Here is a 62,625-nt window from a genome sequence, read left to right as displayed (position 1 = left end):
ATCTATATCTATGTATATATGTGTATGTACATACATACATACATACATACATGTATATATATATACATACATATATATATATATATATATATATATATATATATATATATATATATATATATATATATATATATATATTTTATTTTATTTTTTACTTTTTTTGCAACTCAGACACATTCAAGTTTTTATTTTAATTTTTATGTGTTTTTTTGTGATTCACTCATTTTACTAGTTACTAGTACTCTTTAAACATCTAGGTGAGCAGTCAGCCCCTTAAATATGTTTTAAAACACTATAACAATCTATTATTATTTATGCATTTTTAAATGTATAAAAGGTTAAAATGGTTAATTCAAAATCACAATAAATTGTTAAAATATACCAAAAAACTGCCATAACGTATGAATACTTTAGATTGTAAATGCAATATAACAATTTATTACAGTACTAAGAAATAGAGGGAAATGTGCTTCAATCATTTACAATATCACAACGCCAAAAAACAACTAAAAAACATATTTTTTAAAAAGCCTTTTGTTTTTTTACTTTTTGCAATTCAGACACATTCCAAAGTTTTATTTTTGATTTTTTGTGATTGTCAGCCCATAAATATGTATAAAAACATTACAATCTATTAAAATTGTATATATTCATTTTTAAATGTACAAAATTTTTAAAAGATATTTTTTTATTGCAGTAATAAGAAAAAGAGGGAAATGTGCTTTATCATCGTTAACAACATCACAATGGCAAAAGAAAAAAAAAGCCTTTTGTTTTTGTATAAAAACATTAATCTATTAAAAATTGAATAAGTATTTTTAAATGTTTAAAATGTTAAAAAAAAAGTGTTGCAGTAATAAGAAAAAGAGGGAAATGTGCTTTACCATCATTAACTTCACAATGCCAAAAAAAACTAAATCTTAAAAAAAAAAAAAATGTAAAGCCTTTTTTTTTTTTTTTTACTTTTTTTGCAACTCAGACACATTTCAAAGTTTTTTTTTTGTGTGTGATTCACTCATTTTACTATAATACAGTTACAGATGTGCTCTGTTTTTCTCTCGTGAACAGGTGATCGGCATAGTGCTTCTCATTTGTATCTGTTTTGGACTGGTCGTGTACGTGATCAGAGAAAGCTGCCAGCAGGAGCTGGAAACTCAAGATACTAATGTGGCAGAGATGACACTCTACAGCTCCAGCTGATAGACACCATTCCTCATCCGACTGCAGAAAAACACACCATCTCCAGTCACGCTTTACATTACAGTCTTCATGAAAACGACATGCATGAAAGTTCACCCGAAAATGAAGATTCAGTCATCATTTAATCACCCTCATGTTCTAGACTCGTATGATTTTCTTTCTTTTAAAGAAAAAGGACAAATTCTGAAGCCTGTGCTGGTTGCTTTTTTCAAGGCAATGAAAAAATGAGGACCAAAGCTTTTCCCAAAACTGGTCTGAATGATTAATCAGATCAAATCAGACTAATAAATGTTAATAGAAGGAGAAAATGGTCAGTTTTGTAAAACTTTAAGCATTGGTGGACCACATTTTTGGTGCTTTTTGTGTCAATTTTAAAGCTTGAAATCTTTTGTTCATTGTAATTGCATGGAAAATAGCAAATGGCATAATTATACAAAAATAATAAATAAAATAAAAGTCACACAGCTTCAGATCAACAAGAGGGCGAGTCAATAATATTATAAAAGTTTTTTTGGGAGGAACTGGCACTTTATGGGATTATTATTGTTTGCTGTTGACAGCATTTGTGATTGATTATCAAGCCTAATTTTGACTCCTATGCATTTCACATCTTTATACAAAAGAAATATGAATTTTGCACAAAAAAAAAAAATTAAGTTAGCATTTTTTGCATTGAAAAATTATGCACATAAAGCACAGTGATGCAAAACAAAAACAATATTTTACATATTTTTAAACGCATAAACTGTATATTAAAAATCCTACGACCTATACATTTTAAACATAAAAAAATACTAAACTGTTTTCAATTATAGCCAAAATAGATTTAAAAAGTACTATAAAATACCTTTTTGCGTTTATTTATTTTTACATTTTTCCCAAATCTTAAATCAAGTTAATCAACATCACAGACGCTGTCAACTGGGAAACACGGAGCAACCTGAAATCACATTTGGTTAGTGTGAATACTGTTGTAATTTATTATATTTACATATAAGACATGTCAAATGAGACCCTGGACCACAAAACCCATCTTAAGTAGCAGAGATTTGTAGCAATAGCCAAAAATACATTGTATGGGTCAAAATGATAAATTTTTCTTTTATGCCAAAAATCATTAGGATATTAAGATCATGTTGCATTAAGACATTTTGTACATTTTCTACAGTAAATATAGCTAAATTTACATTTTGATTTAAACAATTTACATTCTTGGTCGAAGCTGAACAAAATTAAACACTGGGCCAAAGGCCCATTAACGAAACACATTTTTTGTTGGGTTTTTTTCTACCATGTTTTTACCAGTTTATTTTTCCCATTGCATAAAAATGTGCTTTTTACAGTTTTGTCTTGCTTTAAAAAAAAAAAAAAAAAAAAAAAAAAAAAAAAATTTAAAAACTATTTAAAAATATTTACTTAACACTGAACATTTGTTTAATTTTTGTAGACATTATAGCCTACCAAAGCACAATTTAATTTAAAATTAATAAGTTAGTAAAATAATATTCTTTGGCCATTTTTAAGAGCCCCTTCTTGAATCAGGCATGTGTTTTTAATGTACAAATAAATGCAGCTTTGCTGAGCAAAGGAGAATGTTATAATAAATGTATTAATAGAGCTGTTGTAATGATTGTTATTTTCTGTCTTTTTTATTTTATTTTACAGAACAACAGTAAAATTACAATACTAATAGGGCTGCACGATTAATCTCATGATGTTGTGAGGCGCATTTAGTCAATGAAGCCGGTACTTTGATTAGTAGTAAATCTCCATCACGTGCGTTCAGCTGGAGCGGCAATTAATACACAGAGCTTTAAATCACTGACATAATTTATTCAGGAGCACCTGAAAATTGGTATGCAGTGTCTTGGTCCAAAGTGGCACAAGTATCTATGAGGATATTGGCGTATCTCAAAAAACATGGCCGGCTTATGGCCACAAAGGTCTGTAAAAATTATGAAAGAAATCAGCCACTCTTTGGCGCAAACGAGTTTTATGGCTGTGTGTGTCACACAATATGCATATAATTTGATAGATCTCATCATGCTGAACAACTTTGACTCAAGAACCATTGCTGTCAATCAAATAGTTCATGAATTATTCTCAATCATGTTAAAAATCTACTTTTGCGAACTAGTCCTAGGTTTTTCACCCATTCTAGATCAAACCACTGCAGCGCTGTTCTCTGGACTCTCTAGATAAATAATTAAAAAAAAAAAAAAAAAAAACGTTGATTTTTGTCCTTTGGTTGGCTTTAACGGGGTAATTTTACATACACCCAAGAGCCTAAAAAACCTAAACAAAGCATAACTCAAAACTTTATGAAAATTGGTGGAAACATGTACCAGATGACTCTTGCAAAGCATGCAAAGTTTCATTGAGATTGGACCATAGGTGGCGCTATAATAGTTAAAAAGGTCAAAAACATGATATTTATATTGTAAAATAACTAAAATCACAATAAAACATCAATATATTCACATATACACTATATCTTCATATTATAATATAGATCTCCTCATTCTGAACAACTTTGCCTCTAGGACCACTGCTGTCAATCAAACTGTTCTTTTAATATTTGGGATTTAAAAAAACATACTCTGGTGAACTAATCCTAGGTTTAAATTCACACTCCATGAAATAATTGCTGCTAGCAGCTATATTTCTTTTCTTTTTCTTTAGCCAAATAATTTTGGTTGCCAAACATTCAGTGCATCTCTATCTTGATTAGTAATATGCATTGCTAAGAACTTCATTTAGACAACTTTATTGATTTTCTGAATATTTAGATTTTTTGCACCCTCAGATTACAAATAGTTGCATCTTGGCCAAATATTATTCTAACAAACCATACATCAATGGAAAGCCTATTTATTCAGCTTCCAGATGAAGTATAAATCCCAATTTCAAAAAATGAACCTTGTGACTGGTTTTGTGGTCAAGGGTCACAAATGAGCAAAATATGTGCAATTTTTGCAATTTCTGCACATTTTATTCTGCGTAATATGAGCACCGTAACGTAAAGTGTTAGTTTTATATGAATGACAGGTTCCATTAGTCAGGACTAATGATTATCATCATGACTAATGGTCCTTTCCCACAAATTACTTTCACGAATGGACATTTACAGTACTCTCAGCCATTACTGTCTAATTGAAGTTTAAGCACAGAACAGCATGGAGGGAAACACAAACAGCAGCTGAAAGCGTGTTGCATTTGACTGACATGATTATTGCTGTTATTAAGTGCCTGTTTTACAACTGCCTCGCATTTTAGAAAGTACGGGTTTTAAAATCACAATTCAGAGTCAGCACAACAATTATGAGAAACCAGAGTTGCAATATTATTTTATGTAAGAATTCAGGAATCAATGCCCATCATACAATAATTACAACCACCATCAAAATAATATGCATGTAAGTCCACACAGTGACAAAGTGTTAGCATTTTTTACATTCAGAAATGATGCAAATAAAGTACTGTAATGCAAAACAAAAACAATATTCTACCCATTTTTTAAATGCATAAAAAAAACAATGTCCAAACAGTGACAAACTTTCTGAAAGGAAACAGCTGAGAATTCTTGATTGTGTTTTAAAGTCAAATCTGCTTTTACTTTTTGTTTGCATGTTATTTTTATATTACAGTGTATCCGAGCGAGTTCCTGCATTTGAATTTTACACTTGAATTTAAGCATTGGTGGACCACATTTTTGGTGATTTGTGTCCATTTTAAACCTTGAAATGTACCATTCATTGTAACTGCATGGAAAAGAGCAAATGGCATAATTATCCTTAAAAAAATAGTCACACAGCTTCAGATCAACAAGACGGCGAGTCAATACTATTATAAAAGTTTTTTTGGGGGGGGGGGGACTAACACTTTATGGGATTATTTCATCTTAAATTAAACTCTGTTGACAGCATTTGTGATTGATTAACAAGCATAATTTTGACTCCTATTTATTGCATGTCTTCAAACAAACAAAAATATGAATTTTGCACAAAAAAAAGTAAGTTTTTTTTTGCATTTAGCATTTTTTTTTTTGCATTGAAAAATTATGCAAATAAAGTACTGTAATGCAAAACAAAAACAATCCTCTACATATTTTTTAATTGCATGGAAATCTTCCATTATTTAATTGCATGTAAAAGAGCAAAAGGCATAATTAAAAAAAAAAAAAAAATGGGATTATTATTTCATTTTAAATTAAACTGTTGACAACATTTGTGATTGATTAACAAGAAGCCTAATTTTGACGCCTATGCATTTCACATCTTCATACAAAAGGAACATGAATTTTGGAAAAAGAAAAAAAAAAGTTAGCTTTTTTTGCATTTAGCCTTTTTTTGCATTGAGAAATGCAAATAAAGTACTGTAATGCAGAACAAAAACAATATTCTACATATTTTTATATGCATAAAATTTCAGCTCCTTATGAAACTGCTGAAAATTCTTGATTTTTTTTATACAACAGTGTATCTAAGCATCTTCCTGCATTTGAATTTTACACTAGACTCAATGTATACATTTGTAGACATTATCTTTTGTATCAGGAGTGTTAACTCCACAAAATAAAAAAATAAAAAAGGACAACATTCAGTGCTTCCTCTGGTGCAAAACTCTTTAATTGACTGTCAAGCAGACTTATGTAGCATTTAAAAGCTCTGTTATCCTTAGAATCAGCTGTAATTGCTTTGAAGACACGGTGCGGTGATTAAACGCTGTTAGATATTAAAGCGCTTTTAGTCATTACAGAACAGTAACCGCAGCATAAGTAGGTTGAGTGTCACCTCTATTAAACCAGAGTCCCGCAGGTCACTGTAATACATCAGCGTAATTATAGACGGGACAAAACCACTCTAATGATGTGTTAATGGTTTCTGGAAGGGATAATAGTGGAAGGAATCATTCTAATCTTAAAGTCAACATGAAATTAAATTGACTCTTTTTATTTTTTGAATGCATATCGCTGGTCTTAATGTGAACGGTTCATCAGTGCATGTTATTCTAAAGAAATGCTCTGACACCAGGCAGTGATGGTTACTAATGTTAAAGTTGGTACGAAAGTCATCATTAACCATTTTTTTTTTTTTGGAAGTACATTATGTACACAGTAAGATTTTTTTTATGCTTTTTAAAGCATTAAAGCATGCATTTATTTTATCCAACGTACTGGATAAACTGTACAATTTTGAAATATTTTTAATATTTCAAATAATTGTTTTCTAATTTAACAAATATTATAATGCAATTCCTATAATTTCAAAGCTGAATTTTTAGCATGATTACTCCAGTCACATGAAGCTTCAGAAATCATTGTAATATTCTGAATTACTGCTCAAAAACATTTATTATTATTATAAATATGTGAATATTTTTTCAGGAAGAAGAGCATTTATCCTAAATAGAAATCTTTTGCAGCATTCTAAATGTCTTTATCATCAAACCTTGCAAAATAAAAGTATTAAGTTCTATAATTTCTTTCCTTTAATTTCTTTTTAGAATGTTACAAAAGCTTTTTACTTTAGATAAATGCTGATCTTTGGATCTTTCTATTCATCAAAGAATCCTGAAAAAAATGTTGTCAAATGTTTTAAACATTAATAAGGACAAGAAAAAGAAGAAATATTTCTTGAACAGCAAATCAAAATATTAGAATGATTTCTGAAGGATCATGCAGCACTGAAGACTGGAGTAATGATGCTTAAAATTTAGCTTTGATCAGAGGAATAAATTAATTATTATTAAAAATAAATAAACTTATTAAAAATAAACAATTTAAAATGTATTCAAATAAAAAGCGGTTATTTTAAATAGTAACCAAGTTTAAAGTTTACATTTAAAAATATTTCAATATTTTGCTGTACTTTGGATCAAATTTAAAAGCATTAAAAATCTTACTGTTCAAAAACTTTTGACTGGTAGTGTATATAACATTACAGAAGCACTTTAAATGGGTTCATGCTTACTTTAAGATCTTGCATTTAATCAGAAATCACAAGGTACATTTGTATCATTAATTGGATTTATATTAAAATGTAAACGTTTTTAATGTGTATGGGTCTGTAGGAGCTTTTATTCTTTTCTTCCAAATTTATTCTAAATTTGTACATTTGAAATGCATACAATTTCTGTGGACACATGGAAATCTTTCTACACATTTTCACAATGTCAGAAAATCTTTGCCCCAAAATTCAATAATGAAACACAATATTTACAATAAATAGAAAATCATCTATATTGATTTAGCATAAAATCATTGATTTCACTACAGATTTTGGAACTTTAATTAGCTGTTAATTCACAGTTGAAATCAAAAGCTTACAGAATCTACAAAATGTTAATTATTTTAGCAAAATAAGAGAGATAATTTAAAATGCATTGTATTTTTTTTATTTACTACTGACTTGAATAAGATATTTCACATAAAAAGTGTTTACATATAGTCCACAAGAGCAAATAATAGTTGAATTTACAGAAAATTATCCCCCCCAAAAGTCTCAATACTGTGTTGTTACCTGAATGATCCACAGCTGTGTTTTTTTGTTTAGTGATAGTTGTTCATGAGTCCCTAGTTCTTCCTGAACAGTTAAACTGTCTGCTGTTCTTCAGAAAAATCCTTCAGGTCTCACAAATTCTTTGGTTTTCCAGCATTGTTGTGCATTTGAACCCTTTCCAACAATGACTGTATGATTTTGAAATCCATCTTTTCACACTGAGGACAACTGAGGGACTCATATGCAACTATTACAGAAGGTTCAAACACTCACTGATGCTCCAGAAGGAAAAACCATGCATTAAGATTATGAAGATCAGGGTCAATTTAACTTATTTTGACTTCTGGGGAACATGCAAGTATCTTCTGTAGCTTTTGAAGGCCAGTACTAAAAGAAAATAAAAGTAGATATTTAGGCAAAATAAGACAAATGCATAAATCTCCATTCTGTTCAAAAGTTTTCACCCCCGGCTCTTAATGCATGTTTTTTCCTTCTGGAGCATCAGTGAGTGTTTGAACCTTCTGTAATAGTTGCATATGAGTCCCTCAGTTGTCCTCAGTGTGAAAAGATGGATCTCAAAATCATACAGTCATTGTTGGAAAGGGTTCAAATACACAAAAATGCTGGAAAACCAAAGAATTTGAGAGACCTGAAGGATTTTTCTGAAGAACAGCAGACAGTTTAACTGTTCAGGACAAACATGGGACTCGTGAACAAATATCACTAAACAAGAAACACATCTGTGGAACATTCAGGCAACAGAGTGTTCAGAATCAAAGGGGTGCAAACTACAATTTTCTCTTGTGGACTATATGTAAACATATTTTATGTGAAATACCTCATTCTGGTTAGTACTAAAAAATAGCATGCATTGTGTGTGACCCATCTTATTCTGGTAAACAAATTATTATTATTATTTTTTTGGTAAATGTTAGATTTTGATATCAAGATATCAAAGATAAAGTTTTTATTTTTACACTATACAATAATAATGTGGCCCATCCCGGTGATCAATAAAAATACAAACAAATACATTTTCTAACACCATGATTACATTTTTAATGATCACCAGGAACTAGTTCTAACTTTAATGTTTTAGTGGTGACCATTTAATCCACTTTCGCTCGTTTTCTTTTTGCACATAACCTGCAACACAAACATCTGATCACTTTAAATACAATAAAAACTGTACAAGAGACAATCAACACCAAGAACACTACAACATCAACACTATAATACGAGTACCAGGGCATTTTATAAGACTCAGTGCGCAGGTGAGCAGCGCCTCTGTGTCTCATAACAAACTCAATCCAGAAAACAGCACTGTTTAATGGATTTAATGGCGTGTCCCTATGGAGTCCAGACAGCTTCTGCATGTTCTTTGTGTAGGATGGCTCTGTAAGCACTTCCAGTAAGGCATCTTTGAAAATATGTCTATCTATGGAGGCAATGTCCACAACTTTGGCTACACCTTTAGATCTCATTTTTGAAAGGTTGTCCTCCTGATCAAAAACCAGCGGCAATCCGACAATAGGAACACCATGATAAATAGCTTCAAAAATACCTTTAGTGCCTCCATGAGACACAAAAACTTTTGTTTTTGCATGCCCTAAGAGATCATTCTGCGGTAACCAGTTAACAAGTAAAGTGTTGTTGCCTAAAGCAGAAGGTTTGTCTCCTGTATATCTCCAAATCACTTTTTGTTTAAGCTGAGCAAACGCAGACGCTATTTCGTCGGCTATATCAAGAGGAAGCTGGCTTACTAATGTTCCCAAAGACATAATAATGACGCCATGCTCTCCAGAGCTTTGCACGAAATCCTCAAGATCCCTCGGAAGCTCTTTCGCAGGCTTGCATTGGAAACCTCCGACGTAAACGACATTTGGCATAGTTGGGCGAGGAAATTCAAAGACAAAATCAACCCCCATGAGCCAAATATCAGCTGCTTGAAATAACTCAAAATAGTGCAAATCAGGACCAAAATATCTCTCGCACAAAGCGCTGTAATGAGGACCAACGATGCGCTTGTAAAGGAAAAGCCGAAGGGTGTAAAACAAGACATTGTACGTCCTCTGGAAAAAACTCATGTTATCTGCGAGCAGGGAAAGCGGGAAGGGAACGTAAGACAGAGGAGACGGTGCGATCGCAAAATGCACTTCTCCATGCACGGTCCATCGGCCGTTTAAAACGAGAGGTAAATTCAGATAGTGTGCGAGAACAACGCCGCCTCCGTTTGCTGGATCGGTTAACATTAAGTCAAAATTAGCCAGTTTGATTTGTTCCAACAGCTTGGGATCTTTCTCAATCATATAAATCACCATTTCGCAAATCTTCCTGTGCATTTCGGAGAATTTCTCCTTGAGCTCCATGTCCAGTTTGATCCTGGTCCACGCCGATTGACGCTCCCGACGGATCTGCAGTTGTCTAGAAACAAAACTGCTGTAAAACTCATCATCTCCACCCAGTAAAAACGGGACGGTCATTGAGACGTAGTGAGGCGAAGTCTCAGAGATGAACCAGGCGTCGAGGGCCCGTATTACGGTGATCTGATGGCCCCTGGAGTGAAGTTCCCGGAGCATAACGTTCATGGTAACCCAGTGACTGCCTTCGTGAGGAAACACCAGGATTTTCCCACAATGCACTGGGAAGGTCAGGGTAAGAATGACGCTTGAGACAGTAAAGATCAAATCCATCTTATATGAGGAGCACAAACATCTGTCTGAAAGACAAACAAACAACTGATATTTATCAGGCACATTTTGCTCTCTAACATGCTGTAAGTTGGGTGTACCACATGACGATTTTTGATCGTGGATGATTAAAATGTCTCCACTATCTGCTTTTTAAAAAACCGTTGTATTAGCTACAGTGTGCCTCAATATACCGTACAACATGACATACATTCACTCACAGTACCGTGCACTTATTCGCAATCATAAAAGTGCATTATTTGCATGTGCTTTAAAGCCTTGCCGGTTAAAAATCACAATTTTCAAGGCTCTTTAAATCCAGGATGCATGGCATAATATATTGTTTTAAAGGATTATTCTACTTCAAAAATAAAAATAATCCTGATAATTTACTCAACCCATGTCATCCAAGGCGTTCATGTCTTTCTCTCATAAATCCAGGATTTTTCTCCATATAGTGGACTTCAAAAGTGCTCAGCGGATTAAAAGTTAAAAATGCAGTTTCAATGGGCCTTAGGTATGGTTGCCTGATTATGTTATAATCACAATTATTTAAGATGATTATGAGTGGGTCCGGAACTTTATATGATTAATTTAAAGATAGCAATACAATAAAAAAAAATACAAATGAGTTTTTTTTGGAAATCTAAGATTTAAACGTGCTTTGTTTCTTATAAAAACAACAAAAGTTAGTGATTATGTCTGTCTTTTCTTGTTTGATCAGCATAAAGCACAGAGACGGCAGAATGAATATTACTTGTGGCCACTTTAAGAGCTGCACGGATCCAATATACTGTTACACACATATTTTTCATTTTTATTCTGGAAGTGGCGTAACCCTTTAACAAAAGCCTATTTCCATTGCAAAATAATATATTTGACACTCAGTGCTGTGGTTTCTCTGCCTTGGTAATTGTTGATGTGTTTCGGCATGAAAAAAAAAAAAAAAAACATCACAGACTATGTCCTGACACGTTCTTGCGCAACCTTTATTTGTGTCACCAGGAAACTTTATAGGATTTTATTGGAGTTTTGGGTGGTTCCAGTTCCTTTTTGGAACATTCAGCAAACACCTAAGTAACTACACAATAACATGAATACAAGCCAAAACAAACTCTGTTCATGTTCTTAATTCATATTTCTGGTCCTACTGAGTGTGAAGCATTTATCATTACACATTATTTTAAAGAGCAGGTCATATGGTATTTTAAAGTGTCCTAATATGTGACCCTGGACCACAAAACCAGCCATAAGGGTCTCTTTTTTTTTTTTATTAAAAATTATGCATTATCTGAAAGCTGAATAAGATTTCCAGTGATGTATGGTTTGTTAGGATATGGCAATATTTGGCTGAGATACAACTATTTAAATATCTTGAATCTGAGTGTGCAAAAAAATAAAAAATAAATAAAAATATTGAGAAAATTTAAAGTTTAACCCCTTTAAAGTTGTCCAAATGAAGTTCTTAGCAATGCATATTACCAACCAAACATTAAGTTTTGATATATTTATGGTAGGAAAAGTACAAAATATCTTCATAGCACATGATGTTTACGTAATATCCTAATGATATTTGGCATAAAAGAAAAATGTGTAATTTTGACCTATATAATGTATCGTACAAATATATCCGTGCTACTTTTTGTGGTCCAGAGACACATTTATCATGCACTTTTTTGAATATCATCTGCATACTGTTTAGAATTAGCTACGTTACGAACTGCAAAAAATATATTTTTTACAAAAAAAAATAAAAAATGTTTTTGCCATGTTTGCCATGTTTTCATCATCTTACCTTACATGCATCATATTATAGAGGTCAAATGGGTGGCAAATGCAGTTGCATGTTGACTTTAAGATAAATAATTCATGTAAATACTATTCTGCATCTGCTAATGCACTAAAAGTACTTTAAATTTAGCATTCTTATAAGTAGCACAAGTATATTTGCAGCAAAAATACATTGTATGATTTTTCTTTTATGCCAAAAATCATTAGGTAAAGATTATATTCCATGAAGATAGTGTAAATTTCCTACCGTAAATATATCAAAACTTAATTTCTGATTAGTAATATGCATTGCTAAGAACTTCGTTTGAACAACTTTAAAAGCAATTTTCTCAAAGATGTTCTTGTTTTTTTAAATATTATCCTAGCTTACAAACCATACATCAATGGAACGCTTATTTATCAGCTTTCAGATGATAAATTGACCTTTATGTGGTCCAGAGTCACATATGCCAAAACAAAAACATTAAAATCTAATTTATGAAATACCTTAGTGCAAGGGTCAAACAATCCTGTTAAATTTACTCTAGACTGCAGTCAAAGTGACCTTGGCCTAAACAACCACAACCTCATATTGCAAGTACTGCACTTGTGTAATCAGACATTTAGAAACAAAACAACTAACGGACAGCACTTCCTTTTGGGCTGTGAGGCAGTAAGAATATATCTTAAGACTCAGCTTATTCTACAATGTATGCTTTAATCTGCCACACAATCTCCAGAACACCTGCTCATGTGAACTCCATAAGCAACAGGACTTGGAAACGCAGACATAATCAAACAGCAAGTTAAAGATCCACACCCTGGATTAACATTTTTTAGATAGGTTTTGCCCTTGAGTACCTTTACACATCCTGCAGTACAAATGTTCCCATGACGCATTGCAAAACAATACAAGATGTTCCTAACAGTGTACCTTTGTAGGGGAAACGTCTTATTTAATGTTTAAAATCCCGGAACGTTTTCTTCAAAAAATGTAATTTCTTTGTAACTGAAGAAAGAAAGACTTACTATCAGGATTTTTTTATTCTGGAAGTGGCGTCATCCTTTAACAAAAGTCTATTTCCATTACAAAATAATATATTTGACACTCCGTGCTGTAGTTTCTCTGCCTTGGTAATTGTTGATGCGTTTCTGTTACATTTTTTTTTTAGATTTTGCCCTGGAGTATCTTTACACCTCTTACAAATGTTCCCATGATGCATTCCAAAGCAATACAAGATGTTCCTAACAGTGTGCCTTTGTCAGGGTAGACGCCTTATTTATTGTTTCAGGACGTGTCCAGTCTTCACAGTGGAGTTTTATATCAGTCGTCAATCTATGATCATTAAACACTGTGTTCAGTCAAGCACACTACACATACACACACACAATAAATAAAACACGATGTATTAATATCTGAAGCTTTTCTTTAAGCACTACTGATTTAATCATACTGATCTACTAAAACGAATTGTGTATAGTTTTTGACAGTAAATTTTGGTCCAGGTTATTTCAAAGCTTGCTTTGAACCATATGCACACACTTGTTAAATAAACAATTATATTTACTACAATACAACTTGGTATAAGGCACTATTGCTACGTTGTGGTCAGTAAATTTAAGTAAATAAATAGGCTATACTTAAGATAAAGATCATATATTAGTGTTTTTTACAGTAACTGTAGTACTTATGATTACCATGGTCATTTTTTGATAAGCCTCGAAATAAACAAACATTAGTGCTATTTACGGACATAAAATGATGAAGGGAGTTTAGTTCTTGCTACAAAGTGAATAGTTATATCTATTTCCGGAAACAAAGTCTCGGTTTTCTTACTTTTACGGTGTCCATAACGTTGCTTTTGGTGGAAAGCACTAAGCATGTCAAAACGTGTTCATGTGTACAGAGCTAAATACAACAATAAAACAACGATCCACACAAACAACAACGATTGTCTGAATCCTGTTTGGCGGAGCTGACAACATGGAAGCTCATTTCAGATGGCGTAAAAAATGTTTCAGTCATTTCCACCGTCTAAAACTAAGCGTGTCCACCCTTGGTTGTTTGTAAGAGCTGTTATGGTTCTTAACATATTATATAAATGAACTTACCAGCTGAACAGAGAGCGACAACAGTATAGCGGTGAACAGCGTGAGGGGCGCTTCTGGGTTTGAGTGGGCGGGTGCGGAGGCGGAGCTCATGAATATTAATTACGTCATATCTATGATGATTGGACACTTTCTTGGAGCGTCATTACTATTCATAAGCATTATATTTCTTTTAACATTATATTAACATTATATTTCTTTTTTACACGGCGCTTTATACATTAAACATATTGATTGTATAAAATGTTGTAATACTGCAAACAAAATTAAATTTCTAGAAAGAGAATTATAGTAAATAGTCAGCTTTTTCATTTTTTGGGGTTCAAGCGTGAAACCATTTTGTAATTGTGTGATCTTCACGTAAAATTTGATGGTGCAGACCAAACCATCGTAAAGACTTGGAAGGGGGCATAACACACAGTTTCACCCAATCTTATGTTAATCTTAAGTACCTATAGAGTAGCCTAGTGCTGCATCCTTCATATCTCCAAGAAGTTTTTAGTTTTATCATATTTACAAAAGAAAGATGGGCCTTGTTTATAAAACGTTTGTCAACAAACACACTTGCAAAACTCAATTTCTGCCCCGGAAAAACAAACTGCATCCACTGTTAACGTAACGCTGGGTTCTTGGGAATGTAAAACGTTATCTTTGCCTTACAACCAAACCAGCACTTCTTCAGAAACATTCTTTTCGAGTGTGCAGCTGAATGAAGCGAGTCCGGTCTATGTTTGCGCTGGCGCGCTCTTCCGGTAGAAATGCCCATACAAGGAGTTCCACCTTTCAGGAAGTCATGAAGAGCCGTGATCGAAAAAAACTTTCCGAAACTTGTAAGAAACCCGAAAGTGTGTCTTCGGCACAGAAATACTCTGTTATATGTCCAAAATGTGAAACTTTGGCCATGTTTAGCATGATAATCTTTAACAGTGTAAATAACTTAACATGCATGAGCATGAAACTGCATGCATTGGACCCCCTCTTGAAACTTGGAGGGATGGTAGTACCACCAAGCAGCAAAAGGCAGTTAATCTCCCCATGTTAAAATGCCCAACTTCACAGCAGAAAAAAATGTTTACAGCCTGGTACAAAAAGTGGTTTTGGTCTATATAGGTAATTTTTCTCCTTCCTGTCAATTATAACTCATCTGTTTAAGTTTTACTAAGCCTTAAAATTCTGCATAATTAGGGGCTATGGTAAATGACCTGGATTTGAAAAAAATGCTTTTTTAAATAATTGATTTGTGGTTACAAGCTTGCTAAATAATGTCATATTTTCCATATTTTTTTAAATGCCTTAAAGCGCTTGCATGTATATATATATATATATATATATATATATATATATATATATATATATATATATATACAATGTTTTTGCTTTATTAACAAGAACAAGTATTACATATTCACATCATTACACCAACACTAACTGTCAGAGAAAATAAAATAAAATAAAAAATGGAAGAAAATTACAGAACACAAGCCAACATTCAGAACATTACATGTTTTTGGTTTCTCCCAAGAGATTTACAAATAATTTAAAGCCTTAAATTATTTAGTGGTGCTGGAGCGCCACTTGTGGCTTAACCTTACGGAGATTAAGGACGCGGATAAGGTCGCCTTCCTTGACTCCCCCATCTCGCCGACCGGCCTGTTCGGCCCAGCTGTTGAGGGTTTCGCGGAGCGCTTCACCGCGGCGCAGAAATCGTCCCAAGCCATGCGACACTTTCTGCCAAAACGCTCAAGCTCCGCAACGGCTCCTAGTCGCCCCAAGCCGGCGCCGACTCAGCAGCCTGCAAAAGCCACGCCCCCAGCTGCGCAACCAGCTCCTCAGACGGAGCTCCGTCCACGTTCACGCCCAGCCAAGCGCTTTCCCTTCCCCAAGCGCCAGGGACCTCGGCCAAGAGTGGTGTTGGACCAGGCGCCGCCAGCATCTTCCTGATCTCAACAGCAGGAAGAGGGAGGGGCCAAGTCTCGCAGCAGCCGGACCAGCCCCCAAAGTGCCTCTTTTGAACCCTTCTACACTCCGTTCTGTTCCGAGTGTAGGGGAACTCATGTTTGTAAACAATGTAGCTGTAACTCACGGGCCCTTTGTATCAGCGCCCTTACAGCAAACCGCTGTGATAGCGGGAAAAATAAAAAACAAACATTTTCAAGAAAAGAGCAAATTTCCTCTTCCAATGCTTTCAGACAGCATACAGCTGTGCGAACCATTGCAGCCCCTAGCGACACGATCCGTGGCATGGCAAGCCATCCCCGGAGTGTCAAAATGGGTTTTGGGTATAATAGAACGAGGCTATGTACTCCAGTTCGCTCGAAGACCTCCTCGCTTTCATGGTGTGATCACCACCTCAGTTCGCAGCAAAGACGCAGACGTCTTGCGATTAGAGGTAAAGAATCTGTTGGCCAAGGGCGCCGTGGAAACGGTCCCCCCAACACAGAGCGAGTCAGGTTTTTACAGCCGTTACTTCCTCGTTCCAAAGAAGGATGGCGGCCTACGTCCCATCCTCGACCTCAGACAGCTGAATCGCGCCCTCATGAGACGGCCGTTCAGAATGCTTACACTAAAACAGATCCTCTCGCAGATACGCAAAGGGGACTGGTTTTGTTCACTGGATCTGAAGGATGCATACTTCCACATTCAGATCGCCCCCCATCACAGGCAATTCTTGAGATTCGCCTTCGAGGGAGTGGCATATCAATATACAGTCCTTCCGTTCGGACTGTCGTTAGCCCCTCGCACGTTTACAAAGTGCATGGACGCAGCACTTTCCCCTCTGAGACAGATGGGAATCCGCGTCCTGAACTATCTGGACGACTGGCTCATCCTAGCCCAGTCAGAGAGCGAGCCTGACACACACCACAGAGCCTTAATCCTCAGCCACTTAGAGTGCCTAGGACTCAAGGTCAATTTTGCCAAGAGCGTGCTGTCTCCCAGCCAACGCATTGCGTTCCTGGGAGCAGTTTTCGACTCACGTCAAATGAAGGCAGCAGTTGCGCCGCAGAGAGCCCAAGCCATTCGCAGGCTCGCGGCTTCCTTCAAAATAGGAGCCCTTCGCCCACTCAAGATTTTTCAGAAGATGCTCGGCCTTATGGCCTCAGCATCTCCAGTACTTCAGTTGGGTCTGCTTCAAATGCGCCCCCTGCAGTTCTGGTTGAAACCAAAGGTTCCTCCTCAAGCGTGGCGTTTGGGACGCCAGCGCATCAAGGTAGATCGGGCCTGTATAGCAGCCCTGGCTCCTTGGAGGTGCGCTCAATGGATGGAACAGGGCGTTCCCCTGGACTTGGTGGTCAGAAGGAAAGCGGTCTCGACAGACGCCTCCAACTTAGGTTGGGGGGCGCTGTGCGACGGCCAGCCTGCTTTCGGCCTATGGTCGAAAGCGGAGAGTCGCCTTCACATCAACTGCTTGGAAATGCTAGCAGTATGTTTAGGCCTTCACACCCTTCTACCTGCACTGAAGGGTCACCATGTCTTAGTCCGTTCGGACAGCATGACAGTGGTGTCCTTCATAAATCACCAAGGGGGCCTCTCGTCGAGACGTCTATTTACGATGGTAGAACGTCTCCTGACATGGGCTCAGCTGCACTTCCGCTCTCTAAGAGCGACGCATGTGCCAGGCAAACTGAACCAGGGAGCAGACATGTTGTCTCGGAGCAACGTCTCCTCAGACGAATGGACGCTTCACCCTCACACGGTTCAGCAAATATGGGCTGTCTTTGGCAAGGCGCGAGTAGATCTTTTCGCCTCAAAAGACAATCATCACTGCCCAATTTATTTTTCGAAGGAACAGGACGCATTGACCCAAGAATGGCCCAATCTCCTGTTATACGCATTCCCTCCTATCGCTCTGCTGCCACAAGTCATCAGGCGAGTGCGGGAACAGAAACTCAAAGTCCTGTTAGTGGCTCCATTCTGGCAGAACCAGCATTGGTTTCCAGATCTTCCCGGGCTGCTCTCAAGAGCACCATGGGCCGTGCCACTGAGACGAGATCTCTTAACACAGGCGAACAGAACGATATGGCACCCCCAACCGGAATTGTGGGCGCTGCACGTTTGGGCTCTAGACGGGAGCCTTTAAGTCTCCCTGAGTCGGTTTTGAGTACTATTTCACAAGCTAGAGCACCCTCTACGAGGCGGCTCTACGATCTCAAGTGGTCTGTCTTTTCCGCCTGGTGTTCCACCCGCGGTACGGACCCAATTTTATGTGACATATCTGTGATATTGTCCTTCTTGCAAGAGCTGTTGGATAAGGGGAGATCCCCTTCTACGCTCAAGGTCTATGTTGCAGCTATAGCGGTATTCCATGACCTGGTAAACGGTCAATCTGTGGGAAGAAACGACTTGGTCGTTCGTTTTTTAAAGGGGTCAAGGCGGCTTAATCCCCCTCGCCCCGTCACGGTTCCGTCCTGGGACTTACCCACAGTATTGAGGGCCCTGAAAAGCCCTCCCTTCGAACCGCTTCAGTCCATAGGCCTTCGCCCCCTGACGTTGAAGACTGCCCTGCTATTGGCATTAGCATCAGTCAAACGCATGGGTGATTTACAGGCGCTCTCTGTGAGCCCCGTTTGCTTGGAATTCGGGCCAAATGACTCCAAGGTCATCCTGAAGCCAAGGCGTGGGTATGTTCCCAAAAGTCTCTCTACACCCTTTAGAGACCAGATTATTTCCCTTTTGGCTCTTCCTCCTGCGGAGCAAGACCAGGGATTTAACCCTCTCTGCCCTGTCAGGGCTCTGAGATGTTATATGGAGCGTTCTGCCCCTTTTAGGCAGTCAGAACAGCTGTTTGTATGTTTTGGTGGCCGCACCAAGGGGTGTTCGGTCACAAAACAGAGATTATCCAGATGGATTGTGGAAGCCATCACGCTGGCTTACTCCTCTTTGGGCCTACAATGTCCCATGGGAGTAAGGGCCCATTCGACTAGGGGCATCGCCTCGTCTTGGGCGTGGTCTAGTGGGGTTTCCATTGCAGAAATTTGTGCGGCGGCAGGCTGGGCCTCACCGTCCACATTTGCTAGATTCTATAACTTGGACGTTCCAGTCTTACAGACTCGGGTCCTTTCCACATAGTGGTATGTTGTTACCAGTATGTTATATATAGTGCATCTTGGCCTCTGTGGAGCTCCAAGTGTACTTATTCCTTGGAACGGATGTTTATCAGGCTATCTGATCGAACAAATTGGCCCTTATTAGCCCTTTAGTGCTAGGGTCATGTTAGTCGTTCCTCTACCTTAGCAACGGCGGGATTGTACTGGTTCCCCATAAGCGTCTTTCAGACGCAGTACGAGTGAAAGTATCGAAAGGGAACGTACTCGGTTACTTTCGTAACCTCGGTTCCCTGAGATACGGGAACGAGTACTGCGTTGCTGGCCGTGCTAGGTAGCTGCACGACTCAGTCGTCGCTTCAGTCGAAGTACCTGAGTTCCCTATGGCGAAATGCTCGCTTATATAGCCAGATGCTCCGCCCCTTTTGGCGCGATCGGGCGCGAATCATCGCCATAGGTTTGTGCATCTCCGCTGCCGAGCCATTGGTTCGTTTCTTTAACACTGCACGAACCAATGGCCGTGCAGTTACACTGCGTTATTGAAATGCTTCAGTCTCAGGAGAAAAGGAGCTTTTCCCATAAGCGTCTTTCAGACGCAGTACTCGTTCCCGTATCTCAGGGAACCGAGGTTACGAAAGTAACCGAGTACGTTTTCTTGTGTTTGTACTAGTTTTCATCATCTGCCTGCTACTTCAGAGTATCTTAAACTAGATTAAATTTAAAAAAAAATTTGTTCATTTGTTTGTTTGTAAGTTTATGTATTCTCTTCCCCAAACTAAAATCTAATACCATGATATTTTTGTACTATACATTGGTTCTGAACTGAGCACAGTAAAACTAACCCGATGTGATACCCTTATTATATAATGAAGGAAGATATGAAGTGACGATTGAATAAACCAGGCAGGTTGTCATAATGTTTTGCAAATATGTTTATGTAATTTATGAATTATGAATGATTTTCAATCAATTTCAAATCATGAATGATTCTTCTTTGTTTAACCAACTTTTACCATGTAAATACACAACTGTCTGAGCAAGGTCTCATGACGAACTTAGTCCAGAAGAGGGTGCTGTCATCTAGATTTAATGCTGTGTCTATAGAGACCGGACTCTTTTTGTAGGACAGTATTTCCTGTGTTTCTAAGCAAGTTTTTGCTGTGCTGTGCTTGAAAATGGAATTTGATTCCAGGTGTTACAAAACTTAAATGTGCCAGTCATAATTTTGGTTTCCAAATTAAATAATTTAAACACTGGATCAACTAAAGAAATCTATTTTCATTATAAAAGAGTATGCATTCTGTTCTATTTCATTTTATGTATTGTGAAAAATTCAATGTGCTCAAATTCTGCATGTAAAATGATCTCACAGTTTGATTTTTTTGTTTGCACATGAATTGTGTTACCCTAACAAAAGAAACTGCATAAAGAACTCAAATTACTAAAATGTCATGTGTGTGTGTGTGTGTGTGTGTGTATATATATATATATATATATAACAAGTGAACACACATGGCAAAATATGTTTTTCTTACTTAGAATTTTTGTCTTGTTTCCAGCCAAAATTCTTAAATCAAGAAGCATTTTCTGGACAAATAAAATTATTTTCTTGTTCTCAGACAAAACAAGTCAAAATTAAGTGAGTTTTTGCTTGAAACATGAGGGCAGATTATTTTGCTCGTTTAAGCTAAAAAAAGACAATAATTTTTACTTTAAGAATTTTTAGATATTTTGGCTGAAAACAAGACAAACAACATTTTTTGCAGTGCAAAATCACACAAACATAAATTAGAAGAATTTAGTGTTTAATATGTATTAAAATAAAATGTAGATTGGAGTTTTAGATTTGTTTTAATTATTAAATTATTCAGATTCCATTTTTCCAAAATTAGATTGTAGTCAAGACTACAACATACATAGAAATATAAGGTTTATATGGAAAATTATTTAAAACACACTCTGAGAAATATACACTATAATAAAATGTGTGTGATTATTGTCACAGTTGCTGGTGGTGTACTTGGTGAGAGGAGCCAGGGGAAAACACGGAGAATCCAGGAGTAAATGAAAACTCTAATTTATTAAACAAAATTAAACACTAAAGTGAATCAAGTAAGTAAATCAAAACAGGAAACAAACACAGCATGTAACAATACACTGAAAAACAAGACATGGTCACAAACAAGCTAACAAGATGACGAGGGGGAAATACAAATATGGGCAAGACTGAACTAACACAGACAAAAACTAGAAGGGGGGAGAAAAGGACTAAACCATAACAACTAGAAACAGAGGGGGAAAAACACTAGGAAAGATAGAACAGGACAAAAAACAGAACACAATCCTGACAATTATAAAGTTCTGTTAAATGTTGTAGAGATTAGAAACACAATATATTCATATTTGATCTGCTTTAAATCTGGTCAAAAGATGCAGATCTTGAGGTCTTTTCCGGTTCTCATCAGGTGAAAACAGGGCATCTGTTTGAAAGAGAAAAACAATAACCTGCTGTTATATTTGTGATCTCAAATGTCTGTTATACTTCACTCTAGACTCTAAACTTTAAATTGTAAAATGCACTCTTAAAAATAAAGGTGCTTCATGATCTATCCCTTCATAAATGTCTCTGACCACTGCTATTGGAGTTGCCATCTCTGTAGTCAGTGCTGGTGAAGGTCTCGTTTAAAACCTCCTGTTAAACACTTCATGCTTATAAACCCTTGTGATTGTGCAAGGCAAACAGATGACGAATCCATCCAGTGAATCACCCAAAAGTATAATTGCGTTTCCCAAAAGCACCATCAACCATTTATGGTTGCAAGTTCCACCCATTTGTAACTACAGAACTTGTGACCATAGTGAGCTAATGATGCTTTCGGGAAACACAGCCCATGTTCCTAGCACCCATTCTAAGTTTTGAAAAATGCATCACTCTTCAGAACATCTGGCCGGAAGGATGCAAAGCTTTAAAGCTTAATCAAACCTCATCTTGCCATCGCTAATAACCAGAGGGCATGCTCAGAAATGCAAGGCAAGGCAAGGCAAGTTTATTTATATAGCACATTTCATACACAATGGTAATTCAAAGTGCTGTACATAAAAAGGAATTAAAATCACAATAGAACATCACATCACATCACATAAAAAGCATAAAAATCATCTTACGTCAGTACAGATAGTCAGACTATACTCTGTCTTACCTTACTACGCAATCAAACAGTAATTACTGATCAGACAGTCAGACTATACTCTGTCTTGCCTAATCATGCAATCACACAGTATTACGATTTGTATAGCGCTCTTCCCAGCCTCTCGCTGAGGGTATTCTTACGTCAGTACAGATAGTCAGACTATACTCTGTCTTACCTTACTATGCAATCAAACAGTAATTACTAATCAGACAGTCAGACTATACTCTGTCTTGCCCAACCATGCAATCACACAGTATTTTAAAATTAATTAGCACAGTAAAATAAAGTGCAACAACATAAAAGACTTCACGATGGGAGGTGATTTTTATGTGGGTAAAGCGATAAAACATGAAACTGCTGTAATCCTGTAATAGGCATTGTATGTCTGTTATTACATAGTAAACACAAATCAGTTCTCAAAAAAACAGAACAGCTGTTGTTTAATGTTGAATTCCAACTCTGACATGCACATGAACATGAATGTGAAATAAAAAATCAGCCAAAAACACATTTCCTGCTTTTTGTTAATTCAGGAAGTTATGTCGGGGTTAGTTAACATCACCAGTTTAATCACTACTATAAGCAGTGTTGGGATTATGCATTACAAGTAATGCAAGTTACGTAATAATATTACTTATTCCAAGTTACTAGCAGTGTTGGGAAAAGTTACTTTTAAAAGTAATGCATTAAAATATTGAGTTACTCCCTAAAAAGTAACTAATTACGTTACCTAGTTACTTTTTTATGTAAATTAATGCATTTAAAATCTGGGCAGGGCTTGCTTGTTTGTTTTTAATATAAAAAATTCTATATTTTACAAATCAAAAAGCTTTTCTACACCAAGGCTTAGAGACAAGTAAATTCATGTCTGTACAGTAGACCGCAGAAGAAAAAATGTCAACTCTTCAGCAATAAAAAAAAAAAAAAGGAAAACAAATGTTAGATTATCTTGAGTAATTTTTGCTTATTAGTATGGATGAACTGGATCATTGAAGGTCGGCAGCAAAGACATCGGTTACTTTTTAATTGACAAGAAAATTGACAAGAGTTACTTTTTCAAATAAGCAATGTCCCCATGTTGAGAGAAATTGTGAGTGAGATGTTACTTTAGTTCTAGAATAAATGTGAACATGCATTAATTCATCTCACTCACTAAAAAAACAGATACAGTGTTCATCAAAATAAATAATAACAGTGAAATTCAACACAAACCTGCAGTAATTAAATGTTCAATAATATAAATATCCTTTATGTATTTAATCCCATTTTATGAACTGATGTCTTTGCTGCCGACCTTCGATGATCCAATTCATCCATACTAATAAGCAAAAATCACTCAAGATAATTTGTTTTCCTTTTTTTATTGCTGAAGAGTTGACATTTTCCTCTGTGGTCTACAGACGTCAATTTACTTTTCTCTGAGGCTTTTGGTGTAAAAAGGCTTTTAGATTTTCCAAAAATAGAAAAACAAACAAACAAGCTCTGCCCAGATTTAAAAAGTAATGCAAAAGTAACTTAACGCATTACTTTCGATGAAAAGTAACTAAGTAACATAATTAGTTACTTTTTTAGGTAGTAACTGAATATTGTAATGCATTACTTTTAAAAGTAACTTTTCCCAACACTGACTATAATCATTATATTTTATCGCTATATTTTTGATTGGATGAATACACCAAATTATCTGTTTAAATAATAGCTGTTGTGCATCAGTTGGGCTCCTATATTTCTGATGGTTGCTCTGAATAAACTATTTGGACTATAACTACACTCTTAAAAATAAAGGTACTTCACGGTGCCATAGAAGAACCATTTTGTCTGAATGGTTCCTTAAAGAACCTTTAACATCTGAAGAACCTTTCCGTTTCACAAAAGGTTTTTTTTGTGGTGAAAAAAGGTTCTTCAGATTATAAAATGGTAAGAAAGGGATGGTTCTTAAAAGAACCTTATATTGACTGAACCTTTATTTTTAAGAGTGTACACAAATAAAAAAGGTCTCTTCTTCAATCAAGTGAATGCATCACTCCTGCAAAAGCAGTGCTAAACAGGTTCCATAACATAACCCCCAAAAAGTCTCAGTAACATTTAAATAATAATAATAAACTATATTTTTAGTGACAGGCTATTAGTAATGTGCAAACACACGCACGCACACACACACACTGCAATACATTATAGTTTAATGGCAAGATTCATTGTGACAACTTACCCCAACACACTGTGACAACAACACAAAACAGTGTAGTAAAGGTTTTTAGTCTAGATTTTAAGGTTTATATAGAAATGATATATAAATATAAGGTTTTTACAGAGATTGGCTTTTGTCAAAAGTGTTACTGCTTTAAATTTGGTCAAAACTTGAGGTCTTCATGAGCTCCCATCAGCTGTAAACATGGACTCTGTGTGGAAGAGATAAAACAAAAATAAACTGCTGTTACGTTCGTCACCTTATTATCAAGTAATCAACTCTTTGGAAAACAGCACACAAATGCACATGAATAAGAGTAGTATGGAGATGTTTGACTTGTGTTAGTGTATCTTGGATTATTTGCATTTGTATTTGTCTTCTTGAAGGCACATGATGTAAGTTTTCCCTGGATTTTATTTAAGTTTATGGTGGGTGAGACGGGATTGGCACTGTTTTCATTATTTGTTTGAATATTTCTGATGGAACAAACACTAACACAACACAACTAGATAAAATATAAAACAGACACAGTCTCAAAACATTAATTAGTGACTAATGTTGTAAAGTTGTAAGAGTTAGTTATAGCTTTATGACTTATGAAGTTTTAATATAGAGGTAACAAAGAGTATTTATTATTGATTATAATATTTGCTAATTTTAAAAGAATGTGATTGTATTGATTGTACCTCATGTCACGCACTTCAATCATCACTTCTGAGTCTTCTGATCAGGGCTAAAATCTTGCTTCGAGATTTTGAATTCTTCTTTCCAGATTTTCTGTTTTTCCTTCAAGCTCATTGGTTTTGTATTCCTGATTTCTTTTGTTTCGTTCAAGTTCATCCATTTTGTTTTCCAGATCTTTTGTTTGTCTTTCCAGATTCTCTGTCTTTTCTTCCAGCTCATGTGTTTTGTATTCCAGATCTTTCTTCTTTTTTTCAAGTTCTTCTATTTTGTTTTCCAGATCGTTTGTTTTTTCTTCAAGTTCATCTGTTTTGTTTTCCAGATTTCTTTTGTTTCGTTCAAGTTCATCTGTTTTGTTTTCCAGATCTTTTGTTTGTCTTTCCAGATTCTCAGTCTTTCCTTCCAGATCTTTTGCTTTTTCTTCAAGTTCATCTGTTTTGTTTTCCAGATTTCTCTTCTTTCTTTCAAGTTCATCTGTTTTGTTTTCCAGATTTCTTTTGTTTCGTTCAAGTTCATCTGTTTTGTTTTCCAGATCTTTTGTTTGTCTTTCCAGATTCTCAGTCTTTCCTTCCAGATCTTTTGCTTTTTCTTCAAGTTCATCTGTTTTGTATTCCAGATTTCTTTTGTTTCGTTCAAGTTCATCCATTTTGTTTTCCAGACCTTTTGTTTGTCTTTCCAGATTCTCTGTCTTTTCTTCCAGCTCATGTGTTTTGTATTCCAGATCTTTCTTCTTTTTTTCAAGTTCTTCTATTTTGTTTTCCAGATCGTTTGTTTTTTCTTCAAGTTCATCTGTTTTGTTTTCCAGATTTCTTTTGTTTCGTTCAAGTTCATCTGTTTTGTTTTCCAGATTTCTTTTGTTTCGTTCAAGTTCATCTGTTTTGTTTTCCAGATCTTTTGTTTGTTTTTCCAGATTCTCAGTCTTTCCTTCCAGATCTTTTGCTTTTTCTTCAAGCTCATCTGTTTTGTATTCCAGATTTCTCTTCTTTCTTTCAAGTTCATCTGTTTTGTTTTCCAGATCTCTTTTCATTTTTGTAAGCTCACTTGTTTTGTTTTCCAGATTGTAAATTCTTACTTCATAATCAGCCATTTTTCTAATATTCAGCCTTGTCTTTGACTGCTGCTGGTGTGTGAAGGTTGAGAAGGTTATGTTTAAAACCTTTCGATACCGCGTCACGGCACGCTTGTAAACCCTAGTGACTGTACAAGACAAGACAATAGGAACTTTTGTTCAGTCAGACAATATTTTATTCAGTGACCAGATGAACATGTTTCTGCAGACTACAGTCACTAGCACTTGTTCCTTGGTGTGCCCTTTTATTTTATACATTTAACCCTATGATTATTCAGGTAGCGTAAAATATAAAGTACTCACCAGTCGACAGGTAAAAGTTCTTAGAAGACTCCCGTGGTTGTTCTTGTTTGAGGCTCAGTTTGTAGTTATAAGTAAAGTCTCATGGGAGGCAACCTTTGTTTTATTAGTGTTACGTCGTTGAGACATATTGTCTAGTTTTCCTGGTCTTTTCTTTCTCTTTTGTCTCGCCCTTTCTTTCACAGGATTGAATCCAACCAAAGTGATCCAACCAGTTCTGATTGGTGTTATTGGGACCAAGGAGTGGCAATAAAAGGATCTGCTGTATCTGACGAGGAAGCTCTGCTCAACCTGTGATTGCACTTGTGGTAGTGTGCGCAGTGTGAATTTTGCTTTTGAGTTGCACACGTGTTTTGTATTCCAGATCTCTCTTCTTTTTTTCAAGTTCTCCTATTTTGTTTTCCAGATTATTTGTTTTTTCTTCGAGTTCATCTGTTTTGTTTTCCAGATCTTTTGTTTGTCTTTCCAGATTCTCAGTCTTTCCTTCCAGATCTTTAGCTTTTTCTTCAAGTTTATCTTTTGCTTCACGTTCAATTGGTTAATGCCATTTCCTGTTTTTCATTAAACAGGAGTTATGGTAATATATTTTTGTTAGGGAATTTAGTTTTTCCAGTTAGAAGTTTGTTTGGTGGTTGTTTGTTGTTTTGGCCTTTGCTCACCCCTGAAGTTTACTTGTGGTTCTGTAAATTAACGTATAAAGGATCTTTGATTGCCAATTATGTTGCGGCCTTACCCTAGAAGGGGTCATAGTTACAAAACAAAGCAGTTAAAGGAGAAGTTCACTTTCAGAACAAATATGTACACATAATGTACTCACCCCCTTGTCATCCAAGATGTTCATGACTTTCTTTCTTCAGTCGTAAAGAAATTATGTTTTTTGAGGAAAACACTTCAAAAATGAACCATTTAAACCTACATATAAACCTACATATTGTACAACAGACAAGTTACATTGAGTCACCAAATACCTTTTGTATGTTTAGTTGTCTCATTTACTTTGATGATGAAGAGGCTGCAATGTCAAGTTTCAGCTGAAAAATATGATATCCGTCAGATAAGAACAAGACATTATTCAAAACGGTCTATTTTTTAATTGTGTACCTTCAAAATAACCATGAAACGTTGTACTTTTGTAAAATAAAGAACACAAACTAAATTCACTTGCCGTCTCAGTCTCTCTGAACCTCTTCTTGAAATGAAGGGGAACTCAGTGATGCCTACTCGTTACACAAACAGGAGAAATATATTTATAGAAACCTTTAAATGCCAGCTTTTAAGTGTTTACATTTTGCTTTTTTTGGCATTAGGCATTAAGTCACGTTGGAATATAAATCATAGCACATTTCGGAAGATAAAAAACGTGAGTTGCAGTCTGGAAAATATGGTACAGCAAATTTTTGTTCTGGAAGTGAACGTCTCCTTTAATGCAAAAATAAAAATCAGCTAAGCTACAAGTTCTAAAAACAAACTCTAAACAGCAATACTGGAGATACTGTTAAGCACTCTTTGATAGGGTATCAGGTGTCCTTCACACTGGGAAGAAGAGTGGTTTACTCCTCAGACCTATTTTATACATCTTTTTGAGGAGGTCCAGTTACATATCAACATCTCATGACAGATGTCTTTCCTCTGTCGCTTATGCTGCTGTCTGCATCTAGCGTTCTTCCTTTTCTTCACTGTATAGTCTTTGTAACATCTCTGTTTGATGTTGCAACATGCTTTCTTCTCCACTCTATGCCATCTTGTTAAGCTTAATGATTGACTATATAGCATCAAATTCAGGCACCTAACTTTCACAACTGTTACTTATTCATCATAACAAAGCAAGTATTGCAAGTGCAAGCTTCTTTTTTTATTAAAGCATACATTGAAATGGGTATGTAGCAATATCAATATCGAAAACACATTGTGTTCACACACTGTAAAGCATTTTCATTTTTAAGATTTTTTTTTAGATTTCTTACTCACATTATAAGTCAGAAATGACAAGGAGGCAGCTTCACAGTGAGTGTGGTTTTCAGATTATGATGCTCTGTCTATATAGTTTAGAGATGTAAAATGGAGAAATGCATATTAATTCATATATTGCTTCTCTGAAACCTTGGGCAAATGTACAAATTCAGCATGTAAAACACACAAGGTAAAGGTTTTGTTGACATTGATTGCATCACTTTAAAAAAAAAAAAGTATTACATAAGAAACTTATATGTAAGCATATATACACAATATAAGCACAACTACAAAATAGACTAGGGATAGTTGTCCAAGGGTAGGTCTGTTAGATATTTATTGTAGTCAAGATTTTAAAGGGGTCATCGGATGCCCATTTTCCACAAGTTCATATGATTCTTTAGGGTGTTAATGAAAAGTCTATACTATACTTTGGTTAAAAATTCTCAATAGTAGTGTAAAAAAACAGCCTTTTACCTTGTCAAAATCAGCTCATTTTAAGACATGGTCCCTTTATATGCAAACGAGCTCTGGTCGCCCCGCCCCTCTCTGGGATTATGACATGTAATGTTTACTTTAGCTGCATTTAGCGGTAAAACTTGCCAACAAGCACATTATTAAGAAAGATCATTCACAAAGATGCATAAAAAACCTTCATACTCACTTCTGCTGTGGGTGAAGCTGAATCAGGAACGATTCGCAGAGGCATATGTTGATCGAGATCGGCGCTTTCCTTTTAAAAAAGGAAATGCGTCTTCAGTAAATGACGACTGCTGTGTTCATTATTACATCCAACAACAGAACACCTCAATCGCTCAATCAGAGACATTCTTGTCTGCATCTGAGTCACACAATGGCAATCGAAGTCTGTTTCAGCTTGGTGAGGGTGGGGCTAAGGTAACCCTCATGTCAATCAACTATTGTGGGAGTGGCCTATGTTGTGTGTCGTCACACCCACAAGGAGCTGAGAATGACCTGATTTTAAAAAGGGAATATTACTTTTAAAGATTAAAAAATACTACTGGGTGGATTTTTATCATTGTAGGGTGGTTGTGTACACAAACTGCCAACACACATTAATGTTCAAACAACATATAAAAGTTAGTTTTGCATCCGATGACCCCTTTAAGGTTTACTGTAAGGTTTATATAGAAATTGGCTTGAATGAAAACACATACTGGCTACGTTACATGCATTCAAATAATCAATTAGTAATCAGATTAATGGCTCAATCCGACTGAAAAGCCTAAATGTAAACACCTTAATCGATCCGACTGAGCTCGAGCTGAATGAAATTTCGATCGCATTGTAAGGGTGGATTGTTTGAGAGTGCATGTAAACACGATTTGAAAACCGAAACTGAAAGCACTGCGCATGTGCAATGACGCAGAATAGCTTAATGACGTATGACGCACAGAACGCGCACATCGTTAACCCTTTTCAATAGCGTTCATAAACACTACATAGAGATTCATTAATGAATGAATTCAGTCCGATTGAAACAAAAGTTGTGCATGTAAACATAACAGCACTGAGTAAGGTAGAATACACGGTGATATATTGAAATATCCGCTGGTCTAAAAAGACGCAGATCTTGATGTCTTTCTTTCTTGAGGAAAAATTTGTTCTGGAAGAGATGAAAGAAATAAACTTCAATTACTGTATATTCACACACTCATATGTCTATTATTATAGAACAGAAACAGAACAGCTGTTATTAGATGATGAATTACCACTATTTCACTCAAATAGTGTATATTCATATATGTTTAGTGTATCTCTTGTAATGGTCTTCTTGAAGGTATGATATAACATCTGAAATGTTATTCAGCTAAATTTTCATGATTTCGTAAAGATCTCTAGAACAAACCGTAACACAAAACAGATGAAATGAAAGAAAAAAAAAACAAACACAGTGTCACAGTTTGCTTCATTTCGTATATTCAAGACCAATATTTCATTCCGGTCAGTTAGCATGACTTTTAAAGAGAGTTTAATATTTAACAACTGAATCAAACAGACACTCACATTTGTCTGATATGATTCATTTATGACATTTGGAACCATTTCTACAACATTTGCTCGTAAATGTGATGGTATTGAATAGTTGTAACTTGCACCTTGCAGCCAATCTCTGATGTGTTGTTGTCTCAGTCTTCTGTTTTCTAATCTGAGATCTTGTATTCTTCCTTCCAGATCTTCTATTGTTTCTTCCAGCTCTTCTATTCTTGCTCTCAGATTTTCAGTTTCATGGACTTGGGCATTACACATCTGCAGATTGTCTGGAAACTCATCACAGAATCTTTGCAGCTCACCTCGATTGCCAGAGAGATTCATCACGTGTCGAGTTGGCTGGTTAACAGCATGTTTGAAAGTCCACTGAGCAGAGATTACGTTATAATTATCCTTAAGTGTATTTATCCACCAGCCGTCATCCGAGGGTCTGAAGAGCAGAACATGCAGACGGTCTTGACAATAAATTCTGAAGAGAACATTTGGATTTTCATTCAGCTGTGTCTCTCTGTGTCTCTTTTGTGCTGTTTCAGTCATGTTTTCAACATCCAGTCCTTCATACATGTCTCTAACAGCTGCCATTTCTTCCCACCCTTATGAAATATGATCTGCTTTTTTTTTTAGATTCTCTTGGAGTTGCACAAGACAAAGTGACGAAGGCAGGAACTCGCTCAGCCCACCGCATATTTGCCAAGAGTGCATATGTTTGTTTTCCAGAAGGAGTTGCTTAGCAAACCTCAAAGCAGTTTTAGGGGGTAACGCATTACTAGTATGCAAGTTATGTAATAATATTACATAAAATCCATGAAACTAGTAAAGTAACGCATTACTTTTTAATTGTCAAGAAAATATCTGAGTAACTTTTTCAAATAAGTAATGCCAGTTACTTCTTTCCCCCATTTATTGATTAAAAGCTCTCAACATCTGAATAAATGTGAACATGCATTAATTCATCTCACTCACTAAAAAAACAGATACAGCATTCCTCAAAATGAATAGACTCGGAAATTCAATGCAAACCTGCAATAATTAAATGTTAAATAATACAAATATCCTTTATGTATTTAATCCCATTTTATTAAACGACGTCTTTGCAGCCGACCTTCGATGATCCAATTTATTCATACTAATAAGCAACAATTACTCATGATAATCTAACATTTGTTTTCCTTTTTTTGTTGCTGAAGAGTTTACATTTGTTCTTCTGCGGTCTACTGTACAGACGTCAATTTACTTTTTTCTAAGCCTGAGGCTTTTGGTGTGAAAAGACTTTTAAATTTGACAAAAATAGAACTTTTTATATTAAAAACAAACAAGCAAGCCTTGTTTAGATTTAAAAAGTAACGCAAAAGTAATGTAACGCATACTTTCAATAAAAGTAACATAATTACTTTTAAAGTAACACTGCCTCAAAGCACAAAGCTTAAAGTCTCAATCAAACAGCTTCTGTTTCTGTAGTAACATTACAGTCAAATACTAAAGATGTGTTAACATGACAACAGAGAAGAGAGAAAGGCAGAAGCGAGGAGGACTGGCTCAAGAGGAACTGAAAACTAGAGGAAATAGAGAAACAATGTTTGCCAGGAAATATGAAACACATTTGACATTGTGTTCATGTTATTTCTAAACGACACAAGGTTTTTTTTTTCATTCAGGTTTTTTAAAATGATGATTCATTTAAATAATTATTTGTTTATAATAGCTATAATGTTTTATTGTTTTATTCAGTGCACAATAGCATTATTCAACATTCTAGAAAGAAAGAAATATGCATAGCACTGAATTGTGATACCAGCAGTGCATATAATTCACACGAATAAATAAATACTTAATAAAAACAGTTTTTTGGCGTTTTTTTTCAACTGTCATATCAACAAAACATACATTTGCAAGAGTCAAACCTTCACCACAGTACTAGTGTTGAATCCTGTGCACACCCTTACAAAGATATAATGATAAACAAATGATTTATAGCAATAAAATTGTCATAAATTAGTATTAGGCACAATAAACACACTGGCACTGCTGTCAATAATAGAAAATAATTAAATGAATAATAAAGTTAGCCCTATACATAATGAAATATTTTCAAATTAAATAAAGACAATGATATAAAGACCATCTATTGATGTATTTTACAATAATACCTGTAGCACTGATTTGCATTCACCACAGTAATAGTAAATTCACTTATATCACAGTTTTAGTGATGAAATATAATGTCTAAAATAAAGAAGAAAAATCTGATAATGGATTTTTTTGAAGTTTTTAAAAAAAAAAAATACTAGATATTAAGCTGTTTTAAGGAATCAGTGTTCTTGTGTTTGTTCCATTTGTCATCATAAGATTTATAATGTATACTGTACATTATAATATAGCCTACAGTCTTAAAAATAAAGGTGCATAAACAGCGATGCCATTTTTGGTTCCACAAACAACCATTCAGTCAAAGATTCTTTAAAGAACCATCTCTTTCTCACCTTTTTATAATCTGAAGAACCTTCATGTCAAACTCGGTCCAGAAGAGGGCGCTGTCTAATCGATTTAAAGCTGTGTCTGTATGGAGTTTCTGCAAGCTTACTTTGTAGTATGTTGTTGAGTGTGTGTATGTGTTTGTGAGTTTAGTTGCAGGTGGTTACATAAAATCCCTACATTATAATAAGTTAATGGCAGCTTCATTCCTAATGAAAATGTCTATTAGATTTTTTGTAATTCAGACTTTAGTACACTTTTAAAAATTAAAGGTGCTTCACAATGCCATAAAATAACTTTTTTTTGGTCTAAATGGTTCCAGAAAGAACCTTTCTGTTTAACAAAAGTAAAACAAGGCAAACTAATGTTCTTCAGGTTATAAAAAGGTAAGAAAGAGATTTGAATGTTTGTCCTTTTTGAAACCAAAAACCAAAAATGTTTCTTCAATGGCATCACTGTGAAAAAACTTTTAAAGCACCTTTATTTTTAAGAGTGTAAGGTTTGTGTTCAAACGAAAGCTGACCTTTAACAATAACTGACAGATTTGAAGAAATATAAGAAATACTAGAAATAAAGATTTGGTCTGTAATTCAGGTCAAGCGATATTTAGATCTTGAGGTCCTCAGGGGTTGTAAACATGATCTGTGTGTGGAAGAGACAAAACAAATAAACTGCTGTTATATTCATGATCACAAATGTCTTTTTTTAAAGATTAAACATTTGTGCAGCTGTTATTACATAAGAAAATTCTACCAATACATGCACAGAAATCTAGCATAAATTAAAAAAGTGCTAGGTTCTGTTGCTGTTAGCAGTTAAATGACTTTTAAAGTGACTTTTAAAGTCATTTATTACTATTATTATTAGTATTATAGCACATTTCTGACATTTCAAACAATTATTAGCTATTTTGAAAGAATGTGATTTTATTGAATGTTGTACCTCACATTTTAGTCACTCACACTTTTTTCTTGTCATGTCTGTCTAAGCAATGATCTCCAGATGTTTAAACCCTTCCTCATAATCTTGTGTTTGTGCTTCTGGCTCTTCTTTTGTATTTCTGGCTTTTTTGGTTTCGGCAGATCTTGTGTTTCCTTCCAGCTCTCCTTTTGCTTTTTCTAGATCTTCTTTTTCTGCTTCTAGCTTTTCTTTGAATTCCAATAGTTTTTTCAGCATTTCATTTGTTTGTTTTTTCCACATCTTTTCACATCACTTATAAACCCTAGTGATTGCACACACCAAATGTAAGGTGACAGGACATTTAGTTTAGTCCAGTACATATGTGGATCAGTACACAGATAAATAAACACATGTCTCCAGACTGGTTTGTCCACATGAATCTGAAACTAAAGACATAAAACCATTGATCTTTATAGGGCTTATAAAGGGCCATTCTATACTCAGGTCAACATGTTGGACTGTTCAGTTTTTATGGGTTCAGAATGAATCCTGGATTTTCACATTTTTTTAATTTCACATTGTACATTCATTAATCGAGTTATGAAATTTGATTACTACATAGCTAATAGTTTCCGCTCCTTACGTGAAAATGAAACTTCATTAGAAACATTTCAGGGAAGAGCTGAAGATTCAGAAAAAATCTTATTTGCATATCTGGCATCACTATCACAATTTGCACAGATATGTGAAAAATGTAATAATAACACCTTGTCCAGCTTCTGTATTTCTGATGCTAACATCTTATTTGCCCTGAACACTTTTTGGACCATAGCTGTACAAATGAATGCTCTTTTTCATCAGATCCTGCAAAACTGTGGGTTGAGCAGGCAGATAAGCATAGCTCAGTGTACAGTTAAAAGAAGAAAGACAGTTAAAGTAACTTAACCAGTCTCAATTATCCTCCTGTTCTTTTCAGCCTGGTATTTGACATTGAACAAGCTTAACACTGAAGCAGCTTTACCAGTCCTGTGGCTTTGAATGAAACTCTGTGAATATGATTCATTCAGGAATAAAAATCATATGGAGATGGACATCTGACACAACCAGATCTACAAGTTATGTTAGAGTTACCGCCCTTATGTGAAAATGAAACTTCTTTAGAAACAGTTAAGGGAAGAGCTGAAGTGAAACTTACAAAAGAAACAAAACAACAAGTGGTGTGCACATGCAACCAAAATAGAAAATGCGCCGGTTTAATGTGTTGTAACTCCTGTTTCCAGGGCTGTGTTTTGTAGTGCCCTTGTAGCTTTGCTGTTAATTAGTCTTTTGTCAAGGTGTTTCTTTTAAGAATACCCTATGTGGTGTACTTTGTCAGTTCATGATGTCATATCCTGTTTTGGATAATTCCTGTGGAATTATCCAAGTGCAAGGGAGCACATTAAATCTATCTTGTAAATATTGCAATGGCTTCCTTTAGTTTTCGTGTTGATTTTAAAATTCGTATGCTTACTTATAAGGTCTTGAATCTGGCTTCCCAATCTTTGTCAGAGCTTTTAACCCCATACACCCCTTCTTGTGTTTTACGTTCTTCTGAAGCTGGTCTTTTAAATGCTCAAACAACTCGGCTAAAAACTATGGGCGATCGGGGTTTCTCCTCATTGGCTCCTAAATTGTGGAATTCCCTGTCTCTTGAGTTTAGGAATGCAGAATCCCTTAAAACTCACTTCTTTAGGGTAGCTTTTATGTGATTTAGGTGACCATTTATTTTTTTTTATTATTATTTTTTTTTTGTATTCTTGTAGTTTTTTACTGTCTGTATTTTTGTGTGTGCGCATCTTTTTATATTTTAATCTTTTTTTCTTTTAATCTTTGTACAGCGCTTTGAGATGCTACTTTTAAAGGCGCTATATACATAAAGTGTATTATTATTATATTATGAGCTTTGGAACATGAACAAACCCTTTTGGTAAATTGCAGTATTTTTTTTTATTTGTGTACTGTATGAGCTGTTGGAAAAACCTGTAATAAGTCAGTCTTATATTCTCTAGAAACATATTACAAACTTTGGATGAAAAAAGAACTCTTTTGGTGAATTACTGTAAGTTTATCTAGAAATATTTGTGTAGAATGAAGGCTACTTCCAGTCAGAGCTCCATCTCGAGGCTTGTACTGTATTGTTTTAGTGAAGTGACGTTCGAAGCCTCATTTGATCGCACTGCTTCAAGAAGAGTTTCACTTTTGTTAAGAAATATTGGTCTGGTTTCACAGACAGGGTTTAGACTAAGCCAGGATTAGGTTATAGTTAGGAATAGTCAGTACAAGTTTAGTTCAGTTGAAACAGCTCAGACTTACATCTTAAACCTTGTCTGTGAAACCAGGGGATTGTATATAATTTAGACTTCCACTTCCACTGCCGCCTTCTGTCCAGTTCACATTAATCACCCTTTTTCCCCAGTCTAAATAACTTCACTTCTGTCTGTTTAACAAAAGCAATGCCCAGTAACAAAATTAAAAAGCATTATGAAACACTGAGCAGAAGAACTGTAAAGCATATTTGTATTTATTTATTTATCATGGATGTATATGTTAATATATGAAGCCTTTTTGAAACATGCATCACACAATTTGACGCTGTCACACTTCTAATAAAAAGTTTTTTTGCACCTTATTTACACTGAACAAGGGTGCGTTTCCTAAAAGCATCATTAGCTAACTATAGTCGCAAGTTCCACTGAGCTCTATTTGTAATGACAGAACTTGCGACCACAGTTGCCTTCGGGAAAGGACCCCAGCAGATGTCCTTAGCATGAGAAACAAACCACTCAATACATCTGGCTGGACGACTGGAAAGCTTCAAAGCATAATTAAGTCTCATCATGACATAATCGCACATTTCTCTAGATTATGAAAAGACCATGTATCGCACAATGTCATAAAATATGTCTATTTTTAAAGCACAGCTTAATCATAAAAAAACAATAAGCTATTTACTGTGGAAGGGACATGGTAAAATGAAAATCTCACAATGGAAAAAAATTATTTGGTCGATATCTTTAGAGTGGAAAGACGCAAACATTTAAAATTTCCCACGATTAAAGAAAACACTGATACACATGTATGGAGCAAAAATCATGGCTTGGGGTTCCTGTGTATGCAAGTTATTTAAGATGTTTCAACTGTACACACGTCTCAGATGTACTCCGTCTACCCTATATACTATAAAGGAAAACGCAACTGACTGATTATATCTTCTCTAAATGTTAACTATTGTCTAGCTCTTAACTGTATTTGCAAATATATGGCTAACATACACTAACATAGTTTACAGCTCAGTCACACTTTCTTCTCCAGTCAATATCCCCTTACCTCAACCCTAAACCCAAGAGATTTATTCATCATACAGTGTAGATGGCTTCACTAGCCTTATGCTGGAGCTGGTTTCAGGCATGCAAATAATTAAATAAATGAGCACAATAATGATAATATCATGTATCGACGGTCTCGCAGGCTGATGATAGGACCAACAACACTGTAGCATATTATTTACTCGCCCTCTATGCATCCTAGGTGTATATGACTGACTTCTTTCAGACGGAGTTATATTAAAAATAATCCTGGCACTCCCAAGCTTTAGACCGGCATAGACTGAACAGCATAGACAAGTGTTTCTTTCCATCAGTCCAAAGTCGATCCATAATAAAAAGCCAATGCAAGTAACCAATTACAACTTTTAGATGTGTGTTTAGGTTGAGCCCCTTTTTAAGGTGATTTGGATTCTTTGATGATTCCCATCAGGTTGTGGTTAATTGATGCTAAACGCTGCCCTTCTTTGTTCTTCTCTCTCTCCCTTTCCTTACTTTCTTTCTTTATGCATATATGTGTTTTGCTTAGTTTAGTTGCATGTTAGCTGCAGTCCCATTTATTAAATACTGAATATTTCACAATTGATTGTCTCTGTGTGCTGCTCACCATTCAAAGTCCCTGAATGTTTGGTTTTGCTACATGTTGATTTTGTTTGAAGTTACTGATACTGACTAAAGTAGGAAAGTTGCTCTTTCTTGGCCAGAAAAATAATCATTCATAGAATTGATAAATGATTATACTGTCTATTCAGTGGACAAACTATTTGTAATATTAATTCTGCTACAGTTAATTCTGAGATCTGATCTAAATAATTAGGATTGATAATAACCAGTTATAATTAATTATAAATATTTTCCCTTTTGAGATAATTTGCTACAACCTCCGACTGCTAACATTATACATGGACTACAAGAGGAAATGAAGTAGAAGAATTTGTTGTAATGAATATTAATAGCTTTTGGGTAAAATTGTGAACACACATACACATAAGGATGCATTATAATAGTTTTAATATGACATTTTACCCAAAAAAACTGTGACAACATTTTACACAAAAGGACAATGAGTGCTAACAGTGTAGTAACAGTCAACTTGTCTATTAGGTATTTGTTGTAGTCAATATGTTAAGGTTTACATAGAAAGTGATACATATAATCTATAGAAATACAACCTTTATCCAGCTTTCAATAAACATACCCACAGAAATATAAAGTATAATAAAAAGGGTTACAACTTTGTGTCAGATGTAATCAGAGTTGTCTGGCTTGAAAGTGACAGAGAAGAGAAATACAATAGAATCATATTTGGTTTGCTTTCAATCTCAAAACATGCAGATCTTGATGTCTTCAAAAGTTCCCAGCTGTAAACATGATCTCTGTGTGGAAGAGACAAAAATAAGCTGCTGTTATATTCATTCATGCTCTCATATTACAGTTTTTCTCGATTGTTTACACACATTTTCTGAAAGCATGCCTCATATTCTCAGAACTCTACACACAAATCCAAAAACACACACACAATGGGCAAAACCTCTCAATTCTCCTGCAAAATTAAACTTCACATTCAAAACAATGTTATTTCTTTTCAAAATGGTATTTTGTTTTCAAATGACACACACAAACCATCATATCAATAGACATTTATAAGAACCAGATGAACACTGACATGCTCAATGTAAAACACACTTCTCCTTTCATCGTAATGACTTAGGCCTTTTTTGTTCAGTGTTACACTTACTACAGACAGTATATACATAAGTGTGTTGTGATGTAAAATATTTGAGAATATTGTTTTTATACTCAGAGCACACAAATACATGGTAATGAATATATTTACTTTTTTCCCACAAAAAACAATGTACACAGTGTACATCCCAACCAACACAAAGTTCTACATACTGTACAGTGGTCTACAAAAGAAGGATTTACTGTATACAGTTACTGTAAAAAAATAGAAGAAAAAAAACTATGCTGCATCCTGTCTTTTGTTTCGGTCTGGCCACAGCACCTCATCCACATCACAGACAATGTTTTGCCTGGCCAAGCAGCGGAGGAAATATTACCTAGCATGGTGAATCCAGCCATGAAAAGCATCAACTGAAATCTAAATCAAAATCTCTACATGCATCTTCCATAGCTTGGAGAAGGGGTATACGCGTTTGTGGATTTCGGTCATACACTTTCCATCTCCAGGCAGAAAAAAATTCCTCAATAGGATTTAGGAATGGGGAATATGGAGGGAGATAAACAACAAAAAATTGTGGGTGGGCAATGAACCAGTTACGAACCAGAGCAGCCCGGTGGAAACTTACGTTGTCCCAAATTACAACGTACCTGAGCTGCTCTGGGCAATCTATCTGGTTTGGTGGAATGAGTGTGTTGTGTAGCGTGTCCAGGAATGTGATCAGATGGCCAGTGTTGTAGGGGCCAAGGGTAGCATGGTGATGCATGACACCGTGGTGCGTAATCGCTGCACACATTGTTATATTCCCTCCGCGCTGGCCAGGGACTTCAACAATAGCACGCTGCCCGATTATATTCCTCCTCCTCCTCCTCTTACTCTAACTCCTATGGCTCTGGCTCTCCCTATGTTTCCAATGTTGGCATCCATTGCTCCAAAACAGAGCTGACCTGTTGCCATTTTTATGCTAAAGCTCTGAGTGCTAATTGTAAACCTGTGTGAAAGGTGTTTACCATTGTGATGAGTCAGTGTGCATTGTAGGACTACTTAACTTTAGAATTTGAATGGTACTGTGTTCCTTGTGAAAACAAGATATTTTCGTCATGAAAATTGTGCCAAATGCAGAGAATTGTGTGTAGTGTTGTGAAAAAAATGTGTTTTAGAATTGCAATTTGAGTGTAAAGCAGGAATTGTGCTTGTAGTTTAGCAGAATTTGTTCAGGGGGTTGGTGCACGAGTTACATGTTGTTGTCATTGTGTCTCAAGTACCAGTTTTTGTGTATAAACAATCGAGAAAAACTGTAAATTAAGGAATAAAACACTTGCAAAGGAATAGATTTGTTGTGTTCATCATCTGAAAAGTTTTTTATTTGTATTGTTTTTGTATTTTGATTTGAATTTATCTCATCAGTGTGTAAAAATGTGTTGTAGTGTGTTTGTTTTTGAGGATTTGTGTGTCATGTCTGAAAGCAAAGTTTGGTTTTTCTGCAAGATTGAATTGTTTTGAGTGGAGAGCTTCATTTTGACCTCAATATAGGAAGTTTGGGTAAATGAGTTAGGAGTTGTGGATTTGTGTTTAGAGTTTCGCAAATAAGAGGCATAATTTCAAGAAATGTGTTTAAGCAATTGAGAAAAACTGTAAATGACTTTAAAAGTGATTTTTAAAGTCATTTATTACTATTACTATTATTATAGTACATTTCTGACATTTCAAACAATTATTAGCTATTTTGAAAGAATGTGATTCTATTAAATGTTGTACCTCACGCTTTAGTCAGAACTTTTTTCTAGTCATGTCTGTGTAAGCAATGATCTCTAGATCTTCTGGCTCTTCTCTTGTTTGTTTTTTTGTTTTGTTTTTCCGGCTTTTTTGGTTTCGGCAGATCTTGTGTTTTTCTTTCAGCTCTCCTTTTGCTTTTTCTAGATCTAGATTCCAACTCTTCCTTTTTGTTTTGTTTTTTCATCATTTCCTTTGTTTTTTCCACATCCTGAGTCGTTGTTTCCAGCTCTTCTGTTTCGTTTTCCAGATCTTTATCTTTCAGATCATCAGTTTCAAGATCTCTTGCTTCATTTAAAATTTCTACATAAACTTCAGTCCAATGCCATGTCCACCTATTGTGCATTAGTTGGGCTTCTGTATTACTGATGGCAACATCTAATTTGCCCTGAACACTTTTTGGACCATAACTGTATGCGTCTTTTCATTAAATCATGCAAAACCCAGGGTTGGACAGGCAGATAAGCATAGCTCAGTATAAAGTTAAAAGAAGAAAGAAAGTTTAAAGAACTTCTCAATAATCACCTGTTCACTTGTGTTTTTCAGCCTGGTATTTGACATTAAACTAGCTTAACACTGAAGTGGCTTTATCAGTCCTTTGGTTTTGAATGCAACTCAAAAAATTATAAATTATATGGAGATGGACATTCGACACTTCTGGGGCCTCATTTATAAAGACTTGCGTAGAAACCATCCTTGATTTTATCTAAGAACTTTTCTGATTTGAACGTAAGAGCGATTCAGAGAAACGAACGTACCACGAAATCCATGCGTACGCCAGTCATTCGGTTATAAATCACAAATGATCGTGGAATTGTGTGCAGCTGAATGTTCCGCCGTCGAAACGCCCCTGCTTAATTAATTAACATATAAAATGAGCTCATTCCTAAAGCAAAAACTCTGTGACAATGGCAAGTAAAAAGAAGCGCAAGAAATCAAATTATAGTGAGGCTGAACTATCTGCAATACCAGGCATTACCACAAGGAAACGGTCGTACGCCAAGCTGGAATCTGACGTGGAGATAAGTGCTTTTCCACGTCAAAGACGGTTTTTATAAATCTGTACTTTGACGTGGATTTGATCGTACGAACACTCTAAGATCAAATCAGTGCGTAAGAAAGTTTTATAAATGAGGCCCCAGGCATTACCACAAGGAAATGGTCATGGAGATAACTACTTTTCCACGTCAAAGACGGTTTTTATAAATCCGTCCTTTGACGTGGATTTGATTGTACGAACACTCTAAGATCAAATCAGTGCTTAAGAAAGTTTTATAAATGAGGCCCCAGGTGCTTCCTATTTGCTCTCTATCTGCCCATTGTTCATAAAGAAAGGAGTGTCAACATTACCTTTGAATTTTTTAAAGCTATTATATAATTATCATTTAATCGTTTTTTTTAAATCAAAGTGTCAGATTAAAAATCATCCACTGTTAAATCTCCAGTCCAAATCATTCAAAAATCTGAGATTTATTACAGATTTGTTTAAGTTTTTTTTTTTTTTTTTAAGTTTGTTCCACAGTAAATATAAAATGGAAACTATACATAAAATACAAAACGATAGAAAAAAAATATATAATACTTATAAAAGCAGTTTCAACAAAAATAAAAACAATTTTTGAATAATTTAAAACATGTATGGTACAAATGATCTATACAGTCTTGTATTTTTTAAATCAGTGCATGAAAATGCATCACAAAGTTTGTTCCACAGTAATGGAAAATGTTAATAAAAATACAATAAAAAAACAAGGTTTTTTCTTCACTCCCTTGAACACAACTATGGAAAAGATGCACCACATAAAGTCTTGGAATGAAGAGATTGTGTCCTACATCATGATGGTCAAATTTTATAGATCTTTTATGTCAAAGCAGCTAAACAGAAAATTGTGCCTCAAAGCCCTCAGTGAGCAAACCAAAGGCGACAGTGGCAAGGAAAAAACCCTCCATTAGATGTTCAGGAAGTGGAGGGAAAACCTTGAGAGGAACCAGACTCAACTGAGGGTGCCCATCCTCCTCTGGCAAGACACAATAACAGCCGCGCGACGTATCAGTTCACTGCTAACATGACATTGCAGCCGATACACCATGAAACTTTAAAATTCATTCAACCAAGCACAGGAAATGTTACTTGGCTCAATTTAAATTGTCCATTGTGAGTATAGGGCTGCGGCCGCGGTGTTATTCCATACGTGCGTGTGTGAAGGATGTTTTGTGTGGATATCGGGATGGGAAGTACAGACGAAGTTCAAGAGCTCCACACCATACCTTTATCTTCAAAATTCAACCTGCATAGAGACAAGATTGTTAAATATGTGGCTTTTTTCAGTTTTACTTTTCACATCTTGGACTTCAAACCAAACACAGGTTGTACTTCTCTAACAGTAAAATCTAAATCTGAGATAACATGCATGCTTGATACTGACCATAATACAATTGGTAAACTGCAAGGTTATTTTCGTAAACGAAAGCTAAAACTAAGACGAAAACAATTGATCAGAAAACATTTTCGTAAACTGAAATAAAATAAAAATGTGAAAATAAATGAAAAACTAAAACGAAACGAAACGAAACTAACAACTTCTATTGAAAAACTAACTGAAATAAAATAACAATTATCAAAAATAAATAATCGTTTTTGTAATCATTACGTGCTCACCCCATGGCAGAAAAACGATAGAGTCTGTGACCTGAACAGCACCCGCATTAAAGGTCACTACATCAGTTATTTATTTATATATAATATTTTTATGTAACACAAGCAGTCAAACCAATATACTAGAGCTGATTAATTGTTAAAAGATGGAGATTCAAACACCCATGCAATCTCATTTCTAAATTATATTTCCCATGTCTATTAAACCTTTGAAAAAGTGTTACTAACTTTTGTATTTGCACTGCCGCAGACATAGAGAGAGCAGTCATCATGTTTAGGTAAGAAACAGCTTCACAAACAGTCTTTTCAAATACCCTGTAGGAGTCATACAGTATTTATTTATTGATTAAGTTTAATTGATTTATTTTTATTTCAGTCATGATTTGAATATTTAAGGAAATTTATGTTTGATCATTGGGCAACAGTTTCTTCAATCACATTGTATCATTTTCTTTTATTTTTCCACCTTGGAAGTTATGTTTTGTTGCATTTTGGAAAGTAAACCGAAGATTGCGATTAAAATATCTGAAGTCATGATCTCTATTTGATAAAAAAAAACTAAAACTATATATAAAAACTAAATAGAAATGTGTTCACAAAATAAAAACAAAACTAAATGAAACTAATAAAAACTAAACAATTTTATTGCAAATTTGAAAACTATATTAAAATAAAATGAATTTTAAAAAGTAAAACTATAATAACCTTGGTTAACAGAAAGTCACATGATGGATCATCATAGGTTTATCGCAGGTTTCCTGTCCATAAAACACAACCAACACATATTCTGTAAATAGGGCAAAAACAGCATGAGTGCAACATAACACCCCTATAACAACTTACTGTTACCCTGAAGTTTTTCACTTTATTATTCTTCAAAAATGACTAATATCATGCTTGAAATGTATTATTTGTATTACTTACTTAAAACTGTTTAATTAACCTGGTTGGATGACACCCATCACAGTCCTGGGGCCTCATTTATAAAGACTTGTGTAGAAACCATCCTTGATTTTATCTAAGAACTTTTCTGATTTGATCGTAAGAGCGATTCAGAGAAACAAACGTACCACGAAATCCATGCGAACGCCAGTCATTCGGTTATAAATCACAAATGATCGTGGAATTGTGTGCAGCTGAATGTTCCGCCGTCGAAACGCCCCTGCTTAATTAATTAACATATAAAATGAGCTCATTCCTAAAGCAAAAACTCTGTGACAATGGCAAGTAAAAAGAAGCGCAAGAAATCAAATTATAGTGAGGCTGAACTATCTGCAATACCAGGCATTACCACAAGGAAACGGTCGTACGCCAAGCTGGAATCTGACGTGGAGATAAGTACTTTTCCGTGTCAAAGACGTTTTTTATAAATCTGTACTTTGACGTGGATTTGATCGTATGAACACTCTAAGATCAAATCAGTGCGTAAGAAAGTTTTATAAATGAGGCCCCTGGAGGACTTCAATCAGCACACCTCAATAAATGGCCCTCTGGTTCATGGTGGACTTGTTGTTGGCTGTTAATACTCAAAAAAGAAAAAAGAAAAAAAAAGAAAAAGAAAAAGAAAGAAAAGGTCAACATGAAATAAAAATACAATCTGAATTTTCTGTGATATGACTGTAAATGGTACGCCCAAAAATTCTAATTTCTGTTAAGGAACTTAAAGGTTGTATCAGCGATTTCAAGCCTGAAACATAAAGTGTCACTTTCGGCTGACCTTTCTTCACGATCCGCTTGCTGCCTGCCCCATAAAGAGCGAAAGTCCAAAACACCAACCCCCTGACGGTGATTGGTTGGAACACTGTTTGTTTTGCTCTGGAATGGTTGGTAGCACCGATTGTTTTTTTGGCATATCTCGGACCCTAGGCTGACCCCAGAGACGCCTTTTTTTCACAGCCAATTAATGGGGCAGGCAGCGAGCGGATCGTGAAGAAAGGTAAGCTGAAAGTGACACTTTATGTTTCAGCCAGTGGCGATTTCTTTAAGACTGCAAGGGAAGCTCAGCTTCCCCTATAATGTCACAAAATTAATGGTCAAATTACGTACTATTGTATTAACATTTTATTGACTAAAAATGCGTTAGAAAACGTTCATCTCAAAGACGAATTCGTTCAGAATCAGTTAGATATAGCAGGTCGGCTGACTTGATTTTCTTCTCATACATTCCCGTAGCGTCACAGTGCATTTCCCCATTGAAGCCCAGCGTCCATTGACTTCAATGGGGCTGCTTTGAACGTTTTTTTTCAGTGCTTTGAAACTAGACGGTCATTGGATAAACGCTGCGATTATGTCCCGCCCACGGACGCTCAGCGTCTCTGGGGGTGAATGAGGAGTGGGCTGGCCTGGACGCCGAGCTTCTGCGTGATGATTGGAGGGTCTGTCGAAATATTGCATCTCCTTTTGACTGACAGCGATTTTGTCCTATAAGGAATCGCTGAAGCTATTCGTTCGCGCTCTCAGCGCTCAGTCCCATCGTGGATTTCTCAAGTTCAGTCAAAATAAAAACTACTGCAACCTATTTCTTTATATTTGCTTGGCGAAATTGCTTGATTTTCATCATACATTTCACACAATTATACACCACATTCCTTGTTTCACTTTTACAGAGTTTAATATTTTTTTAGATCATTCATTCATATGAAACTGCACACGAAAAGTCACTGGAAAAGACGCCTAGTTGGTACGACAGGGTCACAGACCATTTTCTTGAAAAGGAACGTAGGGCAGAATTTACTTTTAAATAAATAGACAATTTTATGATGTAGACCGAAAATGAGCTTCCCCTATTTGACAGACCAGTAGCCGCCACTGGTTTCAGCCTAGAATCGCTGATACAACCTTTAACTAACAACAAATCTAATCAATTAATTATCATGAATTCCATTATTAATCGACCTCTACACAGTAATAATAAAATAACTGAAACAGAGACTTGACATTATTGATTTTACATTAATTTAGTTTTATTTGGTTTGGTTCAAAGTCGGTAGGGTCAGTCTCCTCCCACGTCAAAAGTGTCTCCTCCAGCCATGAACTTGTCGTCAGTAGCATTGAATTTCCAATGCTTGATCTTCCCTTTCTATCCAGTACTTATCTAACAATGCCGATATATGGTATTTTTGAGCACTTCCTAGGTTGACCTGCCTCCTTAGGACGAATCACTTGTTGCATCCCCAATTGTAAGTCGCTTTGGATAAAAGCGTCTGCTAAATGAATAAATGTAAATGTAAATGTAAATGTAAATGATTTGCCAAAAGCAACAACCGGGGTTGTTTAAATTTCAAAGTCGAATAGCGTCGGCGTGAACATTTGCAGGTTCGTTTGATAATTGTTGCAAAATCTTTCCAATTCCTCCGACTGACCGCAGAGCATGATCGCATGCTGAATGAATGATTTTTGATGAATCCGGGGGTATGATTTAAAGCAACTCATCCACTCGTCGTAATAAATGGAATTAAACTGCAGAATATGTAAACGATCTTTTTGATATATTCTGAACAGAACATCAGGATTTTTACTTAGCTTTTCTCTGCGAAACCTTTTGCGTTGAGCATCAGTCATGTCTTTGGGATTCACTCCTTCGTACATGTCTCTCACGAGGTTCTCCATTTCAGTTTCAAACGCTGACTTCCTGATCACTCTTTGGCTCTTATGCAGGTTAATAAAGAAAAGAGAAAAGATCTGGAACTATATACTCTTTGGGTGTGATCTAAAATCATCAGCCAATCAGACTGGGACAGGTGTTCAATCCTGTGTCCAATGAAATGATAGATGGGCATCATTGTTAAAGGTGGTGTCTCCGGTCAACATTTAGAAGAAATAAACACATTCAACCTCCTCTGACATACCCAGGAAATGTCTCTCTCCACTGGAAATTGAAACCTGACTGTCTATTTACACTAAGTGCAAATAGCACACCTTGTTGGCAGAGGCTATTTACAGTAACCTCACCCAACAATGTGTGCTTGGGCTAGAATACAATAATACATATGTTCATTTATCAACAGCATGGTAAGAGGAGTAAAGGGTCAACTTTGATGAGATGACCTGTGTTCGAATCCATCTTTTGCTGCACTTGTTTTTCTCCCTTTTCACGTCACATATCAGATGGAAAATGTATTTATTTTCAATAAAAATTAAGGAAATATTAAAAAAAGTGGAAATAAATTGTCTCACGAGTGTTTAAAAATAAAGTGACAATCAGGTAGGGTTATGTAGGGGTAGATGTAGTGAGGGATTTATTGTCCCAATAAGGCATCGTCCATTTAATAACTGTAATAAATGTACACTCAATACATTATTATTGCATACTTTTCTATAATGTATTACAAAAGTGAGGTGTGAATATCTGCTACAGTATTTAATTTAGTATTTTCACTTAGCATAAATAGCATCTATTGCCAAACAAAGTTTTCTTCATCAAAATAACAACACTAAAATGTGAAGAATGTACAATGTCAAGGTCACTGAGACAGGACCTAAAGGTTAAAATCACACCCATATTATTGCAGTAAATCTTCAAACGGCAAACCTTACATCTACATGATACACACAGTAATCAAGGCTTGCTAGATAAAATGCTCCAGTTACAAGTGTTGGGTCGAGTCCACCTAAGTCGAGTCCGAGTCGAGTCCGAGTAAAATAGGGCGAGTCGGACTCAAGTCCGAGTCCAAATGGGTCGAGTCCGAGTCCAACTAAACACTACTGTTTTTCAGTATCTTAACCTTGTTTTAACCTTTACAACTAGAATAGGGCAATGACAATTTAATGTAAAAAAGCAAACAGCTATTGCATATTGCCATTTGTTATTTGATTTCATACCATCTTATGCATTGTGACATATTTCAGAGTGAAACAGCTTTTAGAATTTGAAAAATTAAAATTATAGGGCAGGACAGGACTTGACTTTATTTGCTGTTATATAGTAAATGTATAAATTCAACGGGGTGGGTAGGAATCTTAGTGAATGAGACCTGAGGAGCAGAAAATTCAAAGTTTTGGGTTTTATATGGCGAATGGTAAGACCTTAGACAGGGTAGATAGCAGTTTGTTTTTGTTTTTCTTGGATTAAAATTGAGGCTTTAAGGGGACAGTTTTTAAGTAACAGTCTATGGAGGCCATGAAATAAAAGAGTAAAAAAAAAAGTAAATTTGAGTTTATATTTCAAAACGTTATTTTCACAATTCTGAGATTATATTTCACAATTTTGATAAGAAATTACATTCTCCCTTTTCCCCTCAGCTCAAAATCATGAGTTTAAATCCCACACTTCTGACATTTTTCCCCTCAAAAAACTCTGAGTTAATTTGAGTAATAAAGTCTGAAATACAACATATAAACAACATATATAAAAATTCTGAATTGTGAGATAAAATAGGCAAATGTAATATGAAGCAGTCTGCTGCAGCAGGTTTACGTTGCTGTCGCTTTAAGACCGGATGCACAGATCATATATTGTGACATATCTGTTTATCTCCCAACTGTTTAAATTCACTCAAGACAAAACCGACTGCATTTGCATTAATACTCTCCAAGACGGTGCATTTTGACATAACTTTTCGTGTAAATGTGTAGCATATGCAAAAGTAAACTTAATTCAGCATTTGCACGCTGACTGAGAGGCGCTTTCAGTAAGCACGCTTTGGTTGTGTATGTATGCAAAGAAACCAGCTGGCTTTTCAAGTCCGAGTCCGCTAAAAATTTAACTCGAGACCGGACTCGAGTCCGAGTACAAGTCCGAGTACCCCAACTCTACCAGTTACTCACGTAACCTCGGTTCCCGGACATAAGAGAACGAGTGTTGCACCGTCATTTTTGACGACTGCTTATGAGGATCGTATCCAGTCACGCGTGCTAAAAGCAAGTACAGAACTAGTCTGCTCAGCGAGCTCAGCCCAAGAACACTCACAGAGGGCCCCAAAAAGCCTGAGCTATCAAGAGACCCGAGGGTAACCTGAGGTCTACTTAAAGGTGCCATACAAAAAAACTGTGTTTACCTTGGCATAGTTAAATAATAAAAGTTCAGTACATGGACATGACATACCATGAGTCTCAAACACCAACATTTCCTCCTTCTTATATAAATCTAGTGTTTGCAAAAGACCACCGAAAAATAGGTAAATTCCAACAGAACACCGACTGTTACAAAACATTCCCGGGATCGTTAATAGTTACGCCTCCAACATTTGCATCGCCCAATCATCGATAACGTCAGCACATCAGTAAAATAAGGTGAGTCACTCAAGGGACACAGTTATCTTAATGCTAGCGCTAGCCTGTTACATTGCAATACATAGGATTTAACTTACCACAGAGAGATGGCTGCGCTGATGCTGGAGAATGATGGAGAAATAACTGCGCTGATGATGGTGAATGATTTACAGATCTTGAGAATCACTGACGAGCAGCTCAATTTGTGTGGTAAGTAGCACTCCCTCTGCATTATAAGTTTACACAGAGCACATGCATCACCGTAATCAGATTCAAAATGGCAGATTCAACAAACCGCATATTAAAAGCCGCTAGAGCTCCTAATTAAATATATATTTTATCAATGTGCCAGCTACTGTATAGAGATGAACAGCTCTGTGAAACAGCCAATCAGAGCAGAGCTCATTAATATTCATGAAGCTTCCAAATAAGGCAATAACAGAACATTTCATTCTAGGGACAAATTCTAGGGTTGTAAATGGACCTGTAAAACCATTTTTGGAGAATTTTTGCCCTTTCCTATGCCATATACCTTCTATGTAGATATCAGAGAACAATTTAAAATATTCTCTCAATGCATTCTATGGCACCTTTAACATAAATCCACCCACCCAAAGGGGGGGTTAAAGGAGAGTATTTAAGCGGATAAAACCCACACCTAAAAGGCAGGAATGTCCAAATTGTAGAATCTTATAAAGGTAGATGGCGACGACTAGCCGCGGCCCATTAGGAGGCCATCCCTCTATGGAGTGGGCCTTCACTCCAATAGGGCATTGTAAGCCAACCGAGGCATAAGCCAGGGCTATGGCATCAACTTACCAACAAGATAGGCTTTTCTTTGTAACCAGCAGCTCTTTAGAGCGGCCTCCAAAGCGCACAAAAGTTGTTCTGATTGTCCAAAAGATGCAGAACACTCACCTCAGTGGTATCGGCCACGGTGCTGCAGACAGCAACTGAACCATCTCTGGAAATCAAATCTAATCTCGTCACACCCCTAGTTAATACACATTGGTGGATCATGGAGCTGATAGAGAATGAGCACCCAGGCTTTGCCGGCATGGGATCATTCAAACTCGGTTAATCAGGTCCGTGACTGCGCTGTTTTGTTTCTCCACGCTCGTTGAGAGAGGAGAAACGGGAGAGTGGGCTGTCTTAATAAAATAGCAGTTCGAGAGCAAGACTCATGCGGTTAGCGCATTCCGTCTCAGTGAGTGCACAATCTGCATGTGCGTTGCCCAGACAGGTGAAGCACTCGCTGCTCTTCTAATAGCTCTTACCAGTCGGATAGATACAGGGGAAGGCTTCTCGCTTCTTCCGCAATTGGGGCTGTTCTATGGCGGCAAGGTGCAGGCTTCTTTAGGAACAGGAGAAGATTCTGATGAAATGGCACTTTTAGCCAACTATATAGCAGTCGACTCCACCCCTTCTGGCAGGCTTAAGGCCGATCGGCCTTCTGGCCTCGTTGGGCAGTTGGTGGGCGTCGGTAAAGTGCATCGGTTCGGTGTGTTCTGCACGTCGGCTCTCGTCGGCTTTCGTCGGGCTCGCGTCGGCCGAAGTTTGCCCGATTCGACATGTTGAATCGGCGTCGGGCTTGTAGGGGCTGTCAGGGAAAGAGAGCGCTCTGATTGGCTGTTCAGACATCGAATCAGAGCGCGTGGAGGACTTGGACGTGAAGTGACGTAACAAGCAAAGAAGGGAACCAAGAGGGAACCAGCTCGCTGTCATCATTTCGAAATTCGTACTATTCGAAACCAACTATGGCTGTGTGGAACGAAGCTATTGAAGGAGAGCTGATCAATTTGATCCAAGACAGGCCAGCGCTGTACAATATGACGGAAAACACTATGCAAACCATGCAGCGGTTCTTCCGGGTTCTCCTCTTGGAATGAAAATACAGACTACTGCCATCTGCAGGTACACCACGGTATATCTCCTCACACATGCGCAGAAAGCACCTTCTAGTTTGTAGTTGGCTTTCGTCAGTTCGGTGTGTTAGCTCAGTTTAATCGCCCAGACGCCCGCAGACGCAGCGGACTAGAGGCGACAAGACGGTCAGCTTTCGTCGGCGCTAGTTGGTTGGCGTGTCCCGGCCTTTAAGCGCCATTAGTTTGTGCAACTACACAAACGTTAACAAATCAGGCTTCAGCACTGGAGTAAACAGGAGTTTCCCCATAAGCAGTCGTCAAAAAATTACGATGCAAGGAAAGTTATATTTTGATAGGGAACCATTACGATTTTAAGCCAACGAGGTTTAAAAATATCCTTAGCATGACTTGAAACAAAAGGACATCTTGCTGTAAGACATGCAGCAAGCCTTTCAGCAAACAAATTCTTTCTACTTCCAGAGATGGGCAGAAATAAATGAAAATGTATTTAAAGTGAATAAAATACCTCAGTTTAAACAGATTAAAATAAAATACAAATATACTGTGTGGGTAAAAAAAAAGATAAAAATATAAATGCAGTATTTTATACTTAAAAAAATACACAAAATACATGTAAAATTGTCATTTCAATTAAGTATCACTGAAATATATCTCTCAACATATTCTTAATTCAAGGAACATTTTACAACTGTTACAGTTGTAGTGAATTTAAAGTATTTACATTTTGCACCTTTGCATGAGTTTCTCAAAATTTCATAATAAACCTGCAGTCTGTCCTTTTTCCATTTATATTTGACATGCCTACATGCCTGTCTAAGGGAAGGTGTTGTGTCAGTGTGCTATGGCACTGGAGCAGGTTTATTTTTATACCTCAAGGGTGTAATATAATTCATATTGTCTCCACAGGTAGAGTTAAAATGATTAAGATGTGCATCAGTGTCCATGTTATAGAGTAGAGGCAGTTATATTCAGTTAAAATTATAGTATACAATGCCAAGTTTAATGTATAAATTTAAAATAGTAAAAAACACAAAGAACAACTTCTACTCAATTGTTTTGGATCATAACTGCACAAATATAAAGGTCTCTTCTTGAATGCATCATTCCTGCAAAAGTAGCACGAAACCTGATCTGTATCAAAACCCATAAAAAAACAACAACATTGCTTTACTCTGGGTTAGACAGATAGACAGACAGAAAAGTAAAGCTAAGCAGAAAAAAGCCTACTTTAAATAATGTAAATACACACATAAAGCACTGTTTGTGCCAAAAAGTTTTCTTCTCTTTATATAGAACCTTTTTTGGAAGTTAAGTAAAGAACCTCAGTAAATTTTTTTTTTTTTTTTTTTCTCAGAGTGTAACATACAATAAAATCCTATCAGTTAACATGAATGAATTCATTAACTAGCAACAAGCAATATATTTTTTGCTGTTCTTATTCATCTTTGTTAATATTAGTAAATAAAAAATTAGTTGTCGATTGTAAATCTACTAGTTTTCAAAGTTTTTCTACATTGACAAAAAGCTTGAATGATTTTTCATTCATGATCAATTAAAATTTTTCAGGTTGTTTGAAAAATCATTGAAGATCCTCTTCAAACTGGAACACTGACCACTCAGATTGAACAAATTGTAGTTTGTTCCTCCACTGGATTTTTGGACAGTGTCTAATATGTTATTTTCTGCATGGGTTAAGAATGAATCCTGGATTTTGAGGTTTTGAAGTTTCACACTGTGCATCATAAACCCTGAGTTAATGTTCTTTGCATTTCTGCTGTCAGTAGCATTGATTGCATGAATACAACATGTAATCAGTTTAATAACGCCTCGTCCTTCTCATGTGCATCAGTTATAATTCTGTATTCTTTATGGTAAAATTTAATTTGCCCTGAATAGACTTACTGAACAATAACTGCACAAAAAAAAAAAAAAAAATAGGTCTCTTCCTCACTCCCACAGAAGCAGTGCAAATCTAGTTCAGCAGGTTTGACATTGAACAGACTCAATTAGTTCTCTGGTTTTGACAGCAACTCTTCAAATATGATTCATGGAATAAACATTGTATGGAGTTCAATATCTGACACAACCACATCTACAACATACCTAAGAGTGTCCACCCTTACTTGAAAATGAAACTTCATAAGTAACAAAAGAGCTAAAGTTTCATGAGAAGAGCAGGATCACAACTGAACTGCTGGAAACATATAAATAAAAACAACAACCGGTGATGCATATAAATGGGTATGTAAATAAGTTCTTTGAGAACCAGACTCAAAAACTTCTGTGCACCCCTGAAAACAACGCTAAAGCGTGTGAGACAAGATATAAAGGTTGCATCCACCCAAATCACCGGCGAATGATTGCAGTTATAGTCAGCAAACCCTCAATCCACTATAAAATGATGTTTTTTTCTCTGTTAACAGTTGAGGATGTGTGTGACTGTGAGAATCTACGTTAAGCTACTCTAGTGTTACTGGAACAATCCACAACATTGACCTCCCTCGAAATGATCGCATTGCAAAAAAAAATTTAGTTGATGTTGTCATCCATAGTGAGAAACATCACAATCGGTTTGACATGTCACCATTAATCAAATAGTACACAATGCCAAGTAAAAACTACAGCACTATATGAAGCAAGAGCAAATGTGAAATACAGAAGAGAAAAATATTTTCCTTTCTTTTTTTTATAAATAGGAATAATAAAAAGTGTATTTAAAATGACTTCTAAACAACAACAACTAAAACATTTGTTGTAAGAAAGGTTTCTACCTTTTCACCTGAAAATTCAACTGAAAACAAACATAAGTTGCTATGAGGTGAACACAATTAATAAACGAATGCAACAACACTGACATAAGCACTGCACCCTCATGACAACAGAGCAAACTTTCTACATCCAGGTGATTTACTGGAATGAAGTCCATTTAATGGAAGTCAGGTGACTTAACAGCAATCTTAGTATTATAACACCCTCAAACTCAGAATAGCTTTATACAAATGCAGTATGCAAACAACATGCAGTGTACTGTAATGGGGAAATATGCAAAACTCTTTGCTAAGATTACACTTCAGTAACATTTCAAATCGGGAATACAATCTGACATTAACAATATCGTTAATTTTGCTTCGGGTGCTGTCCTGTTTATGTAATGAAGTGTCTCTGTGGAGACTGGACAGTTTCTGCATGTTTGCTTTGTAGTTTGTTGTTGTTGTGCGTGTGTGTCTGATATTTCCTAAAGATCAAATGCCCCCACAAGGATAGTAATACCAGTAAATGTTGATCTTGTGGAGACATTTTTGGTCACTAACCTTATCATACAGAATTAAGTGTTTAGAAAATCTAAAATAGTAGAAAGTTTTGTGTGAGAAGTAGGTTGAAGGGTAGTGTTGGTGTAGGTTGATAAAAAAATACAGTTTGTACAGTATTAAAAACCATTACGCCTATTGAATTAACCAATAATAAAACACGGAAACTCAACGTGCATGTGTGTGTGTGGCTGATTTTAGTAATAGGCAGTTCCTAATAGCTGCTGGGTATAATAAAACCCCACTGACATACATTATAATAGTTAATGGCGGCTTTATATATGACAGCTTAATCCATACAGTGTGACACAAGTGGTTAATGTGTGTTAACAGTACCAATGACCATTTTTGTAATCGAGTCTTTAATGAAATTTGTGTTTATACAGAAATTGACCTTCAACAATAAACACAGTGAGAAAAAAATCACTGAAATAAAAAGTGTGACATATTTGATCATAGTCTGGCTTGAATGTGACAGAGAAGAGAAATACAAGAAATTCATAATTGGTCTGCTTTGAATCTGGAATCAAGAAAGGCAGATATTCAGGTTTTCGTGGTCTCTGTGTGGAAGAGATGAAACAAAACAAAAAAACAGCTGTTAGTCATGCTCTCATATGTCTATTATTATAGATTCAACAAGAATCGTTCTCAGGAAAACAAAACAGTAGTGATTACATTGTGATGAAATGGAATTCATATATGGATTCAAATAGTGTATATCATTTGGAGATGTTTGACTCATGTTAGTGTATCTAGGAATATTTGCACTTGCATTTGTCTTGAGTTTTCTCAACATTTCATGTGATTGTTAATGTTTATGCTTTCAGCTAAAGTTTGGTGGGTGAGACAGGCTGGTTGGCTCAGTATTCGTGTTATCTTAAATATCTACAAACATTGACACAACTGGATGGAATTAAAGAAAAACAACACTTTATGACCATCGTTTCACTGTTAGAACAACACTTAACTCACATTCATCTGAAATGACTATGATTAATTTATATAATTTCGAACCATTTCTACAATATTTGCTGTTCTGAAAGAATTCTCTCTGTGTACTTTTGTTCTTGCATCATTTGGTCCATACATGTCTCTGACCCTAATTTGTAATGCCATTTCTGTTCAGTGTTGGTGTGTGAAGATGGAGAAGGTCCTGTTTAAAACTGCCTTATCCTTATAATCTCTTGTGATTATGCAAGCCAACCAGAAGAAGACAGGAGCTATTGTTCAGTCCAGCACACATTTGATTAAGTAAACAGATGTCCCCAGGCATGAAACTGAAACTAAAATCATGGTATAGTGATGATGCTAATACAGTGGTACTATTATATATGTCACAGTACTGAATGATAACAGTATTCATCTGTCAGGGCATCTACAATGATATAAAGCACATTAAAGATTACCATGGTAATACTAGTGTACTTCATAGGGGTTTGTTTTCATACTGTATTAACCATGTGTCTTTCTAAACTCAGGTTGACATGTTTCCCGGTGTAGTCTAAATCCTGGGTTACAAATGAATCTTGGATATTCAGGTTTTAAGGTTTCACACTGTACATTCAACAACCCTGAGTTAATATTCTTTAATATACATTTCTGCTGCCAGGTACACTGATTGCATGAATACAGTAAGTGATCAGTAATCTTTATGGTTACATTCAATTTGACCTGTAAGATTTAAAAACTACAATATTACAAGTGTGAAACACTGCTTTGCTTTGGTTTAGACAGACATAACATCAAAAATGTACAGAGTTGAAAGAGGAAAGCATGTTAAAATATCTTGACCACCTCCAATAAGCATCCAGTTCCTGTGTGTTTTTCAGCCTTGTATTTGATTAAATGTAAATCTGCAAACTCTCTGCATTCAGGTGATTTACTGGAAAATAAGTTCGTTTAAGGGAAGTCATACAACCCAGTGGCTATTTTGCACATATGCAGTATGCAAACAGCCATAGCCAGTATCTATTTGAATGGGGAAATATGAGAATCTCCAAAACAATTTGCAATTATGCCTTAGTAACATTTTAATCATTCCAGTCTGTCAGGCACAGATTAACGGACGTGTGCAGGGGCTTTGGTTTGGCCAGACTATTTTTTATTATTTTAAATTTACTTAAGTGCAAAGAAGAAAAAAAAAACTCACTGGCCCCCCCAAAAAAATTAAAGTATAGGATTTGTGCTGCACATCTGATAAAATTAATGTCTTGTATTGTAGAATGCACGCTCAACACTGCACTGTCAGAAAAAAAGGTACAGTTCTGTCACTGCGGTGGTAAAATAGTGAAAAGTTACACATATACCTTACCTACCCCTAAACGGTACATATTAGCACCTTAAAGGTACATTTTAGTACTTTCAAAGTACATAGTTGTACCTTTTTACTTTTGTACCTTAGGGCACTGCCCCAGTGACATAACTGTAGCCTACCTTTTTTTCTGACAGTGTGCCGATAGTTCACACTACAACAAAAGACTGCTCTAGACAGGATGGCATTTGTAGCTTTTATAAGAATTTAAATAGTGAAAATTGTGCCCTACCGCATCACATTCACATCTGTGCAACCATTAAATAAATTACTACGAGCACAAAATAGTTTACAAGAGCACATATTTCTTCATTCTTGATCTAGTCTCTTTATTTGCTTTAAAAATGCACCAGATTCATGCATTTAGATTTAAATATGTTTAGATTTAAATGTTCATACAGGGGCATACCCCCCGAACCCCCTAGCCTAGATGTTGTGCTTTCACCACAGTTTCACAAAATTCTGTGGGGACACTGCTGGGAATGTGTGTGTGAATGCAGTATGGACCATGTATGGCACCATACTTCAGTAAATTATAATGATTAAGGGGGGCCTCACCCAAAGAGCAGTCTAGGGGCCCCTGACCAACTTAATACACCCCTGCACGTGGGACCCCTAGGCTGCAGCCTTGGGAAGTCTGTGGTTTAATCCGTGCCTCGGTTCCCAATCTTATCCTTTATTCATTACAGAGCTTTTTGTCTTTTTGACTTATTTTTTGTTTTCTTTAAGGTATGATGTCAGTTTTCTCCATATTTAAGCAAGTATATGGATCATAATACATTTCTAACTTAATTTTTGTTAATATCTATTTAGCCAAATCTCTGGTCGGGTAAGCCAAGACCAACAGATTAAGAAAAAACAGACACATATGCTACATTTTGTTAAATCACTAAGTTTTACTAGTTAGAACAACTTTTAAACACAGTTTTAATATGGCAGGAACAAACAGATAAACCAAAACTAAACTTTGAAAGAATGAGATTGTAATTTTTTCACCTCATGTTTTAGGCAGCTCTTCTTTAATTGTCGAATTGCTCAAACAGCCGCTGTAGTTCTCCATTTAGTTTTGGGATTATATCCTGGTCATATATCCTTCTCCGATTTGCTCGAAAATCCTTACAAAATGGTTGCAAATATTTCCAATGCCCACTGATATTAAGTACATCTCTGAATGCCGGTTCATGTGGTACTTGTGTCCACTGAGCAGTGAGGTTTCCATATTCTTGTCTGATTAAGCTCATCCACTTGCTGGGATACGAAGTGGGTATGAAGAGCATATATTTTAGCTTTTCCCATGTAAAAGGAAAAACTGGGCTATACCCTTTTAAGAGAACATCTGGATATTGGTTCAGGTGTTTATCTCTCATTGTCTTTCTTATATTTTCTGTCCACCCCCTAACATCATTGTTATCATAGATGTTTCTGAAAGCTCTTCCATTGTGAGTGAAAACTTTAGGTTCCATTTCTAGTCAGTGCTGGTGTGTAACGAGTGTGAAGATCCTGTTTAAACCCTCTTGTTAACAGCACTCTCTTATGAATACCAAAGGTAAGATGACAGGAACTGCTATGAACACGTGTCCATGACTGGTTTGGCCACATAATATATATATATATATATATATATATCACAGAACTGAATGATAACTATGTTCATCTATCATGTCAACTACAGTAATCCAGCGCATTAATAGAGTACCATGGTAATGCCAGTGTACTCGTGTTTTTCACACATTAACCTGGGGTAACATTTTTTTACACTATTCAATCCTGGGTTAAGAATGAATCCTGGGTTTTCAGGTATCATAACCCATAAACCCCTTGCAAAATTACAAATGGGGAACTTTGCTTTCTTTGGGTTGGGCAGACAGACAAGCAAAGCTGTACAGTATATAGTTAAAAAAAGAAAGAATGTTAAAATATCTTAATCACTCACAATAAACATCCTGTTCTCATGTGTTTTCAGCCATTTGATTTAAATGTAAATCAGGTTCAGCGGGTTTGACACTGAAATGGATGTACGAGTCTAGAAATAGAAATCCCAATCGAGCCCAACGTCTGACAAACCCAGTCCTACAACATACCTAGGAGTGCCCACCTTACTTGAAATGAAATATCATTAGAAACATTTCAGAGAAGAGCTGCAGTTTCATGAGAAGAGCAGAATCACAACTGAACTGCTGGAAACAAAACAAACCAGCAGTCTGCTATGAAAACCACATTAAACCTCTCAATGATCAGTTTCTCCCTGCTAACAGCTGAGGACTTGTATGGCTATGAACATCTAGATTCAGCTACAGTACTGCAGTACTGTTACTGGAACAATCCACAATGCTTGACTTATATGCTATATAGCCTACTACTTTATTTCTCTTTTAAAAAAGAAAAGAAAAAGAGGAATTATTTTTTCTTTAAACTGACTTCTAAACAAAAATGACAATTTGTTGCAAGAAGACAAGACTGGCAAGTTTGGAGAACTCAAGTTTGGTCATTGTCAAGTTTAAGAAAATCTTCTGATAACAATCGTCTGATTAAGAAGATCAAATCCTCTGATAACAACCGGTAAATTTTGATAACACAGGCTTATCCAGGTAAATAAAGTCAGCACTATACGCTTGCTAGAAACATTTTTTTTCTTTATGGAAGCTTTGTGATTCGTGAGCTAATAAACTTTAACTTTTACTAGTATCTCACCCTCAAACAGCATTTACAAGTTATTGAGTTTCTAGAACGATTGTGTCTGAAGAACTAATGGAATTGGTGAAGTCTTTCAGGTTAATGGCATCAAATCTTTGATTTTTCAGTAGTGTTTTGAGTATTCTGTGAACTCTTGTATAATCATCATCAATGTGTATTTTACACTCTTAAAAATAAAGGTGCTTCATGATGCCATAGAACCTTTTTTGTCCAAATGGTTCCATAAAGTACCATTAACATCTGGAGAACCTTTCTGTTTCTTTGTGGAGAAAGAAGGTTCTTCAGAATATAAAAAAAGTTAAAGAGATGGTCCTTTGTTCAAACAACAGAGTAAATATGAAAATCTTTAATAAGTCCACATACGGTTATACAAACAGGAAACGCTGGAGAACACAGAGACACATGAGGTAGACAACAACACCAGACAAAGTAATGAGGGGAAAACAAGCCAATTTATAAAAGGACACTGATTAACAAGGACAGGTAGGGAAGTCCAAATATGGGCAAAGGAGAAACCAAAACACACAGAACAGCGGGGGAGACAGTGGGGGAAAACAACAAGACAGTCCAAGTTCTTATTTACATACAGAATTTAAGCATTGATTGGATGAATACAGCACATGACCCATTTAAATAACAGCTCTCAATTTGCTCTTGTGCATCAGCTGGTATTCTGTATTCCTGATGGCACCTTCTATTTTGCCCTGAACACACTTTTCTGGCCTGTAATTGTCCAGATATAAAAGGTAAAAAAAAAAAAAAAAAACTTATTTTTTTACCTATTTACCTTTTAGGTATTAGGTACTAAATACCTTTTAGTTATTTATCTAAATACCTAATTACCTAAATATAAGTGCAGCACACACAACATATCAGTTCTAGCACTGCTAACTTGACATTGCAGCTGATTCATCATGAAACTGTCGATTTAAAAAATCAACCTGGACAGAGACAGGACTGTTAAATATGTGGCTTTTTTTGTCACATCTTGGACTTCAAACCAAACACAGGTTGTACTATTTTGGCAATAATAAAATCTAAATTTTACCAATACTGGTAAATAGGAAAACAGGGTCAAAACATCACGACGGCAACACACAGTACTTACGCCCTGGGAGCATCCTTTAATGTAAATTATATGTTCTGTCAGGACTACTATCGTTAAAGATGACTGACAGTTAGCATACAGTTTTGCGATTTACAATTGGCGGTATGGTTCTGTTCTGGGCAAGAACTCCCTGCGCATTCATGCAGCCTAGCATGGATAAGAGCAGGGAGAAGAGCAATAATCCCCCAGGGTAAACATAAGTGTATTGCATATATCATTAAGGTTCCATAAGTTATTACTGATTCAAAAGAAGAATCAGAAGGCTGAATCCTGACAAGAGGAGTCGGGATGGAAGTGGGTAATTAGCTATTGAGCAACACAAAGCATACTGAAGGACCTTGTGATCAGTAGATGTGGATCAGCTGAGAGTCAAAACATGAATTTGACAGCAATTTACCATAAATGTTAAACCATTTACAGTTTTTCACTGTATATGGTAAGGTAAATTACTGTTAATTACTTTATTATTCTTCAAAAATTTATAAAATGCTTGAATTGTTATTGTTGATGCATGTTGATTGTGAACTTGCATATGGTTGTTATATAAAAAAAAAAAAAAGAAAGAAAAGATCAGCATCAAATCAAAATACAATTTTTCAAATTTTAAAATAGTGATTTAGTGAGCATGAGGAGTCAATTTCATGTATGAACTGGTCACCACACAGTCCTGAGCTTAACCCTACTGAAATTCTTTAGGATGTGCTGGGGTCGACTTTACAGATTATCCAATACATACAAAAATAAGAAAATGGTACATAGTAAGGAATAAAGTTAGAATATAACTAAACTACACTGTTAAGAAAAATTCAGGTGCATGAATAATTTACATATATGCATAAGCACAAAAGATATAAATTTAAAGAAGCCAAACCTTCACCAAAGCAGTATTAGTATTTGTAAGTTTTATTGCCTATTTGACATCGTATCAACAAAACATAAATGTACAAAAGTAAAACATTCACCACAGTAGTAATATTATATTCATGACATCAGAGTTTAAAGTGATGTTTTAAACTCTAAACGTCTAAAGATGAAGGGGGAAAAACAGTTAAGAGATTTTTGAAGGAGTACTTGAGTAATAGTTGAAAATTGATATCAAAACAAGAAATAAAACAGAAACAGACTTCTGTTAAGATGGAAAAATGCGGTTTTGCAGATGCTAGAAATGTGGCTTTCAAAGCAGAGATTGCTATCGAATAGGACACCTAGGTTCCTAACTGATGATGACGAATTTACAGAGCAGCCATCTAGTATTAGACTGTGTTTTAGGTTATTACTTGTGGAGGTTTTAGGTCCAATAATTAATACCTCTGTTTTTTCAGAATTTAACAGTAAGAAGTTATTCGCCATCCAGTTTTTAATATCAGCTATGCATTCTGTTAGTTTTTCGAATGGATATGTTTTGCCGGGCTGCGAAGAAATATAGAGCTGAGTATCATCAGCGTAACAATGAAAGCTAACACCATGTTTCCTGATGATATCTCCCAAGGGTAACATGTAAAGTGTGTTACTCCTCACAACATGCTGTGACAGTAATCTTTGCAAACAGTTTTATATA

General features: G+C 35.8%; 2 protein-coding genes and 2 long non-coding RNA genes across 4 annotated transcripts; all 4 read right to left on the bottom strand.

The window, feature by feature from the left end:
• Positions 1-4,519: 4,519 nt before the first annotated feature.
• Positions 4,520-14,330, bottom strand: ugt5f1 (UDP glucuronosyltransferase 5 family, polypeptide F1). Its single transcript, XM_073850396.1, has 2 exons — positions 14,273-14,330; positions 4,520-10,419 (listed from the first exon to the last, which is right to left on the bottom strand). The coding sequence occupies exon 2, from the start codon at positions 10,391-10,393 to the stop codon at positions 8,810-8,812; it is 1,584 nt and encodes a 527-aa protein (XP_073706497.1). The 5' UTR covers positions 10,394-10,419; positions 14,273-14,330; the 3' UTR covers positions 4,520-8,809.
• Positions 14,331-22,529: 8,199 nt separating this feature from the next.
• On the bottom strand, positions 22,530-27,603 carry LOC141345933 (uncharacterized). The gene is made up of 3 exons (XM_073850854.1): positions 26,744-27,603; positions 25,377-26,568; positions 22,530-24,901 (listed from the first exon to the last, which is right to left on the bottom strand). Exon 2 carries the CDS (start codon positions 26,456-26,458, stop codon positions 25,424-25,426), a length of 1,035 nt encoding a protein of 344 aa, XP_073706955.1. The 5' UTR covers positions 26,459-26,568; positions 26,744-27,603; the 3' UTR covers positions 22,530-24,901; positions 25,377-25,423.
• A 967-nt stretch (positions 27,604-28,570) lies between these two features.
• LOC141346055 (uncharacterized) lies at positions 28,571-31,285 on the bottom strand. The gene is made up of 2 exons (XR_012357130.1): positions 30,811-31,285; positions 28,571-30,317 (listed from the first exon to the last, which is right to left on the bottom strand). It is a non-coding gene; the product is annotated as an uncharacterized lncRNA (long non-coding RNA).
• An 11,130-nt stretch (positions 31,286-42,415) lies between these two features.
• On the bottom strand, positions 42,416-47,189 carry LOC141345924 (uncharacterized). Its single transcript, XR_012357110.1, has 4 exons — positions 44,475-47,189; positions 44,256-44,308; positions 43,779-43,865; positions 42,416-43,182 (listed from the first exon to the last, which is right to left on the bottom strand). It is a non-coding gene; the product is annotated as an uncharacterized lncRNA (long non-coding RNA).
• Positions 47,190-62,625: the final 15,436 nt, after the last annotated feature.

Source organism: Garra rufa, chromosome 11 (genome assembly GCF_049309525.1).
Source record: "Garra rufa chromosome 11, GarRuf1.0, whole genome shotgun sequence".
In the NCBI taxonomy this organism is placed as follows: Eukaryota; Metazoa; Chordata; class Actinopteri; order Cypriniformes; family Cyprinidae; genus Garra; species Garra rufa.
This window is presented reverse-complemented; position numbering and strand designations above follow the sequence as displayed.

Excerpts from the sequence above, each read along its gene's own strand:
- ugt5f1 (XM_073850396.1), bottom strand. The coding sequence starts at position 10,393 with ATGGATTTGATCTTTACTGTCTCAAGCGTCATTCTTACCCTGACCTTC.
- LOC141345933 (XM_073850854.1), bottom strand. The coding sequence starts at position 26,458 with ATGGCTGATTATGAAGTAAGAATTTACAATCTGGAAAACAAAACAAGT.